Below are 72,089 nucleotides of genomic sequence, written 5' to 3' on the forward strand. Positions count from 1 at the left end.
AGCAAATAAAAATGAAATATAAAAATAAATCAAAGTATATAAATAACTTCATCAGACGGACGGGACCAAATGATAATTAAATGCTTCCTAGTGCCAGCTCGTCAGGAGGCTTGATGTGGCAGATGAGTATGATGGTGTTAAGTGGCATTCCACTTTTACAGCATCATACTTATCTGCCACATCAAGCCTCCTGATGAGTTGGCAAGCGAAACACGTTGAGGCAATGCAGCATCATGTACATCTGACGGACAGATAAGTGCTTCTTCACTATCAACTTATACCCTTGTGGATCATTAAGTGTGATTTACCAATAACTTACTGTATGGGTGCTGATATGACCTCAGTATGTTTAGATGTGGGGTTAGATTAAGGCTACTTTCACACATCAGGTTTTTCGCTGTCAGGCTCAATCCGGCTAAATTTAAAAAAACGGATCTGGCGAAAGTTGCCGGCGGATCCCTTTTTTTCCCATAGATTTGTATTAGTGCCGGATGACATTGCGTTTCGGCCGTTTTTCGCCGGATCCGGTAAATCTGCCGTTTCCGGTTTCTGGAAAAAAAACATCCAGCAACGTTTTTTGTCTAGAATGGGAGCCGGAAGGTGCCGGATCAAGAAAATGATGGATTCCGGCGCCGGATTCGGTTTTTTAAACTGAGCATGCTCTAAATTTTTTTTAACCAATAATCTAGATATGCTAGCCGGATCCGTCGAAAAAACGGATCGGTCTCATCAGTTTTTTACAATCTGTGCCAGATCCGGTTTTTCCAACATTTGTCGGATTGTGCCTGATGCAAACAACCTAGAGTGTGAAAGTAGCCTAATAGGATACTCACCTGCCAACAGGGGTATTGGGCTGTACATCTAGGGGCAAACCCTGAACGCTGGTACACTAGGGAACATTTAATTATCATTTGGTCCTGTCCGTCTGATCAAGTCATTTATATACTGTATTTTCTGGCGTATAAGACTACTTTTTAACCCCTGAAAATTCTCTCAAAAGTCGGGTGTCGTCTTATAGGGCAGAAGCGGAGTAATCTGCGGTCGCCGCATATTGTGGAGGGGGCGCCTCACCTGGAAGGTGTAAGAGAGGGAGATAATAGGATACAAGGGCGAGCCAGATGAGTGAAAGAGGAGTGTTTTTCTAGGCACAGCACCGCTCTCTCTTTTGAATAACCCTGGCATCCCAGACACTGACAGTTTGCTTCACTTACACCTTCCTGGTGAGGCGCTCCCTCACCTCGTCATCGGGACCACTCCTCCCCACTATATACGTCGACCGCAGATTGCTCCGCACCCACCCTATAAAACTACACCCGGCATATAAGACAACCCCCGACTTTTGAGAAGATTTTATATTTTAACTGGAAAAGTTTGGGGTCGTCTTATACGCCCAGTCATCTTATACGCCGGAAAATACGGTACTTTGATTGATTTTTTTATTTCATTTTTATTTGCTACCTTTCCGTCGTATCCCACCTGTTTCTCCTAAATATCGGATAAGACTGGTGGGATACGTCTTTGTAGGTCTGTTACTTTTTATACCTTGGCTGTCTAATTCCCTCTACAAAATATTACAGTGTGGGGTCCTACCTTACAAGTAATTAGGGCCTTCTATATGGACAGTAGTGACAGCCGCCAAGGAATGGGGGCGCCAGTGACTCAGGTTGGGGTGCCAACCTTTTGCTGTTAGGCAGGTGCATGTAGGGTTAAATCAGCTCTGCATTGCACCAGGGGAATACTCACACTAACATATGCCTATCATTAGCAGGCCACCCCTTATTGTACACTTGCCTGGGTGCTATACACTGGGTGCTATTGATGTATCAGGCCTAGATTCAGATGCTACACAGGCGGCCTGGGGGATATACCAAGCATACCTTCTGCTCCCTCCATCTTTTCTTTTCTTCCCCGAGTTTCGAAGGGTCATTTAGTGCAGTAGGGAGAGCCGTCGAGGAGCGGGGATGCCATTATTGTCGTGTCCCCTAGAGTGCCGACCTCCACTGACAGGCAGGTGGCAGTAGAGGGCATAGTGTAGGGCATTGGTAGCAATATCCTATTTCTTTCTAGTAATATTTTTTCTAAATGTTTGCTGCGAGATACATTACCAAAATCGCCGTTTTCGCCTGTCAATCAGGCTGGTCAGGTCGGGTGGGCGTGGTGACATCGCTGTTTCTTCCCCAGCTTTCCATTGGTGGCGTAGTGGTGTGCGCATGTCCAAGTGCCGAATCCACTGTACGCACGTGAAGAAACAGCGCGCGATCTGCGCTATTACCCCTGCAAACTCGGCTTTGGGAAAATGGCCGCCGCGATCTCCATCTGCGCACGCGTGGCATCCCGCGGCCATTTTCCTGAAGCCCCGTGCAGCAGAGCACTCCATCTGCGCACGCGCGGCCCCAGGAAGATGGCCGCCCCCACCGATGACAAGGGTAATAGCGCAGATCGCGCGCTGTTTCTTCACGTGCGCGCACTCCACGCAGTGGATTCGGCACTTGGACATGCGCACACCACTACGCCACCAATGGAAAGCTGGGGAAGAAAAGAGCGATGTCACCACGCCCACCTGACCTGACCAGCCTGATTGACAGGCGAAAACGGCGACTTTGGTAATGTATTTCTCAGCATAGGTGGGGAATCAGGGTACACTACATACACTATTGTAACGCACAGCGCAGGCCCTATTTAACAGTATTTATATCTCAATCTGAAAAAACGGGGTGACAGGTTCCCTTTAATGTAAACTAATTCGTACAGGCATGTCTTAGATCAAATACGTTTCTTTGGATTTAACTGGATATTCCTGGAAAGTGAATTTAGCCGGAATCTATGAGTATAATGTACTATCTAATGTGTGGACAGCATGTTATAGAGCAGAAGCAGAGCAGATTGATATCTAACTTTGTGACATGATTGATTTTAAATCCTGCTTAATCTGGGTATAAAATGGTTGTACAGGATTAGAAAAGCCTGGCTGCCTTTTTCAAATAAAAGCGCCACACCAGTCTATGGTTTGTGTCTGGTATTGCAGCTCAGCTCCTTTGTAATAAATAAGGCTAAACTGCAATACCACCTCTTGATTGACGGCCTGCTCTGCACACACGTCACACACACACACACACACACACACACACACACACACACACACGTGCTGCAGGCTGTCAATCAATGTGCTGGGGAGTGATTACTGCACGCTCAGAAATCGGCACGCTCAGAATCTGTTACAGTTCCCAGCAGCGCCCTCATGACTGAAATTGAGTGGCTGCAGGGAGAATAAAACTTGATTTTCTCCCTGCGATACTATTTACCTGCAGATTACCTTCATAAATGCAGATGAGTAGCATTACTAGAGGTTACAGGTTCCCTTTAAGAGAGACTACCTACTAAATTTATAGGTCCAAAGAGAGAAAGAAATTTCTACCAGTAAATTACAATTACTTAATTCTTTCCCACAAAACTATATATCAGTTTGCTCAGCTTCTCCTGCTTTATAGCTCAGCAGACTTGGTTCAAAAGCCTGTGGTCACTCGATGACTTTAGACTGCTGAATCGTGACAGTGTGTAATGTGCACACTGTCACAATTCCCGGTATTGCTGGTGTGAGCAGGCGGTCATGTGACCACATGTATGCGTACTGCATACTAGCCGTCTTGTGCCGACTAAGCGCGTTTCTCTTACCTCCATTAAAGTGAATTGAGAGAAGCCAGATAAGACTAGTTGGCACATGACTCCAGGTATGTAGATCGCATACATGTGGTCATGTGACCGCTTGCTCACAACGGGAATACCGGGTAATCATGACAGTGTGGATAACGCCTGGGGTATTCCCATTTCATACCTTTTCATAAAGTGAATACTTTATGGCCAAGGCGTGTCCCAAAGGTCTCACTCATTTGAGTACTGTTGGCTGCAGTTCTCTATTCAACCTGATGGAAAGGTCACTACTATGCTGAGGAAAACCACCAGCACCATGCCCCCTTCATTCTCAGGATCAGTAAGACGTCCGACCCCCACTGATCATAGGTGATGCCACATCCTAATGATACGCATCACTTTATAACTTAGGAGAGCTAGTGCAGTCTGACATGGTCGCGAGTCCTGTTCACGTCACATCTAGTCACGGGTTGTTCTTTTTTTATTTTTGTCTACACTTTCTAAGGTAATTCAGTGGCTAGTATGCGCCTCTGCATTCTCGACATTTTTTATGCCAATTCTGATTTTTGGAATGTCATTTTTTCTGCTCTTTGATTATTAGCTGTTTTTAATTTAGGTAAATAAAATACTTTTTTCCATAAACATACAGTACAGACCAAAAGTTTGGACACACCTTCTCATTTAAAGATTTTTCTGTATTTTCATGACTATGAAAATTGTAAATTCACACTGAAAGCATCAAAACTATGAATTAACACATGTGGAATTATATACTTAACAAAAAAGTGTGAAACAACTGAAAATTTCTTATATTCTAGGTTCTTCAAAGTAGCCACCTTTTGCTTTGATGACTGCTTTGCACACTCTTAGGCCATGTTCACACATAGCGTCGGGTCCCTGCGGGTTCTCCTGCAGCGGAATTGATAAATCTACAGGGCAAACCCGCTGCGGTTAGCCCTGCAGATTTATCACGTTTTGTCCTGCGGGTTCCGCTGCAGGAGTTTACTCCTACTATTGATGCTGCATATGCAGCATCAATAGTAATGTTAAAAATAATAAAATAATGAGGCGGCGGTCCGGTTCCAAAGATGCTGTGCGAGAAGGACCTTTGTGACGTCACTGTCTGGTCATGTGACCGCGACGTCACCACAGGTCCTGGTCGCATAGCAAACCTGAGACCAGACGGCCGCGTGCAGTGCTGGGAGGTGAGTATATCATTATTTTTTATTTTAATTCTTTTTTTTTTACCCACAAATATGGTTCCCGGGGTCTGGAGGAGAGTCTCCTCTCCTCCACCCCGGGTCCCACCCGCACATTATCCGCTTACTACCCGCATGGTGGGCACAGCCCCATGCGGGAAGTAAGCGGATCAATGCATTCCTATGGGTGCAGAATTGCTGCGATTCTGCACAAAGAAGTGACATGCTGCGGGTTGTAAACCGCTGCGTTCCCGCGCAGTTTTTCCCGCAGCATGTGCACAGCGGAAACTGCTGTGGACCTGCAGCTGCAAAATCGCCACGGTTCCGCGGTAAAAACCGCAAAGTGTGAACATGGCCTTAGCATTCTCTTGATGAACTTGCTGAGGTAGTCTCCGGGAATGGTTTTCACTTCACAGGAGTGCCCTGTCAGGTTTAATAAGTGGGATTTCTTGCCTTATAATTGGTGTTGGGACCATCAGTTGTGTTGAGCAGAAGTCTGGTGGATACACAGCTGATAGTCCTACTGAATAGACTGTTAGAATTTGTATTATGGCAAGAAAAAAGCATCTAAGTAAAGAAAAACGAGCGGCCATCATTCCACAAAATATTGATTTCTGAACTCTTCCTGAGTTAAAACATTAGTATTGTTGTTTCTAAATGATTATGAACTTGTTTCTTTGCATTATTTGAGGTCTGAAAGCAGTTTTTTTTTATTTTAACCATTTTTCTTTGTCAGAAAAAAAATGCAAAATTTATTGCTTGGAAATTCAGAGACATGTTGTCAGAAGTTTATAGACTAAAACAGCAATTTACGTTTTACCTAAAAAATATACCTATAAAGAGAAAAATCAGACAAAATGAACATTTTGCAGTGGTCTCTTAATTTTTGCCAGAGCTGTATATACGCATAGAATACATAGGTATATAGTGGTCAGTGACACACACATATATATAGAAGTATTTATATTACATAGATAGAAGAAAAGCCGGTAATTCATCTGCTGTGTTCTGTAAAATCACTGCTGGAGCCGACAGGATAGAAGAGATGGATTACATACAGTAAATACAAATAGAATACGTAGATATACAGATGTCAGGGACATATACAATTAGTACAGTGTGTGTGCAACTTACTGTATATGTATATAATTCATAAAAAATTATTTTTTTTTTGTTTTATTTTTATTTTTCTTTGTCAGAAAAAAAAACCAAAATGTATTGCTTGGAAATGCAGGACTCGTCCGACTCTCCAGCATCAAAATCGGACCGATTTTAAAATTAGTGTGTCTCCAGCCTTTGAAGGAAATCAGCAAGGAAGTTGACCAAACATCTTGGAGAACTAATCACAGATCTTCTGTGGATGTACTGAAGAGATGCACAAACTCTTCTGTTTCTTCATGTAATCCAAGAAAGACTCAATGATGTTGAGATCAAGGCTCTGTGGGGACAAATCATCGTTTCCAAGACTCCTTGTTCTTCTTTGAACTGAAGATTGTTATTAATGAAATTGGCTGCATGTTTGGGGTTGTTGTAAACAGAAAATATTGGAGCATACTCGTAATCTAAAAGAGAGGGAGAAGTCTTTAATCAGTAATTAATTACATACAAGGCAGCACATAAGTAAAAAACCATATCAATGACAGAGCTATTTAGATCAGATATCGGGTGCACAGAAAGAAATGTGGTGTAGCACCACAGATATAATCTTATCAGGGAGAGCCTAATATTGAAACAAGTCAGATCAACTAGTCGCATAAGTAATAACATCTTGGCCCCCTGAGGAAAAGGAAGCCGTCACGAAATGCGAGTATCATTTTACATAGAAACTTAAAATTTTTATGCCCTTAACCCCTTTGCGATATGTCCCGTACTAGTACGGCGCATGTTGCTTCTCTCCCTTTGATGTGGGCTCTGGCGGTGAGCCCACATCTTTCCCGGCACATGTCAGCTGTTTTGAACAGCTGACATGTGCCCAAAACAGCCGCAGGTGGAACTGTGATCCACACGCGGCATTTAACGTTCTGTTCAGGCCATTAGGCCGGAAATCCTCGCATCGGTGACCCCCGTCACGTGATTGCGGGTCACCGATGGGTTGGTATGACAACCAGAGGTCATATGGAGACCACTATGGTTGTCACTGCCGGCTTGCTGTGAGCACCGCCCGGTGGTCGCTGGTCATAGCAACTGAGGCATTCTGCTACATATAGGTGATCTGATCATCACCTGTATTTAACAGAGCCGCTTGGGTTATGACTATTGAAGCATGCCAAAAGTATAAAAAAAAAAAATGTTTTTAAAAAATTACAAAAATCTGAAAAAAGTTTAAATCGACCCTCTTTCTGCCCCATTCAAAATAAAACATAAAAAAAAAATCAAGCATACACGTATTTGGTATCGCCCAATCTCTCAATAAAAAAAAGGATTAACCTGATCACTATACGGCCTAGCAAGAAAAAAAAGTCAAAACGCAAGAATTATGTTTTTTTGGTCGCCACAACATTGCATTAAAATGCAAGAATGGATGATAAAAAGATTGTATCTGCACCAAAATGAACGCAAAATGGCTGGAGTCAATAGCAGATGCCGTGACGCATTTGGAGAGCCTATGATGTGCCTAAACAGTGGAAAATCCCCCACATGTGACCCCATTTTGCAAACTACACCTCTCAAGGATTTAATCCAGCTGTATGCTGAGGATTTTTAACCCAAATGTACTGCACAGAATTTGATAACAATAGGTCATCATATTGAATATGTCATCTTTAGTGTTGAGTGCAAGTTTGCATCGGGGTGCCCCAGTATGCACCAAGTATCGCGGTTTGCTCGAGCGACCCCGATGCAAACTCAAGTACCGAGCACTTGCGCTCAACACTAGTCGTCATATCATCATCATTTTTTTTTTTACTTTTGAAAAAACCCTAACCCTAGCCCAACCCTAATGCTAGCCCAACCTCAACCCTAAGGCCATGTGCACACGTTCAGTATTTTTTGTGTTTTTTCGCTATAAAAACGTGATAAAAACGCGAAAAAACGTTTACATATGCCTCCTATTAATTACAGTGTATTCTGCATTTCTAGTGCAAATGTTGCTTTTTTTTCCGCGAAAAAATCGCATTGCGGAAAAAAAAGCAACATGTTCATTAAAAATGCGGAATTACGGGGATTCCGCACACCTAGGAGTGCATTGATCTGCTTACTTTCCGCATAGGGCTGTGCACACCATGCGGGAAGTAAGCAGATTATGTGCGGTTGGTACCCAGGGTGGAGGAGAGGACTGGGCACTAGGGTTGAGCGAAACGGGTCGAAATTGTTCAAAAGTCGCCGACTTTTGGCAAGGTCGGGTTTCATGAAACCCGACCCGACCCCAGTGGGGGGTCGGCCATGAAGTCGGCGATCTTTTGAATCTGGAATCGGAATTCCGATCCCGATTCCCGATATGTTTAAGATATCGGGAATTGGTATCGGAATTCAGATTAAAGTGTAAAATATAGAATTAAAATAAAAAATATTGCAATACTTACCCTCTGACGCGCCCTGGTACTAACCGGCAGCCTTCCTCCTTCGAATCCGCGCTTCTAGGACCTTGCCGTGACGTCGCGGTGACGTCGCGGCTTGTGATTGGCCGCGCGGCCGCCCATGTGACCGCTCGCGCGGCCAATCACAAGCCGCGACGTCACCCGCGACGTCACCGAAGGTCCTGGAAGGGCTGATTCTTAGGAAGGAAGGCTGCCGGAAGGAAGCAGGGCGCTTCCGAGGGTGAGTATATACCTAATAGGAATATACTCACCCTCGGAAGCGCCCTGCTTCCTTCCGACAGCCTTCCTTCCTAAGAATCAGCCCTTCCAGGACCTTCGGTGACGTCGCGGCTTGTGATTGGCCGCGCGAGCGGTCACATGGGCGGCCGCGCGGCCAATCACAAGCCGCGACGTCACCCGCGACGTCACCGAAGGTCCTGGAAGGCTGATTCTAAGGAAGGAAGGTTCCCGGTTAGTACCAGGGCGCGTCAGAGGGTAAGTATAAGGATATTTTTTATTTTAATTCTATATTTTACACTTAAATATGGATCCCAGGGCCTGAAGGAGAGTTTTCGCTCCTTCAGACTCTGGGAACCATGGAAACCCAATGCACTGCATTGGGTTTCGAGTTTCGGCCGACCCCGACCCCGACTTTTTTATAGGATCGGCCGATTTCACTCGACCCGACTTTTCCAAAAGTCGGGTTTCGTGAAACCCGACCCGATCCTATAAAAGTGAAGGTCGCTTAACCCTACTGGGCACCATATAATTAGTAAAAAAAAAAAAAAAAGAATTAAAATAAAAAATAGTCATATACTTACCCTCTGATGGCCCGAAGTCCCCCGCCTCTCAGCGGTGCATGCTGCCGCTTCTGTTCCTATAGATGGTCTGTGTGAAGGACCTGCGATGACGTCGCGGTCCTGTGATTGGTCGCGCGACCGCTCACGTGACCGCGACGTCATCGAAGGTCCTGCACACACACACCATCTATAGGAATGGACGCCGCTGAGGAGATCGGCTGTCTGCAGGGTGAGTATAACCATTTTTTTTTAAATTTTTTTATTATTTTTAAACATTCTATCTTTTACTATAGATGCGGCATAGGCTGCATCTATAGTAAAAAGTTGGTCACACTTGTCAAACACTATGTTTGACAAGTGTGACCAACCTGTCAGTCAGTTTTCCAAGCGATGCTACAGATCGCTTGGAAAACTTTAGCATTCTGCAAGCTAATTACGATTGCTAAATGCTAAAAAAAAACGCGAAAAGAAGAATGCGGATTTCTTGCAGAAAATTTCCGGTTTTCTTCAGGAAATTTCTGCAAGAAATCCTGACGTGTGCACATACCCTGACTCCAACCATAACTCTAATGGCAAAGAATGAAAGAGATATAAATTATAAAATAATGAAATCTGACTAAGGCAATGACACAGGAGGGGTGACATAGTAATTATTGGCTTTTGATCGCTGTGATAGGCTCGCTTATGTTTAATGTTATTTTAATATTTTCTTTACTGTTATGACTATATAGCTGTTTTTTCTCCATTCTGTATAAATAATAAATTAATGTTTGAATATGGACTGCGGTAAAGAAAACTGTGACCATTAGTGAAGTGAATAGAAAACAGCAAATTTTGTATAAAGCAATAGTATACAGTACACAAATATAAGGAACTTTGTAATATACCTTGTTGTCTGAGAAATGCAGTATCCAAAAATAGAAAATAAATTGGCACTCGAATAGTATTGTGGCTTGAAAAAAACTATTTATTGTGCATCCATAAACAAAAGGTTTGAGGGTTTTCGGTCCACATCCGGACCTTCATCAGAACATTTTAACTGATATAGTGGACATTATCAATCTCCTGCCGTTTGCAGATCCAAAGGTTTTAAGTTGCCTGGATGCCTGGAATATCCTGTGTGCAGCAGCGTAGAGTGGTATGCGACCGAAGTCGCGGAGGGGTGCGCTGTGACAGAGATTGATAATATCCACTATTCCAGTTAAATTGTTCTGATGAAGGTCCAGATGTGTACCGAAAACGTTCAAGCCTTTTACTTTATGGATGCACAATAAATAATTTGTTTTTTTCAAGCCACAATACTATTTGGGTGCCAAGTTATTTTCTATTTTTGGATAATTTTGGGCTGGACGCCCTACTCGAGCATCTCCCATCTTATATTGTACTAGATGGTGGCCCGATTCTAACGCATCGGGTATTCTAGAATATGCATGTCCACGTAGTATATTGCACAGCCCACGTAGTATATTGCCCAGTAACGTAGTATGTTGCCCAGTCACGTAGTATGTTGCCCAGCTACGTAGTATATTGCCCAGCTACGTAGTATATTGCCCAGTCACGTAGTATATTGCACAGCCCACGTAGTATATTGCCCAGTCATGTAGTATGTTGCTCAGCTACGTAGTTATATTGCCCAGTCACGTAGTATATTGCCCAGCTACGTAGTATATTGCCCAGCTACGTAGTATATTGCCCAGTCACGTAGTATATTGCCCAGCCACGTAGTATATTGCCCAGCCACGTAGTACATTGCCCAGCTACGTAGTATATTGCCCAGCTACATAGTATATTGCCCAGCTACGTAGTATATTGCCCAGCTACGTAGTATATTGCCCAGTCACGTAGTATATTGCCCAGTCACGTAGTATGTTGCACAGCCCACGTAGTATATTGCCCAGTCACGTAGTATATTGCTCAGCTATGTAGTATATTGCCCAGTCACGTAGTATATTGCCCAGTCACGTAGTATATTGCCCAGCTACGTAGTATATTGCCCAGTCACGTAGTACATTGCCCAGCTACGTAGTATATTGCCCAGCCACGTAGTATATTGCCCAGCCACGTAGTATATTGCCCAGTCACATAGTGCATTGCACACGACGTAGTATACAGCACAAACACGTAGTATATTGCACAGCCCACGTAGTATATTGCCCAGCTACGTAGTATATTGCCCAGTCACGTAGTATATTGCACAGCCCACGTAATATATTGCACAGTCACGTAGTATATTGCTCAGCTACGTTGTATATTGCCCAGCCACGTAGTATATTGCCCAGCCACGTAGTATATTGCCCAGCCACGTAGTATATTGCCCAGCCACATAGTATATTGCCCAGTCACATAGTGCATTGCACACGACGTAGTATACAGCACAAACACGTAGTATATTGCACAGCCCACGTAGTATATTGCACAGCCCACGTAGTATATTGCCCAGTCACGTAGTATATTGCCCAGCTACGTAGTATATTGCCCAGCTACGTAGTATATTGCCCAGTCACGTAGTATATTGCCCAGTCACGTAGTATATTGCCCAGTCATGTAGTATATTGCACAGCCCACGTAGTATATTGCCCAGTCACGTAGTATATTGCCCAGTCACGTAGTATATTGCCCAGCTACGTAGTATATTGCCCAGCCACGTAGTATATTGCCCAGCCACGTAGTATATTGCCCAGCCACGTAGTATATTGCCCAGTCACGTAGTATATTGTCCAGCCACGTAGTATATTGCCCAGCCACGTAGTATATTGCCCAGCCACGTAGTACATTGCCCAGCTACATAGTATATTGCACAGCACACGTAGTATATTGCCCAGTCACGTAAAAGATTGGCCAGCGACGTAGTATATTGCACAGTGACGTAGTGTACCGCACAGAGCCACATAGTATACAGCACAGACGTAGTACAGTTAGGTCCATATATATTTGGACAGAGAACATTTTTCTAATTTTGGTTATAGACATTACCACAATAAATTTTAAACAAAACATTTCAAATGCAGTTAAAGTTCAGACTTTCAGCTTTTATTTTAGGGTATCCACATTAAAAATGGATGAAGGGTTTAGGAGTTTCAGCTCCTTAACATGTGCCACCCTGTTTTTAAAGGGACCAAAAGTAATTGGACAGATTCAATAATTTTAAATAAAATGTTCATTTCTAATACTTGGTTGAAAACCCTTTGTTGGCAATGACTGCCTGAAGTCTTGAACTCATGGACATCACCAGACTCTGTGTTTCCTCCTTTTTGATGCTCTCCCAGGCCTTCACTGCAGTGGTTTTCAGTTGCTGTTTATTTGTGGGCCTTTCTGTCTGAAGATTAGTCTTTAACAAGTGAAATACATGCTCAATTGGGTTGAGATCAGGTGACTGACTTGGCCATTCAAGAATATTCCACTTCTTTGCTTTAATAAACTCCTGGGTTGCTTTGGCTTTATGTTTTGGGTCATTGTCCATCTGTAGTATGAAACGACGACCAAACAGTTTGGCTGCATTTGGCTGGATCTGAGCACACAGTATGGCTCTGAATACCTCAGAATTCATTTGGCTGCTTATGTCCTGTGTCACATCATCAATAAACACTAGTGACCCAGTGCCACTGGCAGCCATGCATGCCCAAGCCATCACACTGCCTCCGCTGTGTTTTACAGATGATATGGTTTGCTTTGGATCATGAGCTGGACCACGCCTTCACCATACTTTTCTCTTTCCATCATTCTGGTAGAGGTTGATCTTGGTTTCATCTGTCCAAAGAATGTTCTTCCAGAACTGTGCTGGCTTTTTTAGATGTTTTTTTAGCAAAGTCCAGTCTAGCCTTTTTATTCTTGATGCTTATGAGTGGCTTGCACCGTGCAGTGAACCCTCTGTATTTACTTTTATGCAGTCTTCTCTTCATGGTAGATTTGGATATTGATACGCCTACCTCCTGGAGAGTGTTGTTCACTTGGTTGGCTGTTGTGAAGGGGTTTCTCTTCACCATGGAGATTATTCTCTGATCATCCACCACTGTTGTCTTCCCTGGGCACCCAGGTCTTTTTGCATTGATGAGTTCACCAGTGCTTTCTTTCCTTCTCAGGATGTACCAAACTGTAGATTTTGCCACTCCTAATATTGTAGCAAATTCTCGGATGGGTTTTTTCTGTTTTCGCAGCTTAAGGATGGCTTGTTTCACCTGCATGGCGAGCTCCTTTGACCGCATGTTTACTTCACAGCAAAACCTTCCAAATGCAAGCACCACACCTCAAATCAACTCCAGGCCTTTTATCTGCTTAATTGAGAATGACATAACAAAGGGATTGCACACACCTGTCCATGAAATAGCCTTGGAGTTAATTGTCCAATTACTTTTGGTCCCTTTAAAAACAGGGTGGCACATGTTAAGGAACTGAAACTCCCAAACCCTTCGTCCCAGTTTTAATGTGGATACCCTCAAATGAAAGCTGAAAGTCTGAACTTCAACTGCATCTGAATTGTTTTGTTTAAAATTCATTGTGGTAATGTCTACAACCAAAATTAGAAAAATGTTGTCTATGTCCAAATATATATGGACCTAACTGTATATTGCCTAGTCATGTAGTATATTGCCCAGCCACGTAGTATACAGCACAGAGCCACGTAGTATGCAGCACAGAGCCACGTAGTATATTGCCCAGCCACGTAGTATATAACACTGCCCACGCAGTATATAACAGTGGCCACGTAATATATAGCACAGCCCACGCAGTATATAGCACAGCCCACGCAGTATATAGCACAGCCCACGGAGTATATCACACAGCCCACATAGTATATAACGCTGCCTATGTAGTATAAAGCACCACGCGGTATGTAACACAGCCCATGTAGTATACAGCAGTGTGGGCACCATATCCCTGTTAAAAAAAATATTTAAAATAAAAAATTGTTCTATACTCACCCTCCGGCGGGATCCACCGAAGCTCCGGCGATATGAGCACGGCTGCCTCCATCTTTCGTTCCCAGGATGCATTGCGAAATTACCCAGATGACTTAGCGGTCTCGCGAGACCGCTAAGTATTCTGGGTAATTTTGCAATGCATCTATGGGAACGGAAGATGGCGGAGGCCGCGCGTGGCTCAGCGGACAACGGAGGGTGAGTACAGCAAGTTTTTTGTTTTTTTATTATTTTTAACATGACATTTTTTTTACTATTGATGCCGCATAGGCAGCATCAATAGTAAAAGGTTGGGGACACACAGGGTTAATACCGGCAGTAACAGAGTGCGTTACCTGCGGCATAACGCGGTCCGTTACCGCCGGCATTAACCCTGTGTTAACCCTGTGTTAGCGGTGGCCGGAGGGGGGTATGCGGGCGCCGGGCAGTGACTGCGGGGAGTAAGGAGCGGCCATTTTCTTCCGGACTGTGCCCGTCGCTGATTTGCCGCGACCAATCAGCGACTTGGATTTCCTTGACAGACAGAGGCCGTGACCAATGAATATCCGTGACAGACAGAAGGACAGACAGAAAGACGGAAGTGACCCTTAGACAATTATATAGTAGATGAGTGACGTGTTTTCACTACTTCAACTTGAGAAATACAGCATGTTTCTTCTTCCAAGAGATACCAATTCTCTCTTTACCACTCACCCTTTGATAAAGCAAGCATGTGAAACGCACGTCAGGGGAAGCAGGAAGGCTGCTTTTGGTCCGGCGTACTATGGGTAAGCAGATATTCTATCCTAGCACTATAAATTATGGTGGAATATAGGTATACCTTATAACCATCTACATCTGCCAGTCTTTGTTATTTTTGTGCACATTTGATTATTATACTGTGTTTATTTTTCTGCTTGCCCAAGTCCTATTCTGACCCACAGTCTCTCCCTTGCCTATCTTCATCATGTCTCCTCCTTTTACCTTATATGTATTTGTATTATGGTAAGTCTGTTTTCAATAAAAGTTATTTATTCATTATTTGGTGTTTTTCTTGCAACTCTTTTTGTTTTGTTTTGGATATATTGTAATTGTATGATTATTACATGTCGGGAGAGATTGACTTTAATATGCTCTCAGCCTCAATTCATAAATTGTGCTTTTTGATTATTGTTTTTGCTTGTCTCCCTTATAAACACATTTTAAAAATTATTCTTACTCAAAAATATTATGACGGCAGTTCACTGAGGGATCATTTTACATATGCCTATTACAGTCTATGGAAGGGGGGGAATCCAGGAAAAGAGTGAAGGAGTCACACAAAGTAATAATATTGCTGTTTTTAGTGTTTTATTTCACTCCAGTGTTGTATTCACAGCTACACTACTCAGTACTGCCTTATTTTTATAATGTCCTCCAAGCTGCTGCTGCATCTCAACTAGAGATGAGTGGTGTTCGAGTTGAACTGTTCACCAATTTCAAATTTGAGCTGTTTTGGGCGGTGTTCGAGTCGTTCGACGAACCCAATTTGCTTAAAATTCGGCTGTTCGAGTTTCTGTTCGATAACTGTTCGTTCACCAAACGCCTAGCTTGATTTGCACATTAAAACTGTTTATCATTGTTAATAGACTGTTTCAGTGTATACTGGGCGGGGGGGGGGAGATAGATCTGTGCTGAAATAACGCCGATCTCCATTCTTTTTTCTTTCCCGCATTTACAGCTCCCAAATATAAATACCACTGATGCATATCACTCAAAGATCTAAAGCAGGGATACGCCCTAGGAATGGACATCGGTAACAGGGAAAACTCCACTATCAAATATATCCTACAGCTGAAAGGAGTAAAAACAACCCAGATAGCATGTAAAATGCAAATATATCAAATTTTATTCAAATATATAACAATCCAAATACATAGACATAAATATAACATAGACAAGGTACACGCAGAGTTAATGTACATGAGGACTAAAGACACTGAAAATACCACCTGGGTATATAGATGAACAGTGGCCAATCACCACTGAAAATCACACGGGGACGACTAATCTAACATAAGGTGCATAGTGCCTGCCTTAATAATGCCAGTGTACGGTATAGTTATTATGCTCGGTCCAAGTGGGCACAGACAGATCAATCACCCGCGCCTATCTTACCCATGTCAAGGTGCCAGTGTCCGTCCAGCTAGCCCCGACGCGCGTTTCGCGTTGGCTTCCTCGGGGGGCCAATAACGCTGATCTCCATTCTTTTTTCTTTTCCGCATTTACAGCTCCCAAGTCTCCAACCCCTGTTTGGGCGCATGGAAGAGCTCGGAAGGGAAGGAGCACTGTTTTACTTTTTCAACGCAGAATTGGCTGGAATTGAGATCAGACGCCATGCCGCGTTTGGAGAGCCTCTGATGTGCCTAAACAGTGGAATCCCCCAATTCTAACTGAAACCCTAATCCAAACATACCCCTAACCCTAATCCCAACAGTAACCCTAACCACACCCCTAACCCTGACACACCCCTAACTCTAATCCAAACCCTAATCCTAACCGTAAATGTAATCCTAACCCTAACTTTAGCCCCAACCCTAACCCTAACTTTAGCCCCAACCCTAACTTTAGCCCCAACATTAACCCTGACTTTAGCTCCAACCCTAGCCCCAACCCTAACCCTAGCCCTAACCCTAACGGGAAAATGGAAATAAATACATTTTTTTTTTAATTTTTCCCTAACTAAGGGGGTGATGAAGGGGGGTTTGATTTACTTTTATAGCATTTTTTTATACCGGATTTTTATGATTGGCAGCTGTCACACACTAAAAGACGCTTTTTATAGCAAAAAAGTTTTTGCGTCTCCACATTTTGAGACCTATAATTTTTCCATATTTTGGTCCACAGAGTCATGTGAGGTCTTTTTTTTTGCGGGACGAGTTGACATTTTTATTGGTAACATTTTCAGACACGTGACGTTTTTTGATCACTTTTTGTCCCGATTTTTGTGAGGCAGAATGACCAAAAACCAACTATTCATGAATTTCTTTTGGGGGAGGCGTTTATACCGTTCCGCGTTTGGTAAAGTTGATAAAGCAGTTTTATTCTTCGGGTCAGTATGTTTACAGCGATACCCCATTTATATCATTTTTTTATGTTTTGGCACTTTTATACGATAAAAACTATTTTATAGAAAAAATAATTATTTTGGCATCGCTTTATTCTCAGGACTATAACTTTTTTATTTTTTTGCTGATGATGCTGTATGCGGCTCGTTTTTTGCGGGACAAGATGATGTTTTCAGCGGTGCCATGGTTATTTATATCCATCTTTTTGATCGCGTGTTATTCCACTTTTTGTTCGGCGGTATGATAATAAAGCGTTGTTTTTTGCCTCTTTTTTTTTTTTTCTTACGGTGTTCACTGAAGGGGTTAACTAGTGGGACAGTTTTATAGATTGGGTCGCTACGGACGCGTCGATACTAAATATGTGTACTTTTATTGTTTTGGTTTTTTTTATTTAGATAAATGTATTTATGGGAATAATATTTTTTTTTCTTTATTTAGGAATTTTTTTTTTTTTTTTTTTTTAATACATGTGGAAATTTTTTTTTTAAACTTTTTGACTTTGCCCCAGGGGGGGACATCACAGATCACTGATCTGACAATTTGCACAGCACTCTGTCAGATCAGTGATCTGACTTACAGAGCTGCAGGCTTACCAAGCGCCTGCTCTGAGCAGGCACTTGATAAGCCACCTCCCTCCCTGCAGGACCCGGATGCCGCGGCCATTTTGGATCCGGGCCTGCAGCAGGGAGGGAGGTATGGAGACCCTCGCAGCAATGTGATCACATTGCGTTGCTGTGGGGGTCTCAGGGAAGCCCGCAGGGAGCCCCCTCCCTGCATGATGCTTCCCTATAACGCCGGCACATCGCGATCATGTTTGATCACAGTGTGCCGGGGGTTAATGTGTCGGGGGCGGTCCGTGACCGCTCCTGGCACATAGTGCCGGATGTCAGCTGCGATAGGCAGCTGACACCCGGCCGCGATCGGCCGCGCTCCCCCCGTGAGCGCGGCCGATCGCATATGACATACTATCCCGTCACTGGGAATTAAGTCCCAGGGCACCTTGACAGGATAGTACGTCATATGGGATTAAGGGGATAAAATACTCTGGCGAAATTGATGCCACTTAAGTGGTGTCTGTAGCCGAATTTTTGGAAAAAATGGAGACTCTTTTATTTAGTCCCCTTGCTGAGTTTTACATGATGTTGCCATCGTCAATTCCAGGTGGGTGGGGTCGTCTGCAGAGTTGTTTCCTCATACTATGGCCTGGGATTCAGAGGTCTGCTCCAAAGCTTGAGTGTTTGCTAGTCAGCAGAGTAGCCCAGCCACCCACCGCCTGTTTACCTAAGTACTATTTTTAACGGCATCTGGCCCAGGAAATCCTTTTGGGCCTAGTAGAATTTGGTGCAACTCAGCAGCGTACCCCACCCATGAAGCAAGCTACACCGCCTGTTTACCTAACTACTATTTTGTAATGGCATCTAGCCCAGGAAATCCTTTTGGGCCTAGTAGAATTTGGTGCAACTCAGCAGCGTACTCCACCCATGAAGCAAGCTACACCGCCTTCTTTCTTTCTCAATCTAACCCCTCGGCTCTGGGGTGTCCACTCTCCCTCCAGCTCTCTTCTCACAGGTGGACTACCGCATGTTTTCACACTGTGGCGAATCTTTTGGGCCCAGGCATAAGAAGTCGTCGAGGTAATGGATAATATGTGCCGCCTTACAAACGTCCATGACGACACATTCGAGGAAGCAACTAAACGCCTCAAATAGTGAGCAGGATATGGAGCACCCCATGGGCAAACCGAGATCTATGTAGTATGCTCCTTCACAGAAGCAGCCCAATGGGAGGACACTATTCGGAGGCACATGTAGTAACCGGAACGCCCCCTCAATGTCTGTTTTGGCCATTAGGGTGCCCCTTACCAACTTCTTGACCCGCCTGATTGCCTCGTCAAAGGTGGTACAGTACACAGTACTGTACTTGGTTCCGCGTCGATGTTGTCGTTTACTGACCTGCCCCTTGGATATGACAAATGGTGGATTAGTCTGAATGTGTTGGGTTCATTTTTTGGCACAACTCCCAACGGGGGTACCACTACGTCTTCTAAGGAAAGTGTTCTGAATGGACCTGCCGCCATTCTACCTAAAGATATTTTTTTTTTTTTTTTTTGTCAAGACGTCTGGGTGTTGGTAGAGTGAGTTTAGATTTTTACTTCAGCCTTTCTTGATTTTAGAAGGGCATGACATGCCTATATCTGTGTCTCCTCCTCCTTTTACTCCTCCACCTCTTTTCTTTTCACATGACTATATGTAGTTGTGACTTTTCCATGTTTGTTGTGTCTTCTGAGCAGTTTGTCAGCTTTTGGACACCTTTTAAGGTGTTTTCTCTGTGTTTTCCATGTGTTTGTGTTTGCCTGCCATTGGTTTCAATGGGGTTCGACGGTGTTCGTCGACCACGTCCCTGTTCGACGAACCGAACCCAAACACTAGGGAGGTGGCTCAACACTAATCTCAACATGTGTTCTGTAGAACCAGGAGAGCAAGAACCCTTCCAGTCTATGTGCACTATGGGAGGACATCATGGCCATTAGTCTCTAACTACAAGCGCAGTGCCAAGTGAAATCTAGAGATGGAGTAAACAAGAGGAAAACTGGTGGAAAATGTAGGCTACAAGTAATATAATGGCCAATAATAATGTTATTCCCCATGTTGTGACCCCCACTGGTCACAAGAAGAGGGGTCCAAAATGCCAAAGCGTACTAATGCTTTATTTACTCTGAGGATTTGGGGAACCCTCTTTTCATATAGTTATTGCATTGTGATAAATGTATTAACCCCCTTGACTATATCTAGTATAGAGAAGAGCAGAAATTGTCCTTCCATATATACACATTTCCATGGATCTAACAATAGTAATCAGAATTAAAACTTCTATTGATTAATTTGCAATTTGAAAATTATACTCATGAAAGGATATTTTGACTCCAGAAAACACCTTTCCTCTAGCTGCTGTTTGTCAAAAAAAAGCATTTGTCTTTGCAAACCCTTCTTAATTCCAATGCCGAGTATCGTTTGCCGCTCCTGTCTGTTATTGTTTACAGTGCTGACGTCATGTAGTGAGCACCGCAGTCAATAACTGAGGTGAGCGGCTTGTGCTGTCAATTCCAGCAGTCTCTGCACTTAGTTATTGGCTACAATGCTGTTGGCGTAACATCAGCGCTACAAACAATAGCAGACATGGGGAGCAGTGTAGGAAAATCTTAGCTGGACCCAAAGAGGGTGAGTAAAGCATGGTTTGTTTTTTTCAAACAAGCTGCAGCTGGGGAAAAGGCGTTTTCTGAAACTGGAAAAAAAACTTTAAAGAGTCGAACTTGACTTCACTATGCCCCTTCTAAAAACCAAAATTACAAATATCCAAAGGTGTCTTTATTATATAACTGTAAAGTTTCTCATTTTAAATTATAGGGAAATTTTTAATAACAAGTATACAAGCCAGGATTCTGGCATACATAATATGTGACATTTATTAAGGGTTTTAGAAAGCTCTAAAAAGCTGTTGTGACCCAGGATGTTTGTAAAACAGACCAAATTTGCTGAACATGTTCTCCAATTTGTCCTACAAAGTGGTTTAAAAGTAGCCAACAAATAAATGGTGTGGGCTCAGACTAAACAGTCTCGTACGGATTTATCATCCAGTACGAGCCATTGTTATGGAAGTGGTTGGTTTTAATACTATCTTGTCTTTAGGGTCATTCAGACATCACTTTTTCTCATACAAGTTCTATCCCTGTTTTTCACAGATGAACTAATATGTACAAGTTCTATGGGGCTGTTCACATGTCCGTGTATTTTTGCAGACTGAATGTTCCACACAAAATCACGGAGCTGTGTCCAAGTTTTGATCCAAGCCTCAGATCATACTCTCCAATGCAATGGATCGGTGACAAAATCTTACAGCACTTTTATGCCATTCGTGTGCTATCCTATTCATGGACTGCTTAATACGAGAAGCTTGAGAAACCTCCATCAGTTTTTGTTTCTCAATCAAGAAAAACTGATGAAACTTTGATTAAACTCTAATGGTAAAAACGGACACACTGGCCAGAATCTGATCAACAACACTGAAGAAACGACCTTCTTTTTTGGGTACAAGAAAAGCCACTAAGGCCTGAATGATCCTTATGTTTATGCTATTCTGGTTAACTATTACACAGGTTTAGTAAATTCGCCCCAATGTGTTTTAAAACCTTTTACAGTTATGGGAATCCCAGAACTAAAAATCAGTAAATCATTTTGAACGAAATGTGTATCATGTAGATGTTCGTGTAACATTACAGTTAGCACATACTTTTTTCATGTACACAGATGAGGTTCAGAAGGTCAGCTTCAGTGAATGGAATCAGTAGTCAGCTGGCAAAAGACTAAAAAGATCCAGGTTTTATGTAAGATTAGAACCTAGGCCGCACCGCAATTAGAGATTAAAGAGGAAGTAACTTTTCCTGTAGGAGTTTGTCACGAGCTGTGGTTTGTCTTTTCAGGTTGTAAAATGTGCAATGTTCAGAATTCAGTTCCAGTAGGTCCAGAATAAACATTTTGATATCACTAACTGGACTGAGAGTGAGCTATACAACACCTTGTGGGATTTTTCAGTTTTCTCTTCAAGAATGCTTTGAGGAAGAGGAAGGAAGCTTATTTCATCTCACTGTTACTTCTGTATTTGGAAGGTCCCATATATGGTCCTAATGTTGGTCACTGCAGTCATTCACATAGCTGTATTAAATTTTAAGCAGCATGCTCTATCGTTCTCAGCAGTGGCACCACATTTTCTCTGCAGGAGTCATTGGAGTCTGGAAATTATCTGCCTCTTTTGTATCCGCCAGTTCATTTTTTTGCCTGAGACATCGAAAAAATTATAAGCACCTGTAGAAATATACAATGTTAAAAGCAGACTACACAATCTATATTCTATGTGCTTATTTATGTCCATATGTCAGCCATTTCTTTAATCTTTAGGTCAGAGGTTTGTACATCCAGAATGCACTGAATGTTCCATCTAACATCCTTCAATTGAACTTGAATTTCTGTGGATACATTGGGATTTAAGGGGTAAGGTTTCTCGTTTTGGAGAATGAAAAGCCAGTAGTGATGAGCAAGTGTGCTCGTTACTCGAGTTTTCCGAGCATGCTCTGAGTACCTTGGGCGATTCCCTATCAAACAGGCAATCCCCACATGTATTCAGGCTGTCTAACAGCCACAAATCATGCAGCTGCGGAAACACAAACATAATCTACTCGGAGAACACCCGAGCATGCTCAGAAAACTCGAGTAACGAGCACACGCGCTCATCACTAAAAGCCAGGTCTGGCATGCCAGTATGAAGAGACTTAAATGCTTTGCCTGATTCTCTGGGAAATTGAATATCCAAATTCTCTCCAGGCAGGAAGAGTACTTGAACTCTAGTGCCCCCTATTAGAAGCAGCAATACTACAAGTCAATATCAACCCTTTAATGAGCCATGCAATATGACTTAGGATAAAAGCCAAACTAGAATCCCAGTTTGCAGACCGTGTGTTTTAGGGTATTTCCCCTCATCAGAGCAAAGTATGAGATCTGATTCGACTAGGTGAGAGGCTAACACTGGGATCTAAGGGGTTAGGGTTCTCCTTGTAGAGAGTGACAAGCCAGGTCTGGAATGCCAGTATGAAGAGACTTAGGCTGTGTGCACACATTGGGGATTTGATTGCAGATCCGCAACGTTTTTTGCCGCGTTTAATTGCATCAAATCCGCAGTATAGTATAGTATAAACCAATGTAAGTTTATGAGAACCGCAAACTTGATGTGCACATGCTGCGGAAAAAGCCGCACCGAAACGCAGCTTTTTTTTCTGCAGCATCTCACTTCTTTTGTGCGGAACTGCAGCGTTTCTGCACCCATAGACTTGCATTGAGTCAGGCACATCCGCAGCAAAACCGCAGATGTAAAAAAGATCTGCAGTTCGGGAGGAGGTAAGTGTGTAGGCACAGTGTGGGCAGTGACTGTGTGCGTGTATGTGTGTGCGGCCGGGGTCTGCGGGCTGTCCGAGGGTCTGCCGGGGCATCTGCGGGCCGGTCTGCGGGCTGTTCGGGTGTGTGCAGGGCTGTCCGGGTGTGTGCAGCCCTGTCCTGGTGTCTGCGGGGATCTTTGCTGTGTGTGTTTGTGCAGGCATCGTCCGATGGGACTACAAGTCCCATCGGGCTATGCCTGCTACAGTGATAGTGATTGACACATTAGCCAATGATGGGACAGTAGTAGTCTCATCATCCGGCTACTGTGTTGAATGTAAAAAAACAAACAAAACATATACAGTACATACAACATACAGTACATATAACATACAAAATATAACATACAGTACATAGAACATGCAACATACAGTACAAACAGCATGCAACATACAGTACATGCAACATACAGTACATACAACAAACAACATACAGTACATACAACATGCAACATACACCAAGAATCATACAGTACATACAACATGCAACATTTAGTACATACAACATACAGTACATACAACATGCAACATACACCATGCAACATACAGTACATACAACATGCAACATACACTATGCAACATACAACATACAGTGTATACAACATACAATACATCCAAAAAATAGAGATAACAGCTAACCGCACCACCGTAATGTGTGTGAGCTGTGTCCGTCCACTAGCAGTAAGTCAAGCCGGCAGATGTCGGGTGCTATAGCCAAGAAACAAGCCGATGAATCCAACAATGCAGAGAAGAAAGAAGGCAGCACTCACCGATCTTCAAAAGCAGGTGTCTTTATTTACTCATTTACTAAACCTGTCAAAAACTGAACTCCTCGTGTTTTCTCCCTCTACTAACCTACCTTTGCCTGACATTGCCATCTCCGTTTGCGGTTCCACCATTACTCCAAAGCAACATGCCCGCTGCCTTGGGGTCATCCTTGATTCTGACCTTTCATTCACCCCCCACATCCGATCACTGGCTCGCTCTTCTTACCTGCATCTCAAAAACATTTCTAGAATTCGCCCTTTTCTTACTTTCGACTCTGCAAAAACTCTTACTGTTTCACTTATTCATTCTCGTCTGGACTATTGTAACTCTCTACTAATCGGCCTCCCTCTTACCAAACTCTCCCCGCTCCAATCTGTCCTGAATGCTGCTGCCAGGATCATATTCCTCACCAACCGTTACACCGATGCCTCTACCTTGTGCCAGTCATTACACTGGTTACCCATCCACTCAAGAATCCAGTACAAAACTACTACCCTCATCCACAAAGCACTCCATGGCTCAGCACCACCCTACATCTCCTCTCTGGTCTCAGTCTACCACCCTACCCGTGCCCTCCGCTCCGCTGATGACCTCAGGTTAGCATCCTCAATAATCAGAACCTCCCACTCCCGTCTCCAAGACTTTACACGTGCTGCGCCGATTCTTTGGAATGCACTACCTAGGATAATACGATTAATCCCCAATCCCCACAGTTTTAAGCGTGCCCTAAAAACTCATTTGTTCAGACTGGCCTACCGCCTCAATGCATTAACCTAACGATCCCTGTGTGGCCTATATTAAAAAAAATAAAAAAAAATTAACTGGTTCATGCAGCTTTACATGAACACCCAAGCCTTACACTATGGCTGGTCCGAATAACTATAGCAATTGTTACCATCCACCTCTCGTGTCTCCCCTTTTCCTCATAGTTTGTAAGCTTACGAGCAGGGCCCTCACTCCTCTTGGTATCTGTTTTGAACTGTATTTCTGTTATGCTGTAATGTCTATTGTATGTACAAGTCCCCTCTATAATTTGTAAAGCGCTGCGGAATATGTTGGCGCTATATAAATAAAAATTATTATTATTATTATTTACTCACATAAAATCTTCACGGCCGGGGGTGCAAGGATTACAGAGTGTGGCAGGGCTGACGACAGCCGTTTCGCGCCTACCTGGCGCTTCTACGGGTCAGCCCTGCCACACTCTGTATCCTTGCACCCCCGGCTGTGAAGATTTTATGTGAGTAAATAAAGACACCTGCTTTTGAAGATCGGTGAGTGCTGCCTTCTCTGCATTGTTGGGAACATACAGTACATACATACAGTCCAAAAAAAAGAAGAAAATGTCCAGCTTCACTGAATCCGTAAAAAAAGTTTTCTTTATTCACAAACTTCAAGCATAGAGGATACAGACTTCAGCACGAACCATATGGCTAGGATTCTCAACGCGTTTCTGGAGACTAAGCTCCCTTAATCATGACAATCTTGTCATGATTAAGATAGCTTAGGCTACGTTCACATTGGCGTTCCGCCAATGTGCGTCGCTGTTGCGCCGGCGACGCAGCGGCGACGCAGCGGCGACGCGCCCCTATGTTTAACATAGGGGACGCGTGCGTCGTTTTGGTGGCGTTTTTCGCCACGTGCGTCGTTTCCGACGCTAGCGTCGGACGCAAGAAAACGCTACATGTAGCATTTTCTGTGCGTCCGATTTTCGTCAGAAAACGACGCACGCGTCGCAAAACGCGCGCGTTTTTGCGCGCGTTTGCGCGCGTTTTAGCGTGCGTCGCCGACGCACGGCGGCGCAACGCTAATGTGAACGTAGCCTTAGTCTCCAGAAACGGGTTGAGATTCTTACCCATATGGTTCGTGCTGAAGTCTGTATCCTCTATGCTTAAAGTTTGTGAATAAAGAAAACTTTTTTACGGATTCAGTGAAGCTGGACATTCTCTTCTTTTTTTGGACTTTATACGCCTGGACACAGCGGGTCCGTGCTCCTGAAGTTTGGTTTATGCATCACGGGTGAGCTGGCTTATATTTCTTCTTTCCACATACATACAACATACAGTACATACAACACATGCATATAGAAATACAGTACATATACACAACACATACAGTACATACAACATAGAGTACATACCATCACCTTGATCCCCGAAGCCATTGCTCACCTGTAAAAAAATATTAAAATAATAAACAAACAATATACTCCCTGATCCGCAGATATCCAATTAAAACGAGTGTCCCACGACGATCGCCCGTGGAGAGCAGCCACACCAGCTGATGCGCCCGCTCTCCAGGGGCTCCAGCAATACAATGACGGAGGTATCCATCCGCAATGTATTCCTCCACTACTGTGAGAAATAGTCCCTATTCTCACTTGTGGCACTGTTGTGTGGGAAAATTCCCATGCAGTTTTGCCATAAAGTGAGACCCTGAACTCAGGTAATCTCTTCAGTGATGCACTGCAGGAGCCATTGTCTCCTGTCAGTGTGTCACTGAAGGTCTATAGAGCAGTGACATCACCCGATGTCACTGTTCTATAGGGGAGATCGTCGTGGGACACTCGTTATTAATTGGACTACGGCAGAAAGGGAGTATACGGTTGGTTAATTTTTAATTTTTTGCAGGCGATTGAGTATGGTAAGTGGTGAAATTAAGAATATTAAAATACTTTTTTCTGTCTGTGTCTTTATTTTTTTAACTCTTTCACTACTATAGGATTAATAATGGATAGGCGTCTTATTGATGCCTCTACATTATTAACCGGGCCTTATGGCTTGAGAAAGGCTCATATGGAGCCAAAACGTCGCCCAGACATGTGGGTTTATTAAATCTTCCACGCTTTCACAGAAGTTATGGAGTGCTGCCTCTTTTTGCTGGAATACTTGTATATTGGTGTAATCGTTGGACGGAGCACCTGGGGGCCTTGCACCCGAAGATAAGTAAAGAGTTGTGCCGTTCCTTTTTTTATATAGTGTGTATATATTTGTAGGGATTGGCTCAGGTGAGCAGTGGTAGGGCCGCAGTAATGAGGCAACACACAGGCTTCCAGTCAAAACTTCAGTGGTTTATTGACACTTTAAACAGTCCGTGACAGAAAGAAAAAAAGCAAACATACTCCAGCTTGGAGAACCACTGGTCTCAGACTCACCCTTACATGGGACGGGCTTAACTAAGCTGCTGCCAGGTCAGCGGCTTCCGCCAGGTGCCATTCCCAGGGTTGTTAACAGTCATATATCACCAACCTTTGTGACATGTGTGGCAGAGAAAACAGTTCAGGCTCATTCCAGCCTAGCTCCAAACCCAGAATAATGTGTCAAACAAAAGAAATTCCATTGCAAAGTCTATAGCCACACCCACAGGTGAGGTACCCATCACATGGGCTGATTACGTGATCATGACATCACTGCAGGTCCTTAACCTTAGGAAAATAACAGGCCAAAACTTATGCTGCTGGGAGAAATATATCTTCCGTCCAGCACTACACCTTTTACTGCACCACAATATATATATACATATACATTATATATATATATATATATATATATATATATATATATACACTGCTCAAAACAATAAAGGGAACACTTAAACAACAGAATATAACTCCAAGTAAATCAAACTTCTGTGAAATCAAACTATCCACTTAGGGAGCAACACTGTTTGACAATCAATTTCACATGCTGTTGTTTAAATGGAATAGACAACAGATGTAAATTATTGGCAATTATCAAGACACACTCAATAAAGGAGTGGTTCTGCAGGTGGGAACCACAGACCAGATCTCAGTGCCAATGCTTTCTGGCTGATGTTTTGGTCACTTTTGAATTTTGGTTGTGCTTTCACACTTGTGGTAGCATGAGACAAACTTTACAACCCACACAAGTGGCTGAGGTAATGCAGCTCATCCAGGATGGCACATCAATGCGAGCTGTGGCAAGAAGGTTTGCTGTGTCTGTCAGCATAGTGTCCAGAGGCTGGAGGCGCTACCAGGAGACAGGCCAGGACACCAGTAGACATGGAGGGGGCCGTAGGATGGCAGCAACCCAGCAGTAGGACCGCTACCTCAGCCTTTGTGCAAGAAAAAACAGGAGCATTACCAGAGCCCTGCAAAATGACCTCCATAATGCCCATAATGTGCATGTGTCTGCACCAACGGTTGAAAACCGACTCCATGAGGATGGTCTGAGTGCCCGAAATCCACATATGGGGGTTGTGCTCACAGCCCAACACTGTGCAGGACGCTTGGCATTTGCCACAGAACACCAGGATTGGCAAATTCGCCACTGGTGCCCTGTACTCTTCACAGATGAAAGCAGGTTCACATTGAGCACATGTGACAGACGTGACAGTGTCTAGAGATGCCATGGAGAGTGATCTGCCTGCAACATCCTTCAGCATGACCGGATTGGCAGTGGGTGAGTAATGGCGTGGGGTGGCATTTCTTTGGAGGGCTGCACAGCCTTCTATGTGCTCGCCAGAGGTAGCCTGACTGCCATTAGTTACCAATATGAGATCCTCAGACCCCTTGTGAGACCATATGCTGGTGCGTTTGGCCCTGGGTTCCTCCTAATGCAGGACAATGCCAGTCCTCATGTGGTTGGAGTGTGTCAGCAGTTCCTGCAAGATGAAGGCATTGAAGCTATGGACTGGCCCGCCCGTTCCCCAGACCTGAATCCGATTGAACACCTCTGAGACATCATGTTTCGCACCATCCACCAATGTCATGTTGCACCACAGACTATCCAGGAGTTGGCGGATGCTTTAGTCCAGGTCTGGGAGGAGATCCCTCAGGAGACCATCTCACGCCTCATCAGGAACATGCCCAGGCATTGTAGGGAGGTCATACAGGCACGTGGAGACCACACTCACTACTGAGCATCATTTCCTTGTCTTGAGGCATTTCCACTGAAGTTGAATGAGCCTATAACTTCATTTTCCACTTTGATTATTAAGCCTTATTCCAACTTCACACTCCCGTGGGATATTAGTTGTGATTTACATTGATAATTTTTAGGTTTTATTGTTCTCAACACATTCCACTATGTAATGAATAAATATTTACTACTGGAATATTTCATTCAGTGATATCTAAGATGTGGCATTTTAATGTTCCCTTTATTTTTTTGAGCAGCGTGTGTATATATATATATATATATATATATATATATATATATGATATATATATATATAAATATATATATATATATATATATATATATATAGAACAATAAAAACAATAAAAAAAAGCCTTAACCCCTTCATGACCCAGCCTATTTTGACCTTAATGACCTGGCCGTTTTTTGCAATTCTGACCAGTGTCCCTTTATGAGGTAATAACTCGGGAACGCTTCAACGGATCGTAACGGTTCTGAGATTGTTTTTTCGTGGCATATTGGGCTTCATGTTAGTGGTAAATTTAGGTCAATAATTTTGGCGTTTATTTGGGGAAAAAATGGAAATTTGTCTAAAATTTTAAAAATGTCGCAATTTTCAAATTTTGAATTTGTATTCTGTTAAACCAGAGAGTTATGTGACAGGAAATAGTTAATAAATAACATTTCCCACATGTCTACTTTACATCAGCACAATTTTGGAAAAAAAATTTTTTTTTTGCTAGGAAGTTATAAGGGTTAAAATTTGACCAGTGATTTCTCATTTTTACAACGAAATTTACAAAACCATTTTTTTTAGGGACCACCTCAAATTTGAAGTCAGTTTGAAGGGTCTGTATGGCTGAAAATACCCAAAAGTGACACCATTCTAAAAGCTGCACCGCTCAAGGTACTCAAAGCCACATGCAAGAAGTTTATTAACCCTTCAGGTACTTCACAGCAGCAGAAGCAACATGGAAGGAAAAAATGAACATTTAACTTTTTAGTCACAAAAATGATGTTTTAGCAACAATTTTTTATTTTCCCAAGGGTAAAAAGAGAAACTGGGCCCCAAACGTTATTGTACAATTTGTCCTGAGTACGCCGATACCTCATATGTGGGAGGGAACCACTGTCTGGGCGCACGACAGGGCTCTGAAGGGAAGGAGCGCCATTTGACTTTTTCAATGAAAAATTGGCTCCAATCTTTAGCGGACACCATGTGTGCCAAAACATTGGAGCTTCCCCACAACTAGACCCCGCAAGGAGCTTTTCTAGATGCATAGTGAGCACTTTGAACCCCCAGGTGCTTCACAAATTAATCCGTAAAAATGAAAAAGTACTTTTTTTTCACAAAAAAATTATTTTAGCCTCAATTTTTTCATTTTCACATGGGCAACAGGATAAAATGGATCCTAAAATTTATTGGGCAATTTCTCCTGAGTACACTGATACCTCACATGTGGCGGTAAACCACTGTTTCGGCACGCGGCAGGGCTCGGAAAGGGAAGGAGTGCCATTTGACTGTCATGTCGGACGCTATTCACACTAGGGCGTCCGACAGACAGCGTTAATTCCATTTACGTCCACTATACGCTCAGTGGCGCCGGCTAGACTTTATCCAGGTTTCTCGGGGTTAATTTAGTTGGTAATCGGCTTGGAGGTTGGGTTACGCCCATGGCCTTTAAATAGTCTTGCTGGACTTTAGGCGTCACCGATTATAGCTTGTGCCTCGTGCCTAGTGATTCCGGTCTGGAGTGGTGGTTTTGGAGTAGAAATATTGTATCTGGTGGTGTATTATCCATTGTTATATTTCTCCTTCCTATATTTGTATTTGTGTTGCCCTGTGCACATTATCGTATTTTCCTGTGTGCTTGCGGCGTGGTACGTTTTTAATTTTCCCTGTCTGTGCTTTCTGTTCGGGATTGGTGTGTGGTCTCTTCACTGGGTGGTGGTTGGTGGTTTCAGCATAGGGCAGAAACAGGAGTTAGGGCCAGGCCTGGCGGCCCAGACAAGCACACCATCAGTGTAAATTCTGGGAGAGGGACAGACAGAGTTTCCCCTAGTCTGAGGGATAACGCAGGGGCCCGGGTAACCAGCCTTAGTCTCTCTTGGCAGCCCCGTGACATTGACTTTTTGAATGAAAAATTAGCTCCAATCGTTAGCGGACACCATGTCGCGTTTGGAGAGCCCCTGTGTGCGTAAACATTGGAGCTCCCCAACATGTGACCCCATTTTGGAAACTAGACCTCCCATGGAACTAATCTAGTTGTGCGGTGACCACTTTAAACCCCCAAGTGCTTCATAGAAGTTTATAACGCAGAGCCGTGAAAATAAAAAATCATTTTTCTTTCCTCAAAAATTATTTTTTAGCCTGCAATTTTTTATTTTCACAAGAGTAAAAGGAGAAATTGGACCCCAAAAGTTGTTGTCCAGTTTGTCCTGAGTACGCTGATACCCCATATATGGGGGGAACCACTGTTTGGGCACACGTCGGGGCTCAGAAGGGAAGTAGTGACTTTTGAAATGCAGACTTTGATGGAATGGTCTGCGGGCGTCACGTTGCGTTTGCAGAGCCCCTGATGTGCCTAAACAGTAGAAACCCCCCACAAGTGACCACATTTTGGAAACTAGACCCCCCAAGGAACTTATCTAGATATGTGGTGAGCACTTTCAACCCCCAAGTGCTTCACAGAAGTTTATAACGCAGAGCAGTGAAAATAAAAAATAATTTTTCTTTCCTCAAAAATTGTTTTAGCAACCATATTTTTTGTCACAAGGGTAACAAAAGAAATTAGACCCCCAATAGTTGTTGCCCAGTTTGTCCTGAGTACACCGATACCCCATATGTGGGGGTAAACCACTGTTTGGGCGCACGTCGGGGCTCGGAAGGGAGGGAGCACCATTTGACTTTTTGAACGCAAGATTGGCTGGAATCAATGGTGGTGCCATGTTGCGTTTGGAGATCCCTGATGTGCCTAAACAGTGGAAACCCCTCAATTCTAACTTCAACACTACCCCCAACACACCCCTAACCCTTATCCCAACTGTAGCCATAACCCTAACCACAACCCTAACCCCAACACACCCGTAACCCTAATCCCAACCCTAACCCTAATCCCAACCCTAACCCCAACTTTAACCCCAACACACCCCTAACCATAACCCTAACCACAAGCCTAATCTTAACCCTATTTCCAACCCTAGCCCTAATTCCAACCCTAACCCTAAGGCTATGTGCCCACGTTGCGGATTCGTGAGAGATTTTTCCGCACGATTTTTGAAAAATCCGCAGGGAAAAGGCACTGCGTTTTACCTGCGGATTTACAGCGGATTTACAGTGTTTTTTTGTGCGGATTTCACCTACGGATTCCTATTGAGGAACAGGTGTAAAACGCTGAAGAATCCGCACAAAATTGACATGCTGCGGAAAATACAACGCAGCGTTTCCACGCGGTATTTTCCGCACCATGGGCACAGCGGATTTGGTTTTCCATAGGTTTACATGGTACTGTTAACCTGATGGAAAACTGCTATGAATTCGCATTGGCCAATCCGCTGCGGATCCGCAGCCAATCCGCTGCGAATCCGCACCGTGTGCACATACCCTAACCCTAGTGGAAAAAGAAAAAATATATATTTTCTTTATTTTATTATTGTCCCTACCTATGGGGGTGATAAGGGGGGGGGCGGTCATTTACTTTTTTTTTTTATTTTGATCACTGTGATATGTTATATCACAGTGATCAAAATATACCTGGAATGAATCTGCTGGCTGGCAGATTCGGCGGGCGCACTGCGCATGCGCCCACCATTCTGGAAGATGGCGGCGCCCATAGAGGAAGACGGATGGACACCGGGAGGCCCGGTAAGTATGAGGGGGGAGATCTGAGCATGGGTGGTGGATCGGAGGACAGGGGGGTGGCATCGGAGCACAGGGGGAGCAGGCAGGAGGACGGGGGAGCGGACAGGATGACGGAGGGGAGCGGAGCACCGGACGGAGGACCGGGGAGAAGATCGTGGGGGGGGGGCATATCAGTGTTTCCAGCCATGGCCGATGATATTGCAGCAGCGGCCATGGCTGGATTGCAATATTTCACCAGTTTTTTAGGTGAAATATTACAAATCGCTCTGATTGGCTGTTGAAAGTGAAACTGCCAATCAGCGATCATAGCCACGAGGGGGTGAAGCCCCCCCCCGGGCTGAAGTACCACTCCCCCTGTCCCTGCAGATCAGGTGAAATTGGAGTTAATCCTTTCACCCGATCTGCAGGCATAGGCATCACAGGTCGGATTGGCACCGACTTTCATGACGCCTACGTGGCGCCAAAGGTCAGGAAGGGTTAATGTTCTAATCTACCACTTTCCATTCTAGGGAAAAGAAAGCATATGAGGTATTATTGCATCTGAAAAAAGGGCAAAATTCCATAAGTGCTGTTAAAAATGCAGTTTTTTTGTGTCTTAGCCCTCCCCCAAAAAAATTGAATAAGACTGTATTGTTTGTTTTGCTCATCGTTTAAAAAAAGTGTATATATATATATATATATATATATATATATATATATAGCATAAAATGATAACTAAAAAGTCATATTTATCCCCAAATGGTACCAATAAACACTACAGCTCGCCATGAAAAAACGACTCATTTACAGAAAATTATTGATTTACAATGTAAGTCTGTTTTAACTAGGCCCCGTCGACAGCACAACAGATGGGAATAGTCTCTGCGAGCGGATATAGCAGGTGAAAATTTTAATTGACACCTGAACACTATGTAAGGTGCCCGAAACTCACAACAGATGGGGATAGCAAGAAAATCCCTAGGGACTGGGAGTGGCACATTTCTCGAAATTGACAGTGTAAAGATCCATAGAAAGGATTGCCTTTGGCAAAGTCTTATGCTCAGTGAAGAAAATCATTAGGAGTGGCCGAGAGGCAACATTACACATTTGCTCCACTGACACAGTAATGCAATACTTGAGGATAAGATTCTAGGCCTCAAGAATCTTACTGAATAGCTGAAATCTCGGCCTGAAAATCGCTTTATTTTAAGCAGTGGTGGTTAGTAGATATTTTAGGAGGTTTTCTCCTTTTTTTAATGTAGAAATGTACCGTATCTTCTTTCAAGCTACAGTTCTCAGATAGGACAAGGATATTGCCAACTGAGAATATTCTTCAGATGCACACTTGCTGGAGAACTGGAAAAGAGAACAAGGATGATTAATATAAGCAAAGGAAGGAAATATTTGGGGAAATTAGTGATAACACCTTAGCATGATTTATTCTGGATGAAATGAAAGGTTCTGAATAACTGAAAGCATGAAGTTTATTTGTTGTTTTTTGCAGTGTTTTATCTAAATTTTCCCTCAAGGTCTCAAAGTGAGGACCACACACTTGCAAAATTTTACTCTATACATCATACAGTGATTAACTCTTTGTTTCTGGAGATAGCCACATTAGTAGGAAGCCTACCAACTAATAATTTCTCAGGTTCAAACAGTCCATGGGATGTCAGTAGAGCAGTATGAACTTTCAGGAAGTTGATGAGTTTGGCTTCCTTGAGACAATAGATTTTCCCATAATTCAGCTGCATGAGTAAGTGAAAAAAAAAACACGCTACTCAGCCAATATAGATTTATGGCTCGGAGAGGTATGACCATGCCATACTTTACCTTCTGGATGAAATAAACTCATGGTACTAACAAAACATTCACCATCCACAAACAAATCAATGGAAAAAGATTGCAGAAAGTTAGGCAAATTACATTCAGGATATTGAGACTGAAGGACGCTGCATGTTTTTAGGGCTATCCTTGAACACTAATGGTGTCTGGATGTGCTCTCTAGACTACCTGGGAGATGTCTGCCTAGATCTCAGAGGAGTCTTGGAGTCTGATGTAATAGACTCTGGAGGACACTTCTGACTTGCCTGTCAGAACTCTTAAGGTACCTTCACACTAAACGATATCGCTAGCGATCCGTGATGTTGCAGCGTCCTCGCTAGCGATATCGTTCAGTTTGACACGCAGCAGCGATCAGAATCCTGCTGTGATGTCGTTGGTCGGGGCTAGAAGGCCAGCACTTTCTTTGGTCGCTGGCTCTCCCGCTGACATCGCTGAATCGGTGTGTGTGACACCGATTCAGCGATGTCTTCGCTGTTAACCAGGGTAAACATCGGGTTACTAAGCGCAGGGCCGCACTTAGTATCCCGATGTTTACCCTGGATACCATCCTAAAAGTAAAAAAAAAACAACCACTACATACTTACCTTCCGCTGTCTGTCCCCGGCGCTGTGCTTTCCTTCAGTCACTGTGAGCACAGCAGCCGGAAAGCACAGCGGTGACGTCACCGCTCTGCTTTCCGGCCGCTGTGCTCACAGCCAGTACAGAGAAGCAGAGCGCCGGGGACAGACAGCGGTAGGTAAGTATGTAGTGGTTGTTTTTTTTTTCTTTTAGGATGGTATCCAGGGTAAACATCGGGATACTAAGCGCGGCCCTGCGCTTAGTAACCCGATGTTTACCCTGGTTACCGGCATCGTTGGTCGCTGGAGAGCGGTCTGTGTGACAGCTCTCCAGCGACCAAACAGCTACGCTGCAGCGATCCGGATCGTTGTCTGGATCGCTGCAGCGTCGTTTAGTGTGAAGGTACCTTTACTAAAGCTGCTTCTCTAAGGAGGCTAAGCTAACATTTATATGACTTTCACAATAGTCAATGACCACCACCGTGACGTCAGGGTGAACAAGTGCCAAGCAGGACCGGGCCCCGAATAATATGGATACCCAGCAAATGCCAAGCGACTATATATATATATATATACATATATATATATATATATATATATATATATAATGCCCAGCTCAAAGAAATGGAGGCCGCACCCTTAACTTACCCAAAGAAAATGAACTGGTAAGGTTTTAATATTAGAGGTTAGGACCATTCTGATTTGGGTACACCTTGACGCTGGGGAAATTATTACTATTATTCATTATTATAGCGCCATTCCATGGCGCTTTAAATGTGAGGAGGGGTATACATAATAGAAACAGGTGCAATAATCTTGAACAATACAAGTCACAACTGGTACAGGAGGAGAGAGGACCCTGCCCGCGAGCGCTCACAATCTACAAGGGATGGGTGAGGATACAGTAGGTGAGGATAGAGCTGGTCGTGCAGTGGTTTAGTCGATCGGTGGTTACTGCAGGTTGTAGGCTTGCCGGAAGAGGTAGGTCTTCAGGCTCTTTTTGAAGGTTTCGATGGTAGGTGAGAGTCTGATATGTTGTGGCAGAGAGTTCCAGAGTAGGGGTGATGCGCGAGAGCAATCTTGTATGCGATTGTGGGAAGAGATAGATTATATGCTTTTTTCTTTAACAAGCACGGTGATTACTAAGTACCCCATGATATTTATATGCACTATTGCTTTTACTTATATACGTACAGCAGAGTACTTGTTCATTTTGTTTCAGTCTTAGGTTTTGTCTGTTTAATGGACAGTTTGAACATGCCCCTATTATGCATCATACCAACTTATACTCCACTTAATTTTTTTTGGCTAAGTTTCAGGTTTCTGCTCGGCCCTTATTCACATTGATGTCATTTTTGACACACTATAAGCTTTAATACAAGGGGTTAGGACTGTCCCTACAGGGTACACCTTGACGCTGATAGTGTGGCTTTTACACTTTGAATAAAAAATGGTGTTTACCTACATTATTTATATGTACTATTGCTTTTACTTAATTACTTATAGCAGAGTATATGTTCATTTTGTTTCTGTCTTAGGTTTTGTCTCATGTTCCTAGGTAGCAATTGTTATTATTTTGTTATTATTATAAGAATGTATTGTTATTATTAATAAATGTTAAAAACATATCTTAAACATATTATTTGGGATCTATCATGCTTTCTTCTTAATTACGTAACTTCGTAAGTAATTCAGTTATTCACCTACTGAATTACAGAGATTAATATGCACAGTTGCAGTTTAAAAACTGGCCACAAGGAGGCCATGACAGAAGAATTCCCAATATCTCATACTGGAACTGAACAAGTTGATAACAGAAAACAATATCTCGCCACAGGATTCAACATCGAGCAGTAACTATTTAAAAAGGTATTCTGAATTTTCATTTTCAGAGTGCTAGGCAGCTGTTTAGAAGAACTGATATTTTTTAGCAGAAAGTTAGACGAGGCTGGATTTTTAGAAAGCTGGGAAATTTACATCACCTGGCCTTTCCTAATGGTGATAGTGAATAACCATAACCCTAACAGGCTAATTAATGTCAGAAACCTTGGTCATAGTTTTCTGACCACACAAATCTCCACGGGTGCCCATGCACTTTTTGTAGTTTTTGAAAATGTAAAAGCTAAAAATATTTTTTTTGCCTAAAATACAAAGGAAATGTGCCACCATTAATTTTAGGCCTTTTAGAGATTATTTAATCTTCAATTTGCTTAACTGTTCAAATTAACAGTAATTTTGACCAGGAGTGCCCAAACTTTTACATGCCATTGTGTGTGTGTGAATGTGTATGTATATATATATATATATATATATATATATATATATATATATATATATATATATATATATATATATATACATACACTGCTCAAAATATTAAAGGGAACACTAAATTACCACATCCTAGATATTACTGAATGAAATATTTCAGTTGCAAATCTGTATTCATTATATAGTGGAATGTGTTGAGAACAATAAAACATAAAAATTATCAATGTAAGTCAAAATTAATATCCCATGGAGGTCTGGATTTGGAATGATGCTCAAAATCAATGGGGACAATCAAATTACAGGCTGATCCAACTTCAGTGGAAATGCCTCAAGACAAGGAAATGATGTTCAGTTGTGTGTTTCCTCCATGTGCCTGTATGACTTCCCTACAATGCTTGGACATGCTCCTGATGAGGTGGCAGATGGTCTCCTGAGGGATCTCCTCCCAGACCTGGACTAAAGCATCCGCCAACTCCTGGACAGTCTTTGGTGCAACGTGATGTTGGTGGATGGTGCGAGACATGATGTCCCAGATGTGTTCAATCAGATTCAGGTCTAGGGAACGGGCGGGCCAGTCCATAGCTTCAATGCCTTCATCTTGCAGGAAATGCTGACACACTCCAGCCACATTTCGTCTGGCATTGTCCTGCATTAAGAGGAACCCAGCACCAACCGCACCAGCATATGGTCTCACAAGGGATCTGAGGATCTCATCTTGGTACCTAATGGCAGTTAGGCTATGTCTGGTGAGCACATGGAGGGCTGTGTGGCCCTCCAAAGAAATACCACCCCACACTATTATTGACCCACTGCCAAACCGGTCATGCTGAAGGATGTTGCAGGCAGCAGATCGCTCTCCACGGCGTCTCCAGACTCTGTCACGTCTGTAACATGTGCTCAGTGTGAACCTGCTTTCATCTGTGAAGAGCACAGGGTGCCAGTGGCGAATTTGCCAATCCTGGTGTTCTGTGGCAAATGCCAAGTATCCTGCACAGTGTTGGGCTGTGAGCACTACCCTATCTGTGGACGTCGGGCACTCAGATCATCCTCATGGAGTCGGTTTCTAACCATTTGTGCAGACACATGCACATTTGTGGCCTGCTGGATGTCATTTTGCAGGGCTCTGGCAGTGCTCCTCCTGTTCCTCCTTGCACAAAGGCTGAGGTAGTGGTCCTGGTGCTGGTTTGTTGCCCTCCTACGGCCCCCTCCACGTTTCTTGGTGTACTGGCCTGTCTCCTGGTAGCTCCTCCAGCCTCTGGACACTACGCTGACACACAGCAAACCTTCTTGCCACAGCTCACATTGATGTGCCATCCTGGATGAGCTGCACTACCTGAGTCACTTGTGTGGGTTGTAGAGTCCGTCTCATGCTACCACGAGTGTGAAAGCACAACCAACATTCAAAAGTGACCAAAACATCAGCCAGAAAGCATTGGTACTGAGATGTGGTCTGTGGTCCCCACCGGCAGAACCACTCCTTTGAATGTCTTGATAATTGCCAATAATTTCCATCTGTTGTCTATTGCATTTGCACAACAACATGTGAAATTGATTGTCAAACAGTGTTGCTTCCTAAGTGGACAATTTGATTTCACAGAAGTTTGATTTACGTGGAGTTATATTCTGTTGTTTAAGTGTTCACTTTATTTTTTTGAGCAGTGTATATAGCGGAGTCTCAGGAGAGATGCAAGTATAAGAGAAGCACTAGCCTTATTCCTATTTAACTGTGTTAAACTGATTATCTCTTAGCAGAAGTATGTGGGTGAATTTAAAAACCCATAGTAAACCAATACAGTATGTCCACATGCTGCCAAAGATGTGGCAAATGTATATGGCATGCTCCAAAGATAGAGCAGTCAGATAAGTATAATCCTGTTGTTAGCCTGTTAAATTGATTTGAATGAAGTTTAAAGGGATTTTCCAGGCTGAGAAGAAAAATTTGTGCTCAATCTACATGACTGCAGTATGCTGAACCTTGAAATTGTGCGACGCACACACTGTCACGATTCCCTTGTATTCACTATGTGAGTGGGCGGTCATGTGACCACAAGTTTGCGTTTTGCATGCTTGCAGTCATGTCTAGACTTTCCTCTGCTACAACATTGAGAAGTAGAGGAGAGTGGAGGAGTTCATCACACACTGTCACAATTTGCCAGCTGTAGCCACAAAGAGCAGACTTTTCTTATAAGCCCTGAAAACCCCTTTAAGATTATTACAGACAGATAATTCTATGCAATCCCTGTAATTTTGAGTCCAGGAAGGACCTGCATAGGAAAAGAAAACTGCTGTTCAGTCTGTTCTTACCACCCGTTCTATTGAGCTCAGTAGAATGGAAAAAAAGCAGAAATGGGGCAGAGTTTGGGGCAATTTCTCGTATATAGTGTTCAGGTGTCCATTAAAGTATCCACTGGTCCTATAAAGTCCTGTAAGAGAAAGAAAAGCTATTGTTCTCAAGACATTGTTATAAGCCATTAAAAAAAGTTTGACGTTTTTTTTTAAAAGCCGTAAAATCTAAAGACAAAAACTATAAATTTGGTATCACCATATTCGTTCACCTGCAGAATCAAGTGAAGTGGTAATTTTGATTGTACAGTGAAAGCCATAAAAATTTAACCCCAAAAACAATGGCATCCTTTCTTTCTTCATTTCGCATTACTTTGAATGATATTATTAATTTTACTATGTAATGTAGTGAAAAACTTGATAACTACTACTGTTCAAGAGAAAAACAAGCCCTCGTGCTACTATATCAATGAAAAAAGTAATGACTCTGAAAAGAGGAAGAATAAAACACAAAAACTAAAATTAGCAGCAACTAGAAGGGGTTAAAAATTGGTGATTGTCACACTGGCACTGTGCCTACAATCTGACTTGTACTTCATGTCCCGCAGAAGTCACTTTTCATCAGTCATCTGATCATCACACGCAGGATTGTGACGAAACGTAACACCTACGTATTGATAACAAACGATTGCACCATTCATTAGTAAGTGATGGTCACAGCTCACCTCCTCCCACTCTCTGGACAGATCACAGAGCATGCCCACAACACGCTCATAGAAGTCAATGAACATTTCTAGTCTGTGGTACCTTGTGGTCCATGTAGTTGCTGTAGAGCATGTCTCTGAATGCAGTTCGCAGAAGCTCATTCTATACTCTGAAAAATACGGTAAGTAGGAAAAAATCAATTTTACTGTTTGCTTTTAATTATAAAAACTTCCAAAAGTGATGGATCCCATTTCATTACAATTGTACTTACAATAATAATGTTGACATCCATCCTGTGCTAAATAATGTTATCATAAACTCTCCTTCCATGCATTCTACGACCGATAACCTGGCTGTTACATTGCAGCCCTAATGAGAAGAAGGAAGTGCAGTAATAAAACCGGTCATCGCACTCATTCAATGGCTTTTGGGCCTCCTCCTCCTCCTATTTCATAACCAACCTCTGAAAGCAGTTAAACTAGACAAACCAACCTTAGGGAAATAGGCTTGTTTTGGACGCAGACATTCTGGAAGGAAAGCCAGCCTCGTCAGCTATTTTTTTTCTGAAAGGTAGAAGAAGGTGAGGCTGTTTTCAAACTTCCGTGTGGATCCACAGTATTCTCTTGGCATCACGGCAGAGAACGGGTCCTTGTGACGCATTGACATATTTGTGTTAGTCTGCTACACTCTTTAACGCTAATTAGACCCACAAAGATACACTTTTTTACAATGTCAGTGGCAGAGGTAGGCAGCTGTTTGTCATTTCAGTGTATATGGTGAACTTGCACTAACAACACAGTGTGAACAGTCAACTTATCCCCTTGGTGTTTTATATGTCAATTTTTTTTACATCTGAATGTCTGAATTTGAATCCTTATGACATCTGTTTTATACATCCACAATTACCTATGTAATCATTGTAATAGGTACCTTACAAACGGATACCGTACAAATGGTGTCTGTATGGCATCTGTTTGTTTTTTTACCTGCCATTGAGTTAGTGGTCGAATCTGATCCAAAAAGGAATCAGAACATTGGTCAGTGCGTAAACCATACAGGGGAACTAGTCTGGTCATTTGCATTGGTCCATGTGTGGTCTGTTTGTCATGGGAAAAGTACAGGCGCTTCTCACAAAATTAGGATGTCATCAAAAAGTTACGTACTTTATTTCAGTTCTTCAATACAAAAAGTGACACTCTATTATATAGAGTCAACAATGCAGACGAGATGAAGGCCACTATCAAAGCAACCTGGGCTTCCATAACACCTCAGCAGTGCCAGACTGATCACCTCCATGCCATGCCACATTGAGTGTATTTATATATACATTTCACTAGGCCAACATTTCAGATTTTGAAATTATTTTTCAAGCTGGTGTTATAAAGTATTCTAATTTACTGAGATAATGACTTTTGGGTTTTCATTGGCTGTAAGCCATAATCATCATCAACATTAACAGAAATAAACACTTGAAATAGATCACTCTGTTTGTAATGACTCTATATAACATGAGTTTCACTTTTTGTATTGAAGAACTGAAGTATATTAACTCTTTGATGATATTCTAATTTTGTGAGAAGCACCTATATATGGACCAAAAGTATGATTGTCTAAATGAACTCTAAACTTAATGCCATGATTAGATTTATACAGTCTAGATTAAAGCCCGACATACACATTAGATAGCTGAGGTCTGAACGATGCTTCATTCAGTCGTTCAACTGGTAGCCATCTCAGTTGCCTCTCCCATACACAGGAGCATTAGTTCAGCCTGTCACCTGTGCTCTCTAAGAGAAAGCCATGAGGAGGCTTACCTATGGTAGTACAAAAAAAATGTCAGTCTTTGATCGGACATGCCTGATCGACATTTCCCCTATCAGTTGGCTGGCGCCCTCATATATATTAGACTGTCAGACAAACTCACCGCTATTAGTGGGTTCAACCAACATTAGTCTAATGTGTATGGGTGTCTTAAGTAATGCTTTGTCAGTTCACTTTTTAAGAATGTGTGTCTCAACTTTGAATGTTTACTTAGTTTGAGAAAATGAATAGAGTAACTTTTCAGAGGTCATGAAATTAAGACAATGCTTTTGCGTGCACTACAGCACCTCTCTTTTTTTTTGAAGGAGGTTGTATCATCCTTTCCCCTTATGCAAAATGACCGTACATTTATCACTTCAATAACATATTGCTGTTAGTGTGTGTTTGTGTATGTGTATGTAGGTTATCTGGTTGTAGACTAACAAGGTTGCCAGACTCAGGAAGAGCAAGATGCTGATGTGTGTTGTGGCAATTGAAGCACTGACTGTTCCACAATGCTGGTAGGAGGGAACAAAGGGCACTGTATACAAGGGAGTATTTTGATTTCAGAAGCAAGAAAGCAGTCAGACGTTGTAGGGTGCCTGGAGTACCAGATATCAGCCTAAACAGTCAGGGCAAAAAAGTTTTGAGACTGACACACAAGACACCTTATCTGACATCTCGAAGGAGAGCATTAATTAGAGAAGAAGCCAAGAGGCCCATGGTCAGTCTAGAAGGGTGCGGCGCCCCAGGGTCCTGGTCGTCACAGTTGTGTCGCTTTCCTCCCGGGGAGAGTAATGCTACGTTCAGAGGCAAGGAAGGATAACTGCATCCAGGTATCACAAACATGCAACACATTTCATACTCCAGGCCACCAGGGGGAGCGTATGATCCTATTTACTAGGTGACTCCCCATATATATAACTGGTAGTCTGTCGAGAAACATCAGCTAGGCAGAGCTGGTACGATAGGAGAATAGCTGAGCAGATGTGGGGGTCTGCAGCTCCTGACAGCAAGAGGAAACTGAAAAAGGAAAGAACATCAGCAGAGAAAGTTCCAGACATCAGTCTGAGGAGGAAAGAGGGTCCTCGGAGCTGTGCATGCCCTCAGAGCTGCAGCTCCCAGAAAGGGACATTTTGAAGGCAGAATTGTATTGCAGCGAGCGTGAAGGAAGGCTGCCTCCTTCTGAGGCACAGAACACCGGTAGCTGGATCACTGAGGTAGTGAGGACCTCTACGCCTTACTTCAGAGACCAGCAGGACAGCTAATTGCATGTTACCTGTCCGCACCTACACCCAGGAGGCACAGTAACACCCCACAGAGCCGGGTTATCTAAGAGACTCTATAAATAGGCTCAAGTCACCAATCATACGGGTTTTGTCCTATCCTATACAGGGGACAGAGAGAGAGACACTACATCTGTGAGGACCTTATTTCAAGCTTATGCAGTAAGAGACTACACCACTACAGTGCAAAGGAAAGGCTATTGATTTCCACCTGGATAAGGGGACTCTGGACTTGCCTCTGAACCGGCCGGACTCTGTCTGCCCTGTGGTCTGGTGCCCTGGACTGTGGATGCTGAAGAACTGGGAAGCCCTGGGGACATACTTCACCTGTGAGAAGGTATACCATCTAGCTGCCATAACATCAGTCCAGCGGACCCCTTAAAGCAGCATCGGTCACCCTGACCGAATACCACAGGTGGCGTCACAAGCAAACTTTATTCCCTTTAAAGACCTTTCCCTTTTATACGGATGACCCAGGGCCACGGACCGGGTCAGCCACCGTGACATCCCCCTGTGAACACCAGACCTGATACCGAGTAACCCCTTGCCCTTACGGGGCGCTCCAAACTTGGCATCACGAACAGGATGGACTAACGCCTGCAAGATGGGTCATGTGTGCCTAAAGGACTGTGCCTAACTGTATTTGTGCTCAGAGACTGTGTATTGCAAAAGACCGCCAAAATTGACGCCAAAACCACCACCATTACAGTGCCACGAGGAGCGCTGGAGAAGAAGGGCGTGCCATCGTGGGTGGGAACTAAGAATCGCGAAAAATAATGGCCACCCAGTCCAAGTATCGCTGTACCCTGAGGACGTGTCCGTCAGCAGCCGACATCCGCCTCCTGATCCTAAATGGCGGGAGGAGGCCAAGAAGAAGGAACCGCCCCCGAAGAAGAGAGCGGGAAAGAGACCTGGACGCAGGGAGCCACGTGGAGGATGCCATGGCCAGCAGCCCGGAACCCGAGTGTGGGGTGGAAGCAGGGGACTCCCCCAGCAACCTGGAAAGAAGCCACAGCAAGCCGTAACCAGCCGTCCATGGACTCCTGCAGACTGGTGTAAAGGAGTTAATTGACCAGCTCCTGCAGATGCAGCTGGACAGGGAAACCACGTGCCAGGCGGTGCCAGCAGGGTAACTGCAGGGGCTGTGTCCCGTCCAACAGCCCCCAACATCAACAGAGGAGCCCGGCACCGGAGATGCTGCGGATGGTATGAGCGACAACCCTGCCCCGGTAGCCGAAGACCTCTTAGTGGGTCCCGTAGCTGCACCACCCTGTTATGGGTCCGCCCGACTGCAGATCCTAGGGGAATGGGACCGGTTCAAAGGGATGGAACGCTTTATGAAGGCCCCGATCCAGCCCACCACCTTGCCGGGTGAAACTTATGTGGAGAAAACCGTTTACCGCTGGGTAAATCCTGGACCAGACCTTATGGGGTTCCCTGGGACAACCATGAAGGAGGGAGAGACTCTGGAAGTCCTAAGCTGGGACGAATACCAGCAGCAACTCGGTCGCAAATGGGAGGCTAAGGAGGAGGAATACCAGGCCCGGCGCAAAGCCTTTGACCAGAGTGACTTATGTGCCAAGGCCCAGGCCCGCAAGGACCGCCATACCAACCAGGCCCCGCTGAAGCAGGGCACCGTGGTAGCTTTCAGACTGAAAGGAGGCTGGGGTTTTATAAAGGAGCCCGGTCTCTATGCGGAGATATTTGTTAACAGGAGAGACGTGGAGTCTCACCTATGGGAAGGATACGCAGGCAGGGATCTTTACCCCATTGACCGCGTGACTTACACTAGGCACCTAGGTGATAAAGGGTGGTATGCTCTAAATGTGCACAAATGCAGAGACACTGCCCCAAAGCTGGTTAAGCTGAAGACACTAGCAGCGCCACCTAGCGCCAAAATAGATACCACCACCACCACTCCCACTGTAACCCTTGCGTGCACCACCACCAAAACGACTGTGTGCACCATCACCACCAAAGAGACTGCAGTGGCTGCTTCACCAGCTATCACGCGCACCCACGCCACACAAACTGAACTGGTAACTACGTGTAGCTGCACTCAGACCCACATAGTGGGAACTGATAAAATCTACATCATCCCTGGAATCAGACTAGAGCCTAATATGCATGAGCACAGCGTCCAGGTGCTACAAAAGGAATCCTAAAACCTGAAGCACAAAATGACTGTAAATAGTTAGCACTTTAACCTTTTGCATTTTTGAAGTTTGTTGAACTCGACCAGGGTTATTTCTTAAAGGGGTCCCCTGTTTAAAGGGATCCTATGTTTGCACAAGTTACCTTCTCGTTTACAGAACTGTGAATCATGAACTGTGCATGATCAAAACTTTCCACTGTAAATAGTTTGCACCTTCTTAAAGGTGCTTCCTACTGGTTTTACAAAAGAAGCTTTTAAAGACAAGAGACTGCTTCTAACATTGTTGTGAGAACTGCCTTGTTTTTCAGAAACCTGAAGGAAAACCCGTTTGGTGCGGCAGGATTCCAGGTCTGGAAAATCGCCTTGTAGCCCGCCCATGTCAACGTTAGGGGTTAATGACGGGTCCCTCGCTTCGTTGCTACTGTTCTAAAGTTTTGAATGACTTTAGTATTATTTGCACTACCTCATTAAAAGACTTGAGTATTGTTGGAACCCTTAAAGGGAATGTTGAATTGTTGCACTTAGCCAGATAGCCTTATATATTGCCAGATAAGAAAGTTAATATATTAAGGAATTGATATAGTAAATAGTGATGAAACTTGAGATAGACTTGTGTTTTATATAGCTGATAGTGTGTAGCTGATATTATGATGCACTTTTGATAAAATGAGAAAATAAAGTCACCCGTGGGGGTTGGACAAAGATTTTGCACTTAACAGATAGTATACCCGTGAGGGTTGTAGCATTTCATAGCTAGTTAATTGTTGCACTGTTTTATTAAATTGTTCTTAAAAGTAGGCCTACAATGTAAATAAGTTTTGCAATGTTCAAGTGTCCTCACCTCCCATAAAGGGAAGCACCAGTTCATATTAATTTGTTTTATAGCATTTTAAAAATTGTATGTCTTTTTGCTAACATGTATTGTTGTTCTTCTTTTCCCAGTCCGGGAGTACTGGATTTAATGGGGAAGGGGAGGGAGGGGGTGGCGCCCCAGGGTCCTGGTCATCGCAATAGTGTCGCTTTTCTCCTGGGAAGAGTGATGCTACGTTCAGAGGCAAGGAAGGATAACTGCATCCAGGTATCACAAACATGCAACATATTTCATACTCCAGGCCACCCGGGGGAGCTTCTGATCCTATTTACTAGGTGACTCCTGTGATGAGGGAACAGCCGCCATCTTTGGACGGGCATACTAACAGAGATTGGCGTGACTCCATTTTGTCTCCTGGTCACAGGTCTGAGGAGTGCTCCTGGCCCCCACCTTTTCTAATGAATAAAGTTCCTATTAGTATGGTAATGGGCTGAGCTCAGTGAGGAAACCACGCCAGCAGGGGGCTTGGAAATGCTTGGGGGCTTAATTAAAACACGCATGCCAAGTGGCCACTGGATACACATCTATTATGGCAGCCCAGTCGAACCGTCTCCAACATGGAATTGTGAATTATGGATGCATCGTCCGAGGTACCGGCTCATAAAAATATTCTCCTCGCCCTAAAGAAATTGTGCATCTAACAGTGCGACTCCCGTGGCGGTGGGAGGTCTGAAACCCGAAATATAGGGATCAGCCTCCCACAGGGACCGAATGGGTCCAGGTTTGATCCCAGTACGACCGGCAGAACAAACCACAGGCGCTGGTACTGCCCGTTTGCTGATCCGATCATCCTGAGAGAAGTTATCCCATTTATTAGATATTGGAATAAATCTTGCAGGGAGGCAGAGGAGGTGGAGATTGCTAAGCCCACCCAGCTGCAGGCGGGGGGGGGCTCAGCCAGGTTTAAGAAGAGCTGAGCTCACTGGGAGAGTCTCACTCCACAGAAGAAGATGATGATGATATCTTAAGGAACAGGGTATGCCAGCCAGAGGGGAGCAAGAACATGCTTTCTGGGGGCTGCCCGGCAACTAAGTTTTGGACCTGCGGAATGCTGCGCCCCCCCGGCTTCCACAAGCGACCTTCAACCTGGTAAATTGACCTCCAGCTTTATACCTTTAAGCCCTGTATTGTGATTGTTATTTTTTACTCTGACTGTAACTCTTGATATAGTTTGATTGTATATTTCTTGTAATTACCTAGTGCGCCCTTAAGGCAATTAAATAATAAATTAATTTTGGGCTGATCCTTTTACTCTGATTGCGAATCCTAGAATACCCAGCGTGGGTAACAGGGCAGTCTCCCCGGCGGCCATTTGCTCTAGGTGCAGTTCCTTTACTGACCTGAGAGACAAACGGGGCGCCGGAGAGCTGGGCCTGTGTAGTGACATCACGGATTGGTGAAGTGGGAGGAAGGGGTAATCCTTCACAACTCCCCATATATATATATATAACTGGTAGTCTGTAGGGAGAGTCAGTTCAGTTCCTGTCAGAGGGGAAGGAAGCATAAAAATGTGTTAGAGAGAGATTGCCAGAAGGGAGCTAGTCGAGGAACATCAACTTGGCGGAGCTGGTACGATAGGAGAATAGCTGAGCAGACATGGGGATCTGCTGCTCCTAGCAGCAAGAGGAAACTGAGAAGGAAAGAACATCAGCAGAGAAAGTTCCAGACATCAGTCTGAGGAGGACAGGGTCCTCGGAGCTGTGCATGCCCTCAGAGCTGCAGCTCCCAGAAAAGGACATTTTGAAGGCAGAATTGTATTGCAGCGAGTGTGAAGGAAGGCAAAGGAAGGGATATCAGAAGGGGACCAGCCCCGAACAGGCTGCCTCCTTCTGAGGGACAGAACACCGGTAGCCGGAACACTGAGGTAGTGAGGACCTCTACGCCTTCAGAGACCGGCAGGACAGCTAATTGCATGTTACCTGTCCGCACCTACACCCAGGAGGCACGGTGACACCCCACAGAGCTGAGTTTTCTAAGAGACCCTATAAACAGGCTCAAGTCACCAGTCATAGGGGTTTTGTCCTATCCTATACGGGGGACAGAGAGAGAGAGACACTACAGGTCCTTCTCAAAAAATTAGCATATAGTGTTAAATTTCATTATTTACCATAATGTAATGATTACAATTAAACTTTCATATATTATAGATTCATTATCCACCAACTGAAATTTGTCAGGTCTTTTATTGTTTTAATACTGATGATTTTGGCATACAACTCCTGATAACCCAAAAAACCTGTCTCAATAAATTAGCATATTTCACCCATCCAATCAAATAAAAGTGTTTTTTAATAACAAACAAAAAAAACAACAAATAATAATGTTCAGTTATGCACTCAATACTTGGTCGGGAATCCTTTGGCAGAAATGACTGCTTCAATGCGGCGTGGCATGGAGGCAATCAGCCTGTGACACTGCTGAGATGTTATGGAGGCCCAGGATGCTTCAATAGCGGCCTTAAGCTCATCCAGAGTGTTGGGTCTTGCGTCTCTCAACTTTCTCTTCACAATATCCCACAGATTCTCTATGGGGTTCAGGTCAGGAGAGTTGGCAGGCCAATTGAGCACAGTAATACCATGGTCAGTAAACCATTTACCAGTGGTTTTGGCACTGTGAGCAGGTGCAGGTCGTGCTGAAAAATGAAATCTTCATCTCCATAAAGCATTTCAGCCGATGGAAGCATGAAGTGCTCCAAAATCTCCTGATAGCTAGCTGCATTGACCCTGCCCTTGATGAAACACAGTGGACCAACACCAGCAGCTGACATGGCACCCCACACCATCACTGACTGTGGGTACTTGACACTGGACTTCAGGCATTTTGGCATTTCCTTCTCCCCAGTCTTCCTCCAGACTCTGGCACCTTGATTTCCGAATGACATGCAAAATTTGCTTTCATCAGAAAAAAGTACTTGGGACCACTTAGCAACAGTCCAGTGCTGCTTCTCTGTAGCTCAAAAGTGGCTTTACCTGGGGAATGCGGCACCTGTAGCCCATTTCCTGCACACGCCTGTGCACGGTGGCTCTGGATGTTTCCACACCAGACTCAGTCCACTGCTTCCTCAGGTTCCCCAAGGTCTGGAATCGGTCCTTCTCCACAATCTTCCTCAGGGTCCGGTCTCCTCTTCTCGTTGTACAGCGTTTTCTGCCACATTGTTTCCTTCCAACAGACTTACCATTGAGGTGCCTTGATACAGCACTCTGGGAACAGCCTATTTGTTGAGAAATTTATTTCTGGGTCTTACCCTCTTGCTTGAGGGTGTCAATGATGGCCTTCTTGACATCTGTCAGGTCGCTAGTCTTACCCATGATGGGGGTTTTGAGTAATGAACCAGGCAGGGAGTTTATAAAAGCCTCAGGTATCTTTTGCATGTGTTTAGAGTTAATTAGTTGATTCAGAAGATTAGGGTAATAGGTCGTTTAGAGAACCTTTTCTTGATATGCTAATTTATTGAGACAGGTTTTTTGGGTTATCAGGAGTTGTATGCCAAAATCATCAGTATTAAAACAATAAAAGACCTGACAAATTTCAGTTGGTGGATAATGAATCTATAATATATGAAAGTTTAATTGTAATCATTACATTATGGTAAATAATGAAATTTAACACTATATGCTAATTTTTTGAGAAGGACCTGTACATCTGTGAGGACCTTATTTGAAGCTTATGCAGTAAGGGACTACAGCGCAAGGGAATGCTATTGATTTCCACCTGGATAAGGGGACTCTGGACTTGCCTCTGAACCGGCCGGACTCTGTCTGCCCTGTGGTCTGGTGCCCTGGACTGTGGATGCTGAAGTCTTCAGTAAAGGTAAAGAGACTGCAGCCTTGTGTCCTCGTTCTTCACTGCGCCATTTACCATTCACTATCTACATACTGGGAAGCCATGGGGACATACTTCACCTGTGGGAAGGTATACCATCTAGCTGCCATAACATCACCCTAGCGGACCCCTTAAAGCAGCGTCAGTCACCATGATCGAATACCACAGGTGGCGTCATGAACATAAACTTTATTCCTTTTAAAGACCTTTCCCTTTTATACGCACGTCCCAGGGCCACGGACCGGGTCAGCCACCGTGACATCCCCCTGTGAACACTGGACTGGGTACTGAGTAACCCCTTGCCCTTGCGAGGCGCTCCAGGGGCTTCAGAGATCCATGTGTTAGGTGGGAAAATATTTCCATTTAGGCCATGTTCACGCTGTGACAGAGATACCGCGACAGAGTGGGGTCAGACGATCACAGCGTCTGATGACACATACACCTGTGGTAGTTAGAACGGCTTCACCATCCTATTACCAGTTTTGGCTTTCTTTGCTTTGATGCTGCAAGGGTTAAAGTGTTTAGTTGGACTCCTGGAGTTCTCTGTCAGTGGGTTGTATCAGCGATTTTAAGTTTGTTACTCCGGGCAGGTATAAGAACCCTCCTCCTTACTTCTGACTTTGCCAGTGATAGTTACCAATACCTTAGTTTGGAGTTGAAGAAGACAGTTCAGTTTTTGGAGTAGGCGGTTGGAAAGTTTCAGGAGATTGCTACTTGGAGTTGGTTTTCATGTTTATCCTTATTGTCTCCCATTTGGTTTCTTCCTTCCTATTCCTCCCATTTCCCACTCTGTGGTTTTTGAGTGTATTTGTATATGTAGTTTTCTTATTATCCCTGTCTGTTTGGTTAGTGCTTGCCTATACACTTTGGCCTAACTCCTCCCTGGGTAAAGGAGGGAACAGATAAGGGTAAGATAGGAGCATAACAAGGTAGGAGACCCCGGCATCTCTGCCACCCGGGGTAATCCGAGGGACAGGGATAGCCTAGGGTAATCTAGTTCAAGGGATCAAGTAGGTTCCCAAAGTCCCTTGTCACTACATGACACATGCATTCAGTATTTGGTCAGTATGTTACTTCAGCATTTATAAGCCAAAATTAGCAGTGGAACAATCAGAGGAAAAGTATAATAGAAACACGACACCACTTCTGTATTTTTCATCCACCCTTGGTTTTGACTTACAAATACTAATGTAAAATACTAAGCAAATAATGAACGTGTAGAGGAGGCCTTAAACTCCACAAATCAGGACTTTATGGAAGAATGACAAGAAGAAAGCCAGCCATAAGTGAACCCATTTGCAGTTTGCAAAAGATCATGTAGGGGACACAGCTAGGATGTGGAAGAAGGGGCTCTTGTCAGATGAGACCAAAGTAGAACTTTTTGGGTTGAATGCAAAATGTTATGTGTGGCAGAAAACTAACACTGCACGTCACCCTGAAAACTTCATTCTTGCCTTCAAATGTGGTGGCAGCTTCATGCTGTCGGGATGATTTTCTTCAACAGGGACAGGGAAACTAGTCAGAGTTAGTATAAAAAATGAATAGAGGTAAATACAGGGCAATCCTGGAGGAAAACCTGTAAGAGGCTGCAAAAGACTTGAGACTGGAGCGTAGGTTCACCTTCCACCAGTACAACTACACTATGCATATTGCCAGAGCTGCAATGGAAAGGTTTAGATCAAAGAATATTCATGTATGTGAATGGCCCTGTCAACGTCCAGACCTAAAATCCCATTGAAAATCTGTGGCAAAAAAAATTGTTCACAGACGCTCTCCATCCAATCTCACTGAGCTACAGCTAGTTTGCATAGAATAATGGGAAAAAATTCAGGCTCTAGTTGTGCAAAGCTACTAGAGACATATCCCAAAAGACTTGTAATAGTAATTTCAGCAGAAGTATTGACTCGGGGGGCTGAATACAAATGCATGTCACAATTTTCAGATTTATATTTTTAAAATAATTAAAAAACAATGAATCATTTCCTTTACACTTCACAAATACTACTTTGTGTAAAATCTCAATAAAATATATTGAAGTTGTGGGTGTAGCATGAAAAAATGTGTAAAAGTTCATAGAATATGAATACGGTACTTTTTAAAAGCAGTTTACATAGGTTGCCTATTTCCGATGGGACACGTGTGGATAATGCTTGAAAACAACAGAATAAGTGTTACTGATATTTTTAAGTATTACCTTCCCGTAATGTATAGTGCTGCAGAGCGGTAGTCATAACAGGGCTGCTGTCTGATTACACTCTGGCACTCTGCAGACAAACGGTGTCCCAGTGTGCATTCACGTGTGGGGTGCATCACACTCACTTGTAGGCCTCAGGCCTTCTCTGCCTCCGGGCCTCCGTCTTCAGGAGCTGCCGCACACAATTTAGGGGGAACCAAGTTCTTTACAACAGGCAAACGTTTTCTGGTCAGTTCAAGCTCATCAGGTGGTTACATATGGGATAGGGCACAGTATTTCACATTTCTTCCTTCCTTAGGACAGTACGTCTTCAGCCCTGCCACCCATTCGTCCTGGACTACCTCTAAACCCGCTCCATCAGCCTCAGTTATTTCCTGTCCACTTCAGCAGTGCGCCCAGAACCAACCCTCTGCCCCCATTTTATTCCATGTCCACTGACCTCGAGATGTCAGAAGACCAGGCCCGCTCCTTGGATGTCAGTTCGGCCTCCCACTGCATCGAACGTATGGCCCATGCTGCCCCTAGCATCCCACTGCACCTGAACTTGACACAGCACTTATCTAACCACACACTATCAGGAAATGCCCTCCTTTTATAAATAATAGTTCCTAGCCACTGGACTAGTTTTATCATTAACTATTTCCTATACTATAGACTAAACTAATTGTTCTTATCCTATGTTCTATACTGTTGCCAAACCACTTACTATATAAACCGTATGTTAGGGTTGGCGGAACGCACCGAATATATATATTTATTAGAAGAAGTTGGTGTGTTCGCAACCCGGGATCCACCGTGCAGAAAAGCACCTGCAGCTAGATATGGCAGTACAATATAATGGTATAAACAGACGCTGTTACTTCACAGAGTCTGTTAGCAAAGATAACGCTGTGCCCTGTATGGCTCACAGAGGCACACAGCTACTTAGTAGAGCAGATGGTGGTCATGCAGTCAAATGCAAACATGAAACTCCTCGCCGGAGGTGCCAGCATTCTAGGGGCTTATTTCAGCCGGGTCCCTGACTGCATACAAAACATGACCACTGGCGCTGAGCTCATACATAAATTGATACTAGCGCATGGCCGTGCGGTCATGCGCACCTCTTATAGCTGCAGCACGTACAGGACCTTCCTAGAAGGACCAATGAGAGGCTGCCACAGACATTGAACACCTTCAGGACCTTCCTAGAGGACCAATAGGATTTGCTGCAGTACCTGAGCATGTGACCCTTGATCTTCAATGAGAGATCTTACCCTGGGCATGCTCAGAAGGGGAAAAGTAGGACTTGGTCCCAAAGACGTCTGCTCGCTGCTGACCAGTACTGGCTACAATGGCAGAAGCTGGAATGACAGCAGTAAACCTTCGCACAGTGTCAGACTGAGCATGACGCTGGGACCGACGCCTCCGCTGAGCAGGCTCCACTGCGGCAGGAGAAGAATGGGAGACCGCAGGGGAGATGGCTCGAGACTCCCCCTGTGCAGATGCAGGAACTCGACCCCTAACACCGTACTTATGCTATCTCAAAGTTAATCCTATGCTTACTCTGCACTATACACTACTCACATTACACATTAACCCCTTCACGACCTTAGATATATCCATACATCCAGATCGGTAGGTACTTACCAACCTTCAATGTATGGATACATCCAGGCAATTTTTTGCTCACACAGTGCAGTGCATGAGCAATTCTGACAGCTGACACCCAGCAATCGGTGCCAGGTGCACTGCCCCCACCACTCCCAGCAGTTTAAACTCCTAAATTCTGTAATCAATCTCAAAGGCAGGCAGAGAGAGGGAGCCCCCTCTGCCCTCTGATCGTCGCCTCAGCGATGTCATCACCAGTGCTGGATGGTTGCCATGGTGACCCGATGTTGTCATGCAATGCATTAGAACTACGATCAGACTGCTGAAAGTGAAAGTCCCGTAGAGGGACTCATTAAAAAAAGTTAAAAAAAAGGAAAAAAAAATCACAAAATTATAAAAAACAGATAGAGTACATATTGTACCCATAAATAAATAAATATATATATATATATATATATATATATATAGTATATTGCTATTGCACAGCCCACGTAGTATATTGCCCAGCTATGTAGTATATTGCCCAGCCACGTAGTATATTGCCCAGCCATGTAGTATATTGCCCAGTCACTTAGTATATTGCCCAGTGATGTAGTATATTGCCCAGCCACATAGTATATTGCCCAGCCACGTAGTATATTGCCCAACCACGTAGTATATTGCCCAGCCACGTAGTATATTGCCCAGCCACGTAGTATATTGCCCAGCCACGTAGTATATTGCCCAGTGACGTAGTACAGTATATTGCCCAGTCACGTAGTATATTGCCCAGCTACGTAGTATATTGCCCAACCACGTAGTATATTGGCCAGCCACGTAGTATATTGCCCAGTGACGCAGTATATTGCCCAGCAACGTAGTATATTGCCCAACCACGTAGTATATTGCCCGGCCACGTAGTATATTGCAGTCACATAGTATATTTCCCAGTCACATAGTATATTGCCCAGCCACGTAGTATATTGCCCAACCACGTAGTATATTGCCCAGTGACATAGTATATTGGGCAGCCACGTAGTATATTGCCCAGTGACGTATATTGCCCAGTGACATACAGTTAGGTCCATATATATTTGGACAGAGACAACAATTTTCTAATTTTGGTTATAGACATTACCACAATGAATTTTAAACAAAACAATTCAGGTGCAGTTGAAGTTCAGACTTTCAGCTTTCATTTGAGGGTATCCACATTAAAATTGGATGAAGGGTTTAGGAGTTTCAGCTCCTTAACATGTGCCACCCTGTTTTTAAAGGGACCAAAAGTAATTGGACAGATTCAATAATTTTAAATAAAATGTTCATTTTTAGTACTTGGTTGAAAACTCTTTCTTGGAAATGACTGTCTGAAGTCTTGAACTCATGGACATCACCAGATGCTGTGTTTCCTCCTTTTTGATGCTCTGCCAGGTCTTCACTGCGGTGGTTTTCAGTTGCTGTTTGTTTGTGGGCCTTTCTGTCTTAAGTTTAGTCTTTAACAAGTGAAATGCATGCTCAATTGGGTTGAGATCAGGTGACTGACTTGGCCATTCAAGAATATTCCACTTCTTTGCTTTAATAAACTCCTGGGTTGCTTTGACTTTATGTTTTGGGTCATTGTCCATCTGTAGTATGAAATGACGACCAATCAGTTTGGCTGGATCTGAGCATACAGTATGGCTCTGAATACCTCAGAATTAATTCGGCTGCTTCTGTCCTGTGTCACATCATCAATAAACACTAGTGACCCAGTGCCACTGGCAGCCATGCATGCCCAAGCCATCACACTGCCTCCGCCGTGTTTTACAGATGATGTGGTATGCTTTGGATCATGAGCTGTACCTCGCCTTCGCCATACTTTTCTCTTTCCATCATTCTGGTAGAGGTTGATCTTGGTTTCATCTGTCCAAAGAATGTTCTTCCAGAAGTGTGCTGGCTTTTTTAGATGTTTTTAGCAAAGTCCAGTCTAGCCTTTTTATTCTTGAGGCTTATGAGTGGCTTGCACCGTGCAGTGAACCCTCTGTATTTACTTTCATGCAGTCTTCTCTTTATGGTAGATTTGGATATTGATACGCCTACACCCTGGAAAGTGTTGGTCACTTGGTTGGCTGTTGTGAAGGGGTTTCTCCTCACCATGGAGATTATTCTGCGATCATCCACCACTGTTGTCTTCTGTGGGCACCCAGGTCTTTTTGCATTGATGAGTTCACCAGTGCTTTCTTTCTTTCTCAGGATGTACCAAACTGTAGATTTTGCCACTCCTAATATTTTAGCAATTTCTCTGATGGGTTTTTCTGTTTTCGCAGCTTAAGGATGGCTTGTTTCACCTGCATAGAGAGATCCTTTGACCGCATGTTTACTTCACAGCAAAACCTTCCAAATGCAAGCACCACACCTCAAATCAACTCCAGGCCTTTTATCTGCTTTATTGAGAATGACATAACGAATGGATTGCCCACACCTGTCCATGAAATAGCCTTGGAGTCAATTATCCAACTACTTTTGGTCCCTTTAAAAACAGGGTGGCACATGTTAAGGAGCTGAAACTCCTAAACCCTTCATCCAATTTTAATGTGGATACCCTCAAATGAAAGCTGAAAGTCTGAACTTCAACTGCATCTGAATTGTTTTGTTTAAAATTCATTGTGGTAATGTCTATAACCAAAATTAGAAAAATGGTGTCTCTGTCCAAATATATATGGACCTAACTGTAGTATACCGCACAGAGCCACGTAGTATATTGCCCAGTTACGTAGTATATTGCCCGGTGATGTAGGGGCGCAGGAGCGCCGCTCATCCAGCACCCTCCATTTACGTCACTACAAGCCTCAGGAGCGCTGCCGCACGGGTCATCCAGCTATACACAGGCCCACTACGGATGTCACAGCCTCTATGTGCTACTATCGCTTTGCATTACAAAACAGCATATTCCCAGCCTGTTCCAGGTTAAGCGACAGCTTATATACCAAGGGACTTGCCCTCCTACCCTATGCCTGCCACCTACATATGTATCCTAGCGTGCATCAAGTAACCCCAAGAATAAGGCCCGGGAGGGTCGAAACGTTGGGTTTCTATCTGCACTTTTTGTTTCCTTTTTGTGGCAACCTGTTTTGTGAACACAATAAACTTGTTATATATTTGCATCATACCAGCTTCAAGTGTGCGGTAATTTTTGATATTCCACAATCCAGTTATCACTGATTGATATATTAAAAAAAATACAATCCTCACCTCTCCTCATGTCCCACACTGCTCCTGGCTCCGGTCTCAGCAGCTGCAGTGACAGTCTGACTGGCACACAGCAGGTACGCCATGATACAGTGGGGCAAAAAAGTATTTAGTCAGTCAGCAATAGTGCAAGTTCCACCACTTAAAAAGATGAGAGGCGTCTGTAATTTACATCATAGGTAGACCTCAACTATGGGAGACAAACTGAGAAAAAAAAATCCAGAAAATCACATTGTCTGTTTTTTTAACATTTTATTTGCATATTATGGTGGAAAATAAGTATTTGGTCAGAAACAAAATTTCATCTCAATACTTTGTAATATATCCTTTGTTGGCAATGACAGAGGTCAAACTTTTTCTGTAAGTCTTCACAAGGTTGCCACACACTGTTGTTGGTATGTTGGCCCATTCCTCCATGCAGATCTCCTCTAGAGCAGCGATGTTTTTGGCTTTTCGCTTGGCAACACGGACTTTCAACTCCCTCCAAAGGTTTTCTATAGGGTTGAGATCTGGAGACTGGCTAGGCCACTCCAGGGCCTTGAAATGCTTCTTACGAAGCCACTCCTTCATTGCCCTGGCGGTGTGCTTTGGATCATTGTCATGTTGAAAGACCCAGCCACGTTTCATCTTCAATGCCCTTGCTGATGGAAGGAGGTTTGCACTCAAAATCTCACGATACATGGCCCCATTCATTCTTTCATGTACCCGGATCAGTCGTCCTGGCCCCTTTGCAGAGGAACAGCCCCAAAGCATGATGTTTCCACCACCATGCTTTACAGTAGGTATGGTGTTTGATGGATGCAACTTAGTATTCTTTTTCCTCCAAACACGACAAGTTGTGTTTCTACCAAACAGTTCCAGTTTGGTTTCATGAGACCATAGGACATTCTCCCAAAACTCCTCTGGATCATCCAAATGCTCTCTAGCAAACTTCAGACAGGCCCGGACATGTACTGGCTTAAGCAGTGGGACACGTCTGGCACTGCAGGATCTGAGTCCATGGTGGCATAGTGTGTTACTTATGGTAGGCCTTGTTACATTGGTCCCAGGTCTCTGCAGTTCATTCACTAGGTCCCCCCGCGTGGTTCTGGGATTTTTGCTCACCGTTCTTGTGATCATTCTGACCCCACGGGGTGGGATTTTGCGTGGAGCCCCAGATCGAGGGAGATTATCAGTGGTCTTGTATGTCTTCCATTTTCTAATTATTGCTCCCACAGTTGATTTCTTCACTCCAAGCTGGTTGGCTATTGCACATTCAGTCTTCCCAGCCTGGTGCAGGGCTACAATTTTGTTTCTGGTGTCCTTTGACAGCTCTTTGGTCTTCACCATAGTGGAGTTTGGAGTCAGACTGTTTGAGGGTGTGCACAGGTGTCTTTTTATACTGATAACAAGTTTAAACAGGTGCCATTACTACAGGTAATGAGTGGAGGAAAGAGGAGACTCTTAAAGAAGAAGTTACAGGTCTGTGAGAGCCAGAAATCTTGATTGTTTGTTTCTGACCAAATACTTATTTTCCACCATAATATGCAAAAAAAATGATAAAAAAAACAGACAATGTGATTTTCTGGATTTTTTTTTCTCAGTTTGTCTCCCATAGTTGAGGTCTACCTATGATGTAAATTACAGACGCCTCTCATCTTTTTAAGTGGTGGAACTTGCACTATTGCTGACTGACTAAATACTTTTTTGCCCCACTGTATGTCATCGTGCACCCGCATTGTCAGAGGCAGAGCGGGGAATGATGGGAGAGGGAACGTCAGCAGATGCTCTCTCCTCCATCATTGCATTGAACTGTAGCGGCATCAGAGACGCCGGTATAGTTGAATGCAGTGGTGCTGGCGGGGGAGAGCGAGCGCGTGCAGGGATCGAGTGGCCCACTACTGGCAGCGGTCCTTCTAGCATTTGCCAGAAGTGCCCGATAGCCAGTCAGGCCCTCGACCCACCTGTAGTGTCAATATGATCAATGCATTCCTTGATGAATTAATTGAGAAGTGTAATTTGTAAAATGGGGGGTTTGATGTTCTGGCACTTCAGGGGCTCTGCCAATGTGATATGGCATCCTCAAACAAGTCCCTTCTCACTTTCTACCACATATTGGGTATTGGCGTACTCAGAAATAATTGCACAACAAATTTTGCAGTCCATTTTCTCCTGCTATTGTAAAATTATGTGAAGTACCTGTGAGTTAACGGTGCTCACCACACATCTAGATAAATTCCTTGAGGGGTCTAGTTTCCAAAATTGGGTCACTTGTGGAGGTTTTCCACTGTTTAAGCACATCATGGGCTCTCCAAATGTGACATGACCCCCGCAGACCTTTCCATCAAAGTCTGCGTTCCAAAATGTCACTCATTCTTTCCTTAGCTTTGCTGTGCGCCCAAACAGTAGTTTACCCCCACATATGGGGTATCTGTGTACTCAGAAGAAATTGCACAACAAATTTTGGGTTCCATTTTCTTCTGTTACTCTTGTAAAAATAAAAAAATTGGTGCTAAAAGAACATTGCGGCAAAATTGTGGCAAAATTGTAGTTTTTTTATTTTCACGGCTCAACATTATAAACTTCTGTGAAGCACCTTCTGCTCACCACACATCTAGCTGAGTTCCATGAGGGGTCTAGTTTCCAAAATGGTGTCACATGTGTGCAATTTCCACTGTTTAGGCACATCAGGGATTTTCAAAACAGATTACAGCATTACCTAATTATTCCTGTAAAGTTTACATTAAAAAAAGTCAAATGATGCTCCTTCCCTTCCGAACCCTGTCATGCGCCCTAACAGTAGTTTCCCCCAACATATGGGGTATGGGCGTACTCAAGATAAATTGCACAGCAAACTGTACAGTGCAATCTCTCCTGTTACCCTTGTCAAAATGCCAAATTTGGGGCTACAAAACATATTTGTAGGGAAAAATTTTTTTTTTCCTTATTTTCACGGCTTAACGTTATAAACTTCTGTGAAGCACCTGGGGTTCAAGGTGCTCGCCACACATAAAACGCCCCTCCCCGAAGGGTTGGGGTGATCATCCATATCACCACAAGATTGCCTTGATGTATTAATGGATATTCATTTACTTTTCCCATTGTTGACTGTTTTTGGGAATTGAGGAGATGTTTTGAGCTTTGTTCTGACAAATTTTTCCTGACACGTGTGTTCATGATTTATTAATATTTTAAGGTTGTTATCTAGTTATTTATATGAACAAAGCCCAAATCTGATCCCCTTTGTACTGGACTATCACTTAGCCTACCCCTCATGACTTTCCCCATGATTTTGTTTGCACTGGAACTTTAAATTGTACCAAGACTATGTCATATAGAGCTGTTTTTTGCACCTATTTTATATATATGTATACCCACTACAGGATTTACAGTATATATACTATTGTTGTTGCATTCTCTGCATATGGTTTGATCTATTTGATATTGCTATCCTATGTGCTCCCTGGAGTGGTGTTGTACTCATCATTTTCTCCTTATAAATATTTTCTATATGGTTTTTAGCTATTTACAATAAAGATGTATAACATTTTATTCAGATGCTCCTGCTTGGATTTTTACTTTGGGTATTATTTTTTTTCACCACTAGCTAAGTTCCGTGAGAGGTCTATATTCCAGAAAAGTGTCACTTGTGGAGTTTCCACTGTTTAGGCTTCTTTTACACTACCGGGTTTTTTGCGGCCCGTTATTGTGGTCCTTTTTTGACGGGCCATATCGACGCAATTTTAAAGGTCTGTCGCAATATCGGACTGCAAAAAACTTGTGGATAACCGTTTTCAAGGTTTCCAATACTATAGCAAAAGTATTGGGAAAAACAACGGAGGACCGCAATACCGGAAGTGACGGTGCACCGCAAAAACAACCTTCCGTTGTTTTTGCAGCCCCATTGATTTACAATGGGGGCCGTGTCCGTAAGCTGTGAAAAAGATGGAGCAAGCTCGATATTTTTCACGGCCGTAAACACGTACCTCCTGGCCAAACGGTGTACGCTGCTCCTACGATTTTTGGCGGCCCGTTTTTGCGACCCCATTGAAATCTATTGGGGCCGCAAAAACGAGCCGCAAAAACACGGCAAGTGTAAAAGAAGCCTTAGGCACATCACGGGCTCTCCAAACGTGACATGGCGTCCGCTAATTATTTCAGTACATTTTATATTCAAAAAGTCAAATGGCGCACCTTCGCTTCCGAGCCCTGTTGTGCACCTAAACAATGGTTTTCCTACACATATGTGTATTGGCGTGCTCAAGAGAAATGGCACAACAACTTTTTGGGTCCATTTTTCCTGTTACCTTTGCGCAAAAAAAAAAAATGGGTAAAACAAAAGTTAAATGTTAATTTTTTCCTTCCGCATTCCATTAATTCCTGTGAAGCACCTAAAGGGTTAATAAACATCCTGAGTGTGGTTTTCAGCACCTTGAGGGGTGCAGTTTTTAGAATGGTGTCACTTTTGGGATATAGACCCCTAAAACTCACTTCAAATGGTTTTGTAAATTTTGTTGGAAAAATAAGAAATCACTGGTCAACTTTTAACTCTTATAACTTCCTAACAAAACAAAAAAATTAAAAATTATGTTTCAAAATTTGTGCTGATGTATAGTAGACATGTGGGAAATGTATTGCCTATTTTGTGTGACATAACTTTCTGGTTTAAGTACATAAGAATTAAAAGTTTGAAAATTGCAACATTTTCTTCAAATTTCCATTTTTTACACAAATAAATGCAAGTCATATCAAACAACTATTACCACTATCATGAAGTACAATACGTCACGAGAAAAACAGTCTCAGAATCCAAAGTTATTACCTCATAAAGTGACACTGGTCAGAAATGTAAAATTTGGCCTGGTGAAAACAGGCTTGAAGGTGTAAAGAGGTCAATACTTTAAATGACTTATATGCTGTATATTACCATAACACATTATATAAGGGTCACATCACGCTGGAGTCCTGGGTTTAAATCCCACTCAGGAAAACATCTGCAAGGAGTTTGTATGTTCTCCTCGTATTTGCGTGGGTTTTCTCTGGGTTCTCCGGTTTCCTCCCACATTCCAAAGACATACTGATAGGGAATCTAGATTGTGAGCCCCGTCGGGGACAGCGACAATAATGTGTGCAAACTGTAAAGCAATGTGGAATATGCTAGCGCTATATAAAAATAAAGATTATTATTATTATTACATGTAAAAGAGCATGACACCATTCACACAGCTCGATTGTTGTCTTCAGGGGCACAGGTAACAATTGTTTTTGGATTTTTTTGTGTCAATGTTTTTTTCTGTAGGGTTGGAGCAAGTTACATCTAATACATTTTACATTATAGAATCTCATTCAGTTTTTGCCTTAGATGCCAAGCAGATTTACAGGTTTTATATTCACTAGAAGTTATGTCAAATATATTGCCAACGGCAGAGGTTTCCCTTCTCAACAAGTCCCTGCTGGCTTTTTCAAAGCTATTTTCCTCTATACTTTGCTTTCTCATAATGTCAGTGAGGCTATGAGAAAGTAACTTGCTACTGATATTAGGCATCTGTTTATTAGATAGGGTATTACAAAGTAAGTAACAGGGTTTATCAGGGGCGTAGCTAGGGTTTTGGTTCAGGGGGGGCGAAACTTCTCAGTGGGCCCCTAACCAGGTAACCTTGATTACAACTGGGTGGTGCACCCTAAGGCTATGTGCACACGTTCAGGATTTTTTTTTTTTTTTTTGTCGTTTTCACTGTGGCTTGTTTCTGGAAAACATCCATGCAGTCAAAATCATCACTACACCTGGAGATAAATTCACAAAGGGGTATAATTTCCAAAATTGAGGGGGCTTTCTGCTCTTCTAGCACTTAGGGGCTCTGTATATGGATTCTGCAATCTATTATAGGAAAATCTGCAATCCAGGAGGCAAATAGCGCTCTGTCCCTCCAGAATCTCTGTGTCTAAGTAGTACTGTACAGCCACATATGGGGTATTTCTACATTCAGCAGACATTGTGGGACACACCTGTGGTGTCAAAATGATCACTGCACCCCTGGATGAATTCATTGAGTGGTGTAGTTTGTAAAATAGGGGTTACTTATGGGGGGTTCTGCTGTTCTGGCACCTCAGGGGCTCTCCTTGTAGGTCATGGCACCAGCAAACCAGAACAGTAAAATCTGCACTTTAATATGGTGCTCCTTCCTTTATGAGCAAACACTGCCTGAAAAGCATTTCCTGATTATATGTAGGGCATTGGCACATTCAGGAGAAACTGAGGTCTATTTTTTCCTACTAGCTCTTAGAAAATATAAAAACTTGGGTCTAAAACAACATTTTAGTGGTAAAAATGTAAATTATTCTTTGTTCACCCCCCAATGGTATAAAACTCTCAATATGTGATGTCAATATGATCATAGCACCCAGAGATGAATTCATTGGTGGTGTAGTTTGTAAAATGAGGTCACTTATGAGAGATTTCAGATGTTCTGGCACCTCAAGGGCTCTGCCAATGTGACATGGCACCCTTAAACCAGTCAAGCAAAATCTGAACTCTAATAAGGCACTTCTTCCCTTCTGAGTTTTGCACTGTGGCTCAAGGTAGTTTTTGACCGCATACGTTGTAAAATTTGTGAAGCACCTGTGGGTTCAAGGTGCTCACCACAAATCAAGATACACTCCTTGAAGGGTCTAGTTTCTAAAATGGGGTCACTTGTGGAGGTTTTACACTGTTTAGGCACATCAGAGGCTCTCCAAACGCAACATGACACCCACAGACCATTCCATCAAAGTTTGAGTTCCAAAATGTCACTTCTTCATTTCTGAGCTCTTCAATGTGCCAAAACAGTAGTATTCCCACACATATGAGGTATTTGCGTACTCAAGAGAAATTGCACAGTTTATTTTGGGTTCCATTTTCTCCTGTTACACTTGTGAAAATAAAAAAATTCGAGGCTTGAACATTTTTGTGGGAAAATGTAATATTTGTTATTTTCATGGCTCTACGTTATAAAAATTTTGTGAAGCACCTGTGGGTCCAAGGTGCTCACCACAAACCTAGATACATTCCTTGAGGAGTCTAGTTTCCAAGATGGGGTCACTTGTGTGGGGTTTTCACTGCTTATGCACATCAGTAGCTCTACAAATGTGACATGGAACCAGCTCTTGATATCAATTTTGCTTTCAAAAAGTCAAACGGTGCTCCTTCCCTTCCGTGCCCTGCTGTGTGTCCCAAACAGTATTTTTTTCCCACATATGGGGTATCAATGCGCTCAGGAGAAATTGCAGAACAAAGGTTGGGTTCCATTTCTCCTGTTACCCTTGTGAAAATAAAAAAAAATTAGGGTCTAAATTAAAATTTTTGTGAAAAAAGTTAAATGTTCATTTTTTCTTTCCACATTCCATAAATTCCTGTGAATCACCTGAAGGTTTAATGAACTTCTTAAATATGGTTTTGAGTACCTTGAGTGGTGCAGTTTTTATCATGGTGTAACTTTTAGGTATTTTCTGTCATATTGGCCCTTCTAAGTCACTACAAATATCAGGTGTTCCCTAAAAAAATGGTTTTGTAAATTTTGTTGGAAAAATGAGAAGTCGCTGGTCAACTTTTAACCCTTCTAACATCCTATCAAATAAAAATTAAATTTCAAAAATTGTACTGATGTAAAGTAGACATGTGGGAAATGTTATTTATTAACTATTATGTGTGACATAACTCTTTGGTTTAAGGACATAAAAATTAAAATTTAGAAAATTGCAACATTTTCCTCAAATTTTTTATTTTTCCACACGTAAACGCAAGTCATATCGTACAAATGTTATGACTATCATGAAGTACAATATGTTGCAAAAACAGATTTCTCAGAATCAGTGGGACCCGATGAAGCGTTCCAGAATTATTACCACATAACAGGACACTGGTCAGAGTTGTAAAATTTGGCCTGGTTATAGAGGTGAAAACAGGCTTGGGGATGAAGGGGTTAACTGAGATGTATTTCACTTTTTTGTTGTTTTTGAATATTTCTGTTTATCATCCTATTTCATCAGTTTATATCACATCGAGTGCATGTGTCAGTTTCTTACTAGGTTCTACTGAGGCAGCAGATGCCACTTCTCTATACCGTATGAGTGTTTTATGGTTACGTTCCTTCCAGCAGGACTTGCATAGCAAATATATAAATATATTCTGCACCTGTTTATATTTATTTTTCCACCACGCTCTCCCTTAGCACACATCTATCTTGGTTTAATCCAGGCACAGTTGAAATAAATTGAGAATTTACCCCATGAACATTCAGTTCACCCTTGTTTACAGTTACATGCCTTATATTATACTTTTTTTTAAATAGAAAGGACTAATGATGTGAAAACTTTTCGAGGATGTATCTTATAAAAGTTGTGTCTTATGGCCTGCTCTCTCATATCAGAATCCAGCATTAAATGCAAGATGACATGTCTAGAAGAAACCTGACAACCTTACTGCTTACTGACCTTCCTTGTGTTTTTACACATCTTGTATTCTGGCGTACACTGTGCCATTATCTACCTGTTTGCGGGTGCCTGTATAAGGGGTCACAAAGACTGGTACACACCCCTACCCCTTTAAGTACGTCCCGCAATTGTAATCTCATTCTGCAATGTATATGGTGTCTTCTAACCGTATGCTGCTATATGAATGTTTCTTGTGCATAGTTTCTACATAGGTGTATAGGGACAGTGTAGTACATTAGTTGGGCCACAAGATGGGTACATAATAAATAGTTAATTATAGGAGGAGTTAACTGGGGTACGGCAGAAACAGTTTCCTGGTGAGAGTCTGTAATAGAGTGCAGGGTAGAGTATGTCACCACGGAACAGACAGACCAACTGTTGAGGGGGGTTTATTAACAGGAGCAATATTCTCCTCGCAGGGAGGAAACAGTAGAATATAAACTGATAAAATAACTGTGGAAATATATAGGAAGCAGTATAAGTTCCCATACAGTCAAACAGTATAACAGCAGTAAACGGAATTTCTTGGGAAAACACTTATCAGTCTGATGAGGACTTGCTTGTAGGGTCATCTTCTCCAAAGTAGACGCCGAGAAACAGCGGCACTTGTCGTCCCTGTTATCTGTGGGCTGTGTATTCTCTAGGGACCCGAAACCTGGGGTTTAAGGGGTTACTGTGGTAGGCAGAGGGGATGCTAGGCAAACGGGGTCCCCTGTGCTCTGAGTCTTTTGTTTCAACAGTGCAGCCTATCCTGGGAGAATGATGCTCAGTCTATTATTGGTTCTCTCAACAGGAATCAGGGGCTCTTCACTAATACTGTGGGTACTAGTGGCCACTGTCTCTGCATGGGCCACTGTCTTTGCACGGGTCACTGTCTCTGCACGGGTCACTGTCTCTGCACGGACATCAGGGCGCACCTTTCCAGTCACAGCAGAGTCCGTTTTCACGAACTCACAAGATGCAGTCTTTCTGGATAATCTCCCTGTATCAGTCCTCCGACCGGGAGCTCTCGCTCTCTTCCCCAGAGCGCAGCTGCGTGCTGTTCTGGCCGCTGTATCCGCTGCTCTCCCCGATGCACCCGCTGCTCTCTCTGCCGCACACGCTGCTCTCTCTCCAGTTCACACTTCTCTAGCACTGGAACGCACGCCCTTTTTCTCCCTCAGTACGGCTTCCTTCCTGTCCCGGTCTCTAAGTCTGCCCCCAGGGAAACCTGCTGCACAGCTAAGTGGTTCCAGGCACAGAGCAGAGAAGGTAACCCCCTTACAAGTTAGAGGGGCTAAAGAGTCCATACAGCTCGGGTGGGCTTTAGAGCCCGAGCTACTTATTGAAAGAGAGAAGCTCAGCCATCCAGGGCCCAGTGGGCCAGAAGTACAGCTTGAGCAGCAGTGTGACAGCAGTGGTGGAGAAGAGGCTACAGAAGAGGTCACAACAGTACGGGGACGCAGGTGGCTCTATAAGAAAGGAAGGAATTTTTTTCCCCAATGTGGAGCTTTCTCTTTGCCACATGGTTTTTTTTGCCTTCCTCTGGATCAACATGTTAGGGCATGTTAGGTTAGGCTATGGGTTCAACCTTAATAACTATATACGTAATGTGGCAGCTCACTGCATGGGCAGATGCCCTCAGATCCGGGCAAAACGGACGAGGGATCTCCTAAGCATAGCAAGTCTGAACAGGGAGAACACTGCGTTACCACAAGGGATGATAGGACCCGGGCACGTATTGTAGGAAGAGGTGCAGGGAAAGTGGAGAATGAGGACTGTATGGGACCCTATGCTGTTGTTGTATCAAATAAAGATGTGCTGCGAAGAGAGACAAGTAAAGTTTTACATTTTAAGTTACAACTGGACTGTGTCTCTGTTTGTGCACAAATGTATGGAGAAGACCCTCAACAACCTGGAGGAGAACCTGAAGAGGTGGAGAACAGAGAGCCAAGTACCCTGACTAAAGGATGGTCATTTTATGTGAAAGAGACCAGATGCCGCAAGATCTGATATGCTCAGCCATGACTACGGCTCTGGAGCTCCCTCATAGCTGTTTGCTATAGTTTGATTGACAATTCAAACCAGCAGCAATCATCACCAGCTCAAACTGTGTGCTCTCAGGTGCTGCAAGCAGAGGTAGCATTGCCTCTGCAGTAGCATAGGAAAGCAGTGACACTGAAGATAGCCAGACACAGCGTGCTTATCACAAGTGTGTCATGTCCTAATGTGACCACAGGGAGATCTCGAATCAGAAAGTCACGTTTAATCAATCGCGGGTCCGTTTGTCTAGTACCTTGAATTGAAGTGGATCTACTTTCAGTGCTGAAAGGGTAAAGGATTAGTGATGAGCATACGTACTCGGATAACGTCTTATCTGAACATAATCAGGTGTTATCCGAGCATCGGGGAGTGCTCGCATATTATGTTCCAGTCCTTGCAGCTACATGATTTGCGGAGGTTAGACAGCCTGAACACATGGGGGAATTCCCTAACAAACAGGAATTCCCCACATGTGTTGAAGTTGTCTAACAGCCGCAAATCATGCGGCTGCATGGACTTGAACATAATATACGAGCACTCCCAGATGCTCGGATAACACTCAAGCATTTTCGGATAAGACTTTATCCAAGCACGTTCGCTCATTGCTATTAAGGATCCTTTCCCTTCTGGCTGTGAACTTGTAGCTCGAGTACTCAGCTGTAGCCCCTTGTGACCACTCCCTTCCACTATAGAAACCCACTGCTAGCTTCATTCCTTGCCGGTTATAGCTCTTCTATACTGACCTCTTTGAAGTCAGTTGTCTCTGGATAACTTGAGGTGTTCATTCTGTTGCAGCAGTGGAGTTTCCTTTTGGAGAAGCTAGGGAGTGTTATTTGTTGTGACTTTTTCCACCTGTTTGTCTTACTTTCCTCATGTAGTCTTATTGTAGTAGTGAAATTAGTGTTTCGCTGGCCTACACACTAGACAGGGTAATTTCAGGCCAGCAAGGGCTTAGGCACGTGATTGCGAATGGGGAAAGGAAATGTCTAGGGACGATGGAGAGTGCAGAGATCTGACTCAGGTTTATGATAGCAGGTGACCCCTCTCGCTTCTCCCTGTTGCCAGGTCCTTAAGTTACTTGTACATTTTCCATGGTGTTCCCCTCGAGTTGCGCTGTACTCTAGGCATTCTCTCGCCTACAGTGTAACATTATAACGTGGCCTTGGCAAAACAGATGCAGTGTGGAGCCAGAAGACCGGAGCGTCTTATTGCTCTGGTGCTGAGAAGAAGAACTACTCTTTCATTTTAAAGGTGTTTATTTCTTCTGGCAGAACAGGGGTTAATCGGCCATGTTGGAAATCCCTGTGTTCACAGCGGAGCTCGGTTAGCTACTCCTTTCCCTTTATAATCTGGGCACCGTTGCTAATCCTCATCAGAGCTAGCATTTGCTGCATGGCTATCGGTGGTAGAGGAGTACATATGAGAAGGAGAGTTGAAGGAGTAATTAGTGGCTGTTGCTTGGTTTGTATGCATGGTAATTCCTTATCCTTTTCTGTTTTTGTTTATTCCCCTACCTCCTCACCCCGGTACATTCCTCTGTAGTACTGTATGTGAGTGAATATTTTGTATGCCAGGAGTTTTCTGTTAACCCTTGTCCGTGTTGCCTTGTTTGTTGGGTTGGTGTACTACGGTGCACAGTAGCGCCCCCTCTTCCCTGGGTGAGGGAGGAGAACAGACGGAGGGCTAACATAGGAGATAAGGCAGGGGCGGAAGCCCCGGCATCTTTGCCATATGAAGTATCCCGGGGGAACAGGGCGGGCTAGGGTGCCCCCTAGTGTTAGGGAGAGGGAAAGAGCCCCTGGTCCCAGGTCATCAAATAGCTGTGTCGTGACACTTGCAAGCTCTATTATAAGCTTTGTTCACAATCATCTGAGGGAGAGGAACAACGGGCGGGAATTGTTATCTCTCTCTTACAGGGAGACTCTCAATCCTGGGCCTTTTCACTTCCGTTCGACTCACAGTCACTCCGATCATGGTTGCTTTTTTTGCGCCTATAGGCCTTCTTTATGATGATCCAGACTGTATTTCCCTTGCTGAGTCCAAGCTACATAAGGTCCAGCAGGAGGATCGGCCGGCTGAGAACTTTTGCTTAAAATTTCGTACATGGGCTACTGACATCGGATGGAATGACCCTGCCTTGAGAAACCACTTTTGTCAAGGTCTGTCTAACAGCTTAAAAGATGCACTGGTGCTATAAGAAACTCATAAGTCTCCTGAGGCCACTATGGCTCAAGACATACGAATTGATAGATGCTTCAGGGATAGTCCTGTAATCACTCCACCTCCAGTTGTACTTCCAAAAGCTGAACGTTCTCGTGTGTTCGGATGAACCAATGCAGTTAGGGTGGGCGTCTCCTCAGAATGGTTCTATTGTGGTTCGCCGCAAGATGGGGGGTGTTTCTTCTGTGGTCGAAAGGGTCATTTTATTAAGGTCTTCCCTTCTGTACCTATGCACAAGAAACCATTGAAAAATTACTGACACAAGGTTGTGTGGAGGATTACAACCTGAGCGCATATATCTCCTCCGCATATGCATCTCAGTTTATCTTACCTGCAGTGGTGGATTTAGGTACGAAAACTGAGATCATATTTGTTCTCTTGGATAGTGGGATGGGAGCCAATATGGTAAATGCTCGGTTAGCTCAGACCCTTGGTCTCTCCCATAGCATGCTGGAGAAGTCCATCCCCATTTTTTGCGATCAACTCTGTACCTCTTAGTCAGGGAAGTTTAACTCATGTAGTGCATGTAGGAGCTCCTTTCTTGGTATGTTTTGCAAGGTCTTTCTAGTCCTATTGTACTAGGCCTTCCCTGTTTGATGATGCATAATCCTGTGGTTGACTGGCAGTCCTGGAAAATAGTTAGGTGGAGTGATTTTCAAGAATAATTGCCTGAGTACAATTATCTCAGGCATCTTCACTACATCTATACCCTCTTTTTGTCTGATTTTATGAATGTATTCTCAGAAAAATGGCCCCAAGAACTGCATATGATTGCCCCATTAACTTGCTCAAAGGAGCTAAACTACCCAAGACCAGATTATATACAGTGGCATATAAAAGTTTGGGCACCCTTGGTCAAAAGTACTGTTATTGTGAACAATTAAGCAAGTTGAAGATGAAATCATCTCTAAAAGGCCTAAAGTTAAAGATGAAATATTCCCTTGGTATTTTAGGCAAAAAATATATATATATTTATTTTCATCTTTTAAATTTTAAAAATTACAAAAAGGTAAATAGTCCAGAAAGGTAGACAATGAAAGATTACATCTCTGAGAGTCTTGCTAAAAAACTCCTGTGGCAGCAGGTTTCCTATTTGTTAAGAAGAAAAATGGGGGTCTGCGTCCTTGTTTAGATTTTCACGAGTTGAACGGAATTACCATCAGAGACCCTTATCCTCTCCCTCTCGTCCTTGCCTTTTTTTTTAAATCAGATTGTTGGGGCTAAATGGTTCTCCAAGTTGGATCTCAGGGGAGCCTATAATCTGATTAGAATCAGAAAGGGGGATGAGTGGACAACGGCCTTTAAAGACTCCTGAAGGCCATTATGAAAACCTTGTCATGCATTATGGTCTGATTAATGTACCTGCTGTTTTTCAGCAGTTTGTCAATGACATTTTGTGTCATCTGGTGGGTAGATTTGTGGTGATTTATCTCTATGGTATTTCAAAACACATCAGATGCATGTCAGTCAGGTGTTACAGATATTAAGGGATAATAAACTGAGTGCTAAACTGGAACAATGTATAAGCCATACAGGAGGTTCAATTTTTGGGCTACCTTTTATCATCTGTGGGTACCCAGATGGATCCAGATAAAGTCCACACAGTTCTGAAATGGGATCCTCTGGAAAATCTGAAAGCCTTGCAACACTTTATGGAGTTTGCCAACCACTATCGGAAGTTTATTCCGAACTTACCATCGATTGTCAAGGGACGCTTCAAGGTGGTAGAAAGTTGGGCATTTTTCTCCTTGAAGAGATGCCTTGCCACGGCTTCTGTACTCATTTAACCCAATGTCTTCCAGCCATTTGTGTCTTTTCTTGGAGGGGGAAGTTCACTCTGTCAGAGTAATTACTTACCATAAAAATCTACTTCACTTCTAATCCGCTAAAAGTCTGTATCTTAGACAATATACTAGACTTAGACTTAGATAGTCTATGTTTTTTAGAATTCATCATGTCAGTCTGGGCCAGACGGAAAAGACGGAAAAAGTGAACGACTCTACCAGAAAGATTGTCAGCTGTAAGTCACCATCTACTCGTATAACTGTGCTGTAGTCTTATTTGTTCTGCAGGGCTGGTATCTACCGCTGTCACCATATGGTGGTAATATTGATGTTTGTCTTTGTATGGAGATTTTTTCAGTAACAGCGCAGTGATCTGCTTTTATTCCCCTACATCCACTATTA

At 43.5% G+C, this 72,089-nt stretch overlaps 1 long non-coding RNA gene across 3 annotated transcripts; it reads right to left on the reverse strand.

Annotated features, from left to right (window-relative positions):
* Positions 1-5,724: 5,724 nt before the first annotated feature.
* Positions 5,725-40,668, reverse strand: LOC138638042 (uncharacterized). 3 transcript variants are annotated; one of them, XR_011312436.1, is made up of 6 exons: positions 40,563-40,668; positions 40,312-40,460; positions 39,608-39,726; positions 33,904-33,989; positions 21,737-21,996; positions 5,725-6,409 (listed from the first exon to the last, which is right to left on the reverse strand). It is a non-coding gene; the product is annotated as an uncharacterized lncRNA (long non-coding RNA). The 3 variants fall into 3 exon arrangements; XR_011312434.1 differs by lacking the exon at positions 5,725-6,409 and having other exon boundaries at positions 20,515-21,996; XR_011312435.1 differs by lacking the exons at positions 5,725-6,409; positions 33,904-33,989 and having other exon boundaries at positions 20,515-21,996.
* Between the last annotated feature and the right edge of the window lie 31,421 nt (positions 40,669-72,089).

Source organism: Ranitomeya imitator, chromosome 5, assembly GCF_032444005.1.
Source record: "Ranitomeya imitator isolate aRanImi1 chromosome 5, aRanImi1.pri, whole genome shotgun sequence".
Classification (NCBI taxonomy): domain Eukaryota; kingdom Metazoa; phylum Chordata; class Amphibia; order Anura; family Dendrobatidae; genus Ranitomeya; species Ranitomeya imitator.